Consider the following 70,542-nt stretch of genomic DNA (forward strand, 5'->3'; position numbering starts at 1 on the left):
CTTTGACAAGCCTCGGTGGCAGAAAAAGCCGTGAGGATAATCTCATTCAGACAATGAAGACAATGTGGACGGCCGTGCATGCAAATTATACTCTTGCCATCTAAATTACAAAGACATGCGGAGAACCTCCAGTCATCAGGCCTCATATCTCACTCATCTGGCCTCCTGGCTGTTTAAAGTTGCCAGAGGATGCTATAGAAGCAAGAGTAGAGAAATAATAAGAAAAGAAGAAAAAAAAACACATGAGCCAAAACAAGAGTCTTGAATAATTGATTGTGTTTGTCTTTGCTGTTTGTGTGTGTGTGTGTGTGTGTGTGTGTGTGTGTGTGTGTGTGTGTGTGTGTGTGTGTGTGTGTGTGTGTGTGTGTGTGTGTGTGTGTGTGTGTGTGTGTGTGTGTGTGTGTGTGTGTGTCAGAGAGAGAAAGAGAGAGAGTTAGGACTGAGGGTCTGGACAGAGCTTATGCCCCTGAGCAGTGCAGACACATCCACTGGCCAATGGTTTGTGTTAAAAAAAAAACAAAAAAAAAAACTGTCTGATGGACCAAACGTGGGGGGAAGGGTGTGTTTGTGTGCACCCGGTGCAAATCAGTGTGTATTGGTATTTACGTTCACGCCTCTGCGTGTAAATTCAAACGGCAACAGATGAAGACGGCAGCGGCGTTTGACTTCATCAAAGGATCAGCCCTTGTTAAAACAGGCGCTCCTTTTTTTTCTTCTTCTTCTCTTTCCTATCCACTTACACGAGGATTAAATCAAATAAAGATTTCCCGGGTAACAAAAGCCCGTTGTTAAACGGCCCAGGAATAGGTGTGTTGTAAGATGTTAAAAAGTCAATATACCTTCATTTTGTCTGCGCTTGTAATGAGCCATATTTTCTGGGGAAAATGGCTGCTTCTCCGGAGGCACCGTGTCTACTGAATGTGGCCCTGATCCTGGATAAAACAGAAGGCTCACCAATCAATCTCTCCAGGTTGCCCACAGCCAGAGAAAGCAGCTGCACCACATGTTTGCCTTGCGCGATAGCGACAAGTTAACATACGGGCAGCACAGTAACCATCCACAAGCAGCCTCTAGCTGTCTTATAATGAATTCCCACCGGGATGGGGAACTATCAGAGTCAGTGGTGTTACTGGAGGCTCGGAATAAAGTCAACACCTCTCCTTATACCTGATGAAGCTACGGCGGCGCACACACACACACACACACACACACACGCAGTCGAAGCCACAACACCCCAACTTGTAAAAAAAAAAAGAAAATATGATAAATGGAAGGTACACAACAATTAGGATTTGCGGTTTATTAAATTGCAAATTAGGCTTTCTTCAAACATTTTTACCTTCACGCAGCGATGGGGGATGGAAAGTATTTCTCCTGTTTTTATTAATACACTTGAAGTCAAGGGGGGGGGGTCTTAATTAATCACTGTAAAGGTAATTGATCAAAAGAGAAAAAAAACAAATGCAACAGCATGTAAAATGTAAAAAGACTTTCTTCAATAATAAACATATCCTATATTCTGGGTATGGTTGGAGCTCAGCTTTCGCTTTGGTATCAGGTCTTGCTTGTCTTGGTGGACCTCGACATGTTCCCACTTACTGAGTGGCTGAAGGCTTCAGAGGACAAGCAAAACCATCTAGTGCACACTAGTCGTGATAATGTCAGGAGCCTTCTTCTTAAGTGACAATTAATATAGTGATAACGTGGTCACCATGCTTGCATTTTTTTGAACGAGAGAAGGTATCGACGCGGTTGTTGTTCAGGACTTACTGAGTTTGAAGAGGACATTCAAATATGCATCCAACTTGTTAGATTAAGACTCATACACACACACACACCATATTATTTCTATCTATTCGTGGGTAAATCCAGTGTGTGTGTGTGTGTGTGTGTGTGTGTGTGTGTGTGTGTGTGTGTGTGTGTGTGTGTGTGTGTCTGTGTGTGTGTGTGTGTGTACACTGGAGCTAACCTCCAGCCCTCTGGGCTGCTTTTCCCCCCACGAGATCACGGTGTGAGTGATGAGAGGGATGTGCAGCTCGAGAGTTACCGGGCAGAAAGGTTTTGGTGAGATTTGGTCCAGGTCTTTCAGGGTACATCCCTATTTATTCTCTTGCCACCTCCAGGACAATCTGTGGGTGCAGAACCCCCCCAACCCCCCCGACACACACACACACACACACAAAAAAGTACAAAAACATCTCTGTGTGGCGCTCACAACTCATAACCACTTGTGCTTTGGACACTTACTGTATCATAAATACAGATTATTTGACAGAATCATAAGTTGGTACAGTAAATACAGTGAAACAGTTAGTTCCTTTAAAAAATAAAGCACTAATAAGGGTAAAATAATATATTATGATCACTAAAAGGTTGCCAAAAAATCTTCTATCCTCACACAACATGGGCCTTTCTGTATAAAGTATAACTCTTTACTATGCAATCAGCCCCTATGGGTAATAATTATTGTTCCCAATTCACAGCAGCTCCCACCTTGCAGAGAGTGCTTTTTGCAGGAAAAATAAACACAAAAACAAAAATAACTACTAACGCTAACATCCATTTTGCATAACATTATTATTATTTTTTGTTTTGTTTGTTTTTTTTGCATCACTATGCTAAAAGTATGCGCCCCCCCCCCAAAAAAAAATAAAAAATAAACATGCAGCATACTTCTTGGCCGATTCCTTAAGAAGGAAGTGCATCTAATAAGTCAAAGTTGAAAGTCAAAGTCAAACTTTTTTGTCGATCTGCTGTACATACAAAACACACAGTGAAATCCAAATTCCATCTTCCTTGTAGACAAACATCACCGTAAAAAATAAAATAAAAAAACCGAATAAAGAACAGAGAAAAGAATGCTACACAAAATGCTAAATGTCTAAAAATGAGAACAAATAGGAATCTAGTTGAAAAAATAGTGCGACAAGAATCTTAATATAGAAGTTTTACACTATATACTCATATATTCTTATTTTATGTGTTCAATTTGACCACTTTCTTTACACTTATACATACTTATATATACATAATGACGCACAAAAAGACAAGTGCCTGTAATTTCTGAGTTGAATAATAAGCGGTGATAATACTGTGTTGTGGAGAAGCTGTAGCCTTTATAGCAAATGTTAACTCCAAAACAAACTCCAATAGTCTTACTATATTACAAATAAATACACCTTTGTAGAGTCACAGATGAAGTGAACTTCCCTCATTTCACCACTAGATGTCACCGACTGACCACCCAATACAAGCCGGAGAACCTCAAAACTAACTTCCACACATTTTAGAGTTACACTTTACTCAAAAATATGATTTCACTGCAGACACGTGGCCCATGAACTCAAATAAACAAACACAAAACTCCTCTTCTATGGAAAGTTTTTTTTTTTTTTTTTGCAGTTTTAAAGTCGAAATGTGCGTAAATTGACTTTTGCTTTGCAAACGATGTCAATAAAGTATATTACCTGTGGACACGCGGCTGGAAACGTGTTAATGTTGTTACAGTTTCATTCAATTTAACTGAACTTTGTGGGCAGTACCTGCACAGTGATGTCTGCTCTCTGCTCTGCTCCTCGCGGGGCCCAGCTGCATTTGGCTTCACGGAGCCTCGGCGGGAGAACATTTGCGTGCATTTACCCTTAAATTAAACGGACTGTGTCTAAAACCGAGATAAACCGAGATGAGATGAAGTGATGAGGAGGAGGATGGATGCGGCCAGGATGTGGCATGTGTTGCATGACGTCACCTCTCCATGTACTGTGCGCCATTTTGGAAGAAAAAAAATCTGGGATAATTTCCGTGGTCTTGACAGATCCGGACCCGAGTCTGCACACTGATTGTGGATGCTATCGTTCTCCCCCGAGCAAGCCGCGTTGGTTGATTTGGTATTGGAGGCTGTGCACAGCAAGAGCTACTAAATGAAGCAATGGCGGGTAAGCCACTTTTTGGAGGGAGGAGAAGAAGGAGCCACCTCACTTGTGATGGCCTGAATCTGCACGTTTAGCTTAGCCACGGCTAACGATGCTAATTGTCATTCCTGTGTCACTCTACCGGTCTTTTCCCACAGTTACGCAAAAAAATGAGCCACACGCCAAGTGACGCTCTGCTTGTTTTTCAACAGGAGTTGCAGGAGGAAATGATTTCCAGTGGTGTTTCTCGCAAGTGAAAGGAGCGATAGATGAAGATGTTGCGGAAGGTATGTGGCTAACGTTAGCTACAGCGGCTGGTCTTGAATGTGCTTTCTGGTCGCGCCGCGTGGACGCACGGCTTTTCACTTTCTGGACAGGGGTCGCGGTTGTCGCGGGGGTGTTTGTGGATCGGCTGCACAGACGCCCTTTGCCTGCGAATGAGCGTGTGTCGAGGGCTAGCGGGATGCTAGCTCGCTAGCAGCTATTAAAGGGGAGCGACCGCGTCCGTGACGTCAATGTGCTGCGTCCATAAATTGTGGAGTGACATCATGCTTGTTTTCATTCATACGTTCATTTCATCAGCCTTTGCGCGTCTCGCACGTTTCGTTTCGCTGTCATAAATGTCAAGTCCCATCACTGCCACGGGGACCAGATAGCATTCCCCTCGCTGCTACACTCACTGTGTTGGTGGAGGCTAAGCTCTTCGACCAAAATACACACATCCTGCTATATATGGAGGGGTTTTTCCACGGCCTACGACACATAGTTTCCTATTTGTGTCTGTCAAAGTACACAGACATGTATCAAACTAAACTATTTTTGACAGAGTGTCCGTGATCTCTTTGATTTTTTTTTCATATTGACCCCAGAACATGTCCAGAAGCACGCTGGGGAGTCCCACATTGACTCTCTACATTCCCCAGTCAATCATCTTTGTCTTGCTTGTTCTGCATGCACAGCTCTGTAAACCTCCCCCCGTATACCTGTATTTATGATGTTTAACAAACTATAAAATACATACATTTGTCTGTGGACGCAATGGAAATGACTATATGTACAAACATTCAAAGATATTATTTTACATAAATGTCATGGTGTAAGTGTTTATTAACATTCATTCATAGTGCATAGGTCATGCCTCACTGCGCTCATCAAGACCTGCAATCTAAAAGAGTAAAACTCTTCAAAAGTTCTGCCGTTGGTCTTAGAATGGCTGCCTTGCTCTCCAACATCCTCCCACTGAAAGTGTGAAAGTGACTGTGAGGCCAGCCAAATGCATGGCAGGTTATAAATCAGTAGATTTATCATCAAACTGACACCGCATGCAAACAACAGAAGAGCTGATTAATTAATGCATATCACAGGGAGCTGCAGTCCAAGTCCTTTATCGGATGTTTGATGTTGTTGCCACTGAAATCCTCAACTGTGGATGTTTTTCGTGAAGCCCGATCGGTCTGTCTCACTCCTGGTTATTTGTGTCTTTTCAGCTGACATAATATCAACGGTTGAGTTCAATTACTCTGGAGAGTTACTTGCAACTGGAGACAAAGGAGGCCGAGTAGTGATATTCCAACATGAACAGGAGGTAAGATTCTGATGACATTTTGTTTACAAAGCAAATCAACGTCGCGTCAAAGCACACTCTGTACATGAGGGTCAGGACGTCACGCTTGTTAGATTTAGATTCATACACACACCACATTAGGAGAAATGCATGAGTTCAGGGGGGGGTGAGGGAGATGCTGATTTACAGGAAGACACCTCTGGGAAGTGGGCAGCCAATTTCTTTGAGCAGTTTTGTGTGGAGGGGAAACTCTGGACATGGTCGTTGGGTCAGTACAACAGAAGCCAGCAGCACTAGACCTCGTACCTACAGAAAGTACAGGGAGAGAAACGGTGTAGGGGGAACAAAGTCACAATGTTAAAGAAACGACATTTAAAATTATAGAGATTCACATGAGCCAGCTTAGTGAAAAAGTAGTGAAATACATCGCCACACTAGGAGCTGCTTCTATAGGACAAGGGACTCGTATCCCACAGCTCAGTTTTCCATTCAACTTGTAGGAACTGAGGGAAACATTTTTTACTTACCCTGTTACTTATTTTATTAATTTTCTTTTTTTTTTTTTTTCCTTAGTCCAAGAATCGTCCACACCTCCGCGGGGAGTACAACGTCTATAGCACTTTTCAGAGTCACGAGCCAGAATTCGACTATTTGAAAAGTTTAGAAATCGAGGAAAAAATAAATAAAATAAGATGGCTACCCCAACAAAATGCTGCTCACTTTCTACTTTCAACAAACGGTAAGGTGTAATTTGTTTGTTTTTAGTTTTTTTTTAACTGTGCTTTGAATACTAATACATTGACTGTGAAACTGTGCAACTCAACTTGAACCGCTCACATCTCCTCGTCAGATAAAACTATCAAATTGTGGAAAATAAGTGAAAGAGACAAACGAGCAGAAGGTTACAACCTGAAAGATGAAGACGGGCGACTCCGAGACCCCTTTAGAATCACCTCTTTACGGGTACGTTTGATTCCATATTACGCGCACCTGACTTTTGAAACGGGCTTGTGTTTTCAGCTCTTCTCTAACCGTGCATGTGGATTATTTCAGGTACCAGTCCTGATGCCAATGGGCCTCATGGTAGAAGCAAGCCCTCGGAGGATCTTTGCAAATGCGCACACCTATCACATTAATTCCATTTCTGTAAATAGTGATCATGAAACTTACCTCTCTGCAGATGACCTAAGAATAAATCTATGGCACTTGGAAATCACAGACAGAAGTTTTAGTATCCTTTTTCCAGTCGTTTGTGTGACACTTGGCTCACTGTGTCTGCATCGTCTTGTACCGAAGCAGCAGCTTGTTGGTTCCTTTAACGGCGTGCTCCCAGATATTGTAGACATAAAGCCCGCCAACATGGAGGAACTGACAGAAGTAATCACAGCTGCTGAGTGCCATCCACACCAATGCAATGTATTCGTGTACAGCAGTAGCAAAGGCACCATCCGCCTGTGTGACATGCGAGCAGCGGCGCTCTGCGATAGGCACTCAAAGTGTAAGTACTTCTAGTGTCGTCGTCCTTTCTTTTCTTTTTTTTTTTTCCAGTAATCAGTCTGTCAATTCAATCATTCGTATAGTTGCTGTTTCTTTTCTTTTTTTTAACATACTTATACAGATTGTTCCATTTGGATTTGTCACAGTCCAATGAAACCGAGCGCGATTGTAGGAAGCGTTTCTGAGGATTTCTCTCTTCTGTTTGCAGTCTTCGAGGAGCCGGAGGATCCCAGCAGCAGGTCCTTTTTCTCTGAGATCATCTCCTCCATCTCAGATGTGAAGTTCAGTCACAGCGGACGCTACATGATGACACGTGACTACCTCTCTGTCAAAGTTTGGGACCTCAACATGGAGAACAGGCCAGTGGAGACGTATCAGGTGCGTCCAAATGTTTTTGTTTTTTTCTATAAAAAAAAAAGATGTATAACTGGCATCAACCCTGTATTGATAGATCTGCAAGATTTACATTTATACAAGTACAGCTTTAAGGTTTTGAAGCAAAAGGTGTTTTTAAAGTTTCCTTTAACAATATAAAATCTACTCGTAACCCTCAAAATGAAGCTCCAAATGTGTATATATATTGTGCAAAAAAAAAAACTAGAAGTATAATGTAATATAATGTAGAAACTAAAAGCTAGATTATTATTTAAAAAAAACACTTATTTCCAATGTAACCTGTCCTGACGATTGTCTTAAGGGTGTAGGGGTTAGGGTTGGGTAAGAGGGGAAGGCGTTTTACTGTTTGATCAGATCTGAGATGCTGATGCCGTTTTATTTAATTTTTTTCCCCTCACTTTGTTTCTTGTCATTATTTTTCATTTCCTGTTTGGGCTTTCATGGTGGCTCATAGAAGGTTTCACGAGAAATATTGCAAAAATCAAAATCCAGTCCACTTTGTAGGGCTGCAGTGACTGACTGCGCACAGTGATGATTTGCTGTTGCCAGGCAACCTCCTCACCACTGGAGTTGGCGTGCGGCGACGTTTATGATTTGGAAAAACTGTTCATGAACCAAATTGTTCGTAAAGTGAACCGTCTGAAAACCGATTTCAACATCAAATAACGCATCTACATCTAAATCCACGCAATTTAAACTATACACGACTATTGAAAAAAAGTGAGGGGTGAAAAGCACGAGGTTTGTCGCGTATAGTTTGTTTATTTACCAAAACGGTAGGATCCTCGTCAAAGAAAAAAATTTAAATAACCTCATCCTTCTGTGATCATCATTACTTTTTCAGTTCAATCAGAAGTAATATTATGCTTTTATTTCCCTCAAAAATGACGAAACTGGTTGGTTAAGCATTTATTGAAAAGCGGATGTTGTTACTTCCTTAAAGAAATGGAGGCCTAAATGTCCCCAAGATTATGAAAAGGCCGTTTTTACCAGAAGCTGTGTTTGTTGTTGTTTTTTAGGTCCACGAATACCTTCGCAGTAAACTCTGCTCCTTGTATGAGAACGACTGCATCTTTGACAAGTTTGAGTGCTGCTGGAACGGCAGTGACAGGTAAGTGACGACGCGCCGCCCGCAATGTTCAATCCCGAGCGAAACTTCAGGTGGATTAATTTCCCTCTCTGCGTCAGTGCCATCATGACCGGCTCCTACAACAACTTCTTCCGAATGTTCGACCGCAACACCCGGCGGGACATCACACTGGAGGCGTCTCGGGAGAGCAGCAAACCACGGGCCACACTGAAGCCGCGCAAAGTGTCCACCGGCGGCAAGAGGAAGAAGGACGAGATCAGCGTGGACAGCCTGGACTTCAACAAGAAGATCCTCCACACTGCGTGGCACCCCAAAGATAACGTGATCGCTGTGGCAGCCACCAACAACTTGTACATTTTCCAGGACAAAATCAACTAGAAGATTTTGGGGCTCCAGAGGATAGGGCTTTTACCGTACCTGTGTAGTTAAGCCTACTACTTGTCTATCTGTATAAGAAGAAACAGCCTTGTTGTCCTCCTGGTGAAGAATTCGAAAGCACGTGTCTACTTTTTTTTTTTTTTTTTTTTGCCACAGGAGGTTGATCCATAGGCCTGTTATATTTTGAGTCTGACCTTAGGTTGTTTTTTTGCCTTTAGGCACCAGGGCAATCAACATGGCCCCCCCCCCTCCCATCCCCTGACCCAGAAAGTCCAATTCGGGTCTAATTGACGGAATGGCACTCCCTAGAGGTCAAACTCTTGAACGTTGGTGTTTGTGTTGACATTTTAAGCCTTCATTTCACAATTTAAACGACAGAACTCTTGGAAGTCCTTAAAATGACGTCTTGTCAAGGTTGTATCATCATTTCAAAGATTGCGGGCCCTTCTGAAGCGCGGATCAATGGCCGATAAACCTAACTGTAACATTCCCCCATTGGCCATCTACTCAGGCCAGACGACTGGTGGAAAAGGCCATGAATTTGGAAAGTGAACTTTCTTCTTCTTTTTTTTTTCTTCTTTTTTTTTTCCCCTCCCATCCCTTTTTCTTATCCCCCCCCCCCCCCAGTCAATACGGTGACATAATTTCACTGACTGTATCTACTCAATTACACCTTGTCATCCACATAATAAAAGAAACTAAAACTACAGATGTGTTTTTAAATTTAGAAGTATGTATTAAAACATGTTTTATTGCTTTTGCATGTTTTTTATGTTTGTAGAGGGGTGGAAACATGTTCAGTCACACCACTGTCTTTTTTTTTTTTTTTTTTTTTTTTTGAGCAGATCTCAAGCAAACTTGTTGAGGAAATACTACTTGAGGGCAGCCAGTTTGAGAACCACTGTTGGGAGACGACGACCCGATGATGATGTGTTTGTGTCAAGAGATTTTAAGTTTTAGTTTAAAAAAAAAAAAAAAATGTTTTTTGTCTTTTCAGGATGCAGGACTGGAAACTAAATGGCACAAGATTAGGGTCCAGGACAAAGGGAATCTGCAGCCTTAATACCTACTTCTATCAGTGACAGCTACAAGTTTTGTCCCCAGACGTTTTACAAACCTCATGTGCATTATTTGTAAATCCTATTTTATAGAGTTATGTCCTCATATACTGCTGCTATACGTGGCCGTCTATGACAACACACCCGAGGAGGAAGATTGCACATCATACAGTTTGTGATGAGTGCCTCCGAATCATGTAACAAGTAGGAAGTTCAGACAGGCCTCGTACATGTGCCCTCGCTCACAGGGATGTCACTCGAAATTCAAAATCGCATACTTTGCAAATGTGGATCTTATCTCTGTAGTTGTGAATGCAGAAATGAAAGTTGACTACACACACACACACGCACACAAAGAAACAACGTACTGATACCATTAAAACAAACACATAATATTGCATTGTCTTTGTCCATTGATTCCTAACATGGTGGCAATGTATTCACTTGTTTATTATTTTGACCAAAGTTCAATAAAAATTTTAATTGTGTTCATCTGCATGTTTTTTTTCCTTTGCTTTTATGTATAAATATATCCATGTTCCCTTTCTTTAGCAAGTCTGTGACTCCCATCACTTATGTTTGAAACTTTTATTTGTGTCTGGATGAACAAATGGACCATTTCTGTGCTTTTTTTTTTTTCTCCCTCACAAACAACTGAGCAATTACTTAAACATACAGCAAATGATGCCTTGGGAAGAAAAAATAAAAACAGTCAAATCAGATTTTTCTTGATTCACAGCTGATCTTAAAAATACAAACGTAATCATTGCAATCGAAAAAAAGGCAGTGATGTATAACATATATATATCAGGTCCCTAACGTGCAGATTTAAGGAGCAGGAAGCAGCAAAACATTCATCTCCACGACAAGCAGAGAGCAGCGGATCGGTCGCTGTTGTTTTCATGGGGGGGGGGGGGGGCATCAATGACAGGTCAACAACTCTCCCGGCTGGTAGCATGAGCCGTGTGGGGGCTCTCCCTTTAACTGAAGCAGGCCACGTGGCCACCTCTCCCTTCATCGTCCCAGGGTCACATTTTAAGGCATGCCAGGATGGTCGTATGACGGTGACATGGTGTCGCAATGTTCCACCATCCCGCTCAGTAGGTGTTATGGGAGGTTAGACGCTTCCCGATATATATCCTGCGGGGGAGAGAAACAGGGTTGTGAAATAGCACAGTGGTTGGAAAAACAACATATTTACAAAACGTGCAATGCCCTTATACCGTATTTTTTCCTTTACAGATTAAAGCTAAAAATCACTACACATCATTTCCATACAAATCTCTTTCTGCCTACTTTCATTCCATGCAAGACACTGATCTTTGTTTCGTTTATCCAAACATGTACTACTGCAAACAATTGGTTTCTAGTGTTGATAATCCCCTCCTCTATTCTGCAACCATACAAAATGTGTGGCGGGGAAAACTGAAAAAGTTTATTGTAAATTAATTGGACCAGTCTGTGAAAAACAAAACTGGAATCTGTCACTTTGAAACAAAAATAAATAAATAAGACAACCACTCAATTATTCATGTAAGTTAATAATTGAAGGTTTATTTGCATCAGCGCTGATGGCGCACAGCAGATCTGTGTTCTCCTGCATGGTAATTCTAAATAAAACATCTGTACATTAAAGGACTTTAAAATACTTTATTTACATGTGCAAGTAAAGCACATCAGCTCTGGTTTTTAAAAAAAAAAAAAAAAAAAAGCTCTTGAATGCAAGAGCTCCGAGAAAGTGTTTTCAAGTTTGAAGATTCCGCGTGGCGACTATAATTAAGCACTAAACGTTCTTGCTTACCCTAAGCCAACAGCGAGTATGTGAGAAATGATTAATGAGGGAAGGAAAAGCTTCAGAAAGTCGGCAGACAGCACGCCTCCCTTCTTCATGACACTGGTGTTCCTGATGCTGAGAGTGGTCGAACGCTTCGGGTATTTCAGCAGGAACTCCCTGCAGGGCAACACATGAATTTTTCATCGTTTTTGAATCCATTAAAATCGATGAGAGCCGGTTTAAGGTCACGCCGACACCTTCGCTCCCAAAGACATCCGTTCAAATGTGATGAAAATGATTTGCAAATCAGATTCGCGTAATATTGTTGACAAAATTGCATTCAAGTTATGACTAATGTCTTTATAATTATTATACCTGCTGGAGGATTTACTTAAAAAATTAAAGGCCTGCACCAATGAATAACCATGTCAGTGTCAGAAATGACCAAACGATTGAGTGGCGACATACTTTGGTGGGTTGTTCTCAGGTCGACTTGACCAGTCCCAGATCCAGTCAACATTTTTCTTCATTAAGTTCTCCACCTCCCGTCTTCTCTCCTGGAAGTCTTCATCGGACTAGAAAGCAACAACACGCGAGTCAAGAATCGTCAGTATCGGCTCACCTCCGATGGGTGATTTAAAACCAATACGCTGTAAAACTTCTTATCAGAGCGGATTGTTTGACTTGTCAGGGCAGGAAAGACAGGGGTGGGATGAAGCAGTTAATGATGATTCAGACATCTGTGTCCCAGTGAATGTTTGCATGGCCTGTTAGGACATGTCGAATTGCTGTTTACATAATGGCGACAACAACAGATTCTGATGTAGGTCAGCTTTACCTGCGAGCTGCTGCCTTCTGAGCTTCTCCACAGAAGAAGTGGGGTCTGTGCTCTCATCGGACTGTTGTGACAATAAATAAGACAGACTTTAAAAAAAAAAAGTACTTCTTCATTTTCTGTATAATCCAAGAAGCAGAGTGAAAACACACAAATACACACACACACACACACACGCACGCACATGGTCCTTCCTCTTTTCTCACAGACCTGTTGCACTGGGAGCTTCCTCTGGAACTGCTTCGGCCAGACTCGTGTTGCGCGTCCAGCAGCATTTTCTCCAGGTCGGCCTCCTGGATGGAGGTGGTGGGGATTTGCTCCTGGCTTCCATGGTGACTGCTGGTTTTGGAAGATCCACTGAAATGCAAATCAACCCAGGAACCTGAAAGCAGATCCACAGAACGCACGTGAAACCAGGAGGGAAATCACCCAGCCTCTGTTCCAGAGAAAAGAAGGAACAAGGAACAGATACAGACTCGTGTCCTTGGCTTGATGGCAACTTTGGTTTTGCAACAGTACAAGTAAACATCATTTCCTAACTAGAGCAAGGGTCTCCATTACAATTCTACCAAATCCCTTAGAAATCACCATGTTTAATCATCTCATGTGAGGTTATTTAACTAAACACACACACACACACACACATAACTCATCTTTACACAGGATTAGGATTGCTGACTGACCCTTACAGCTACCCTTTTGTTTTCCTCAGCTATCAACGCCTCTGCTCGCTTCCCCAGCAGAAACCAGCGTGCAGATGTTGTTTATCGTCGGTATTTACCCTGCAAACTCTCGTCGGGTGAACCGTCCTTCTGGAGCGACATCGTTCCGCGTGTAATCGAGTGGCTTCGCGGCGTTTTAGGGGCCTAAAGTCGAGCGAAATGGAGGCGAAATGTCTGCGAGCAGCTGGAGCTCCGACGACCACAATAACAATGACGCAAGGCTTTGTTTATCTAGGACGTGATTGGCTGAGAAAGCAGGGCACGCACGGCACGTACACTCAGCGCGACAGCGCGCGCACCCCAGGTCCAACCTCAATGAGTGAATTAGCAAAACGTGATAATTTTATTTATTTTTTTTTTTTATTTTTTTTTTTAAACGTAACAAGTTAAAGAAGTAAATAGGGGCCTGGCAAGTCCCTTTTTTTTCTTCTTCCAGTTTGGGGTTAATACTGTGTATGATGGCAATTCTATGCACCTGTCTGCAGATGGCAGTCATAACCTATCAGATTATCATGTCCCTACCCTTAAAGTGCCCCAAAAATAGAATATAATTTCCATATCGGACATGCTACTGCCTTTTCATCATTCAACTAACAATAATGGGTGGGATTTACCTCTGTGCTGCCATCCTCAGGCAGGGTGATTCCTCGGGCCCAAGTGCCCTCACATGCACTGGATCACCTGAACTGCACCGCTGACCTGCATCTACAGCACAGACTGCAACCACCACATGCTATATTCACTTGCAGTGGCTTATTACATTGTGTGCTTTTTTTAGTGCAATGACTGCTGCAGCGTGTGTCCTTAAATGTCTTCCCTCAGCTAAACTGTGGCCCTGGAGGAACTATTACTGTTTATTTAGTGAATGAAAGGCTTGACAAAGAGACGCAAAGTCCAGAGCCTGCACTGTTCGAGTTGTTTTAGTGACTGATTAGGTTGGGAATATTTAAATACTATATAAAAATATGATTTACAAAAGGTATGAGGAAGAAGGTGTGGCCAATCACTAGGCTATTTTTTTGGTTATTTCTATTCTTTTGGTTATTTCTATTGTTCGTTTCTTTCCTTGCACTGTGGGCTTGTGTGTGGGTATAGGTGTTTATGTCTGTCTGTAGGTATGTATGAATGGACGTGTATGTATATATATTCTATGTGCTGCACAGGACGTGTGTGTGTGTGTGTGTGTGTGTGTGTGTGTGTGTGTGTGTGTGTGTGTGTGTGTGTGTGTGTGTGTGTGTGTGTGTGTGTGTGTGTGTGTGTGTGTGTGTGTGTGTGTGTGTGTGTGTGTGTGTGTGTGAGAGATGGAAGGAAGTAATTATGTTATTTACTTGGGACAAGGGGTGAGAGTAAATACGTTTTACTTCTTCTCACTCCTTTTCGAATACTCATCTGATGATGTTTTTCTTGATTGCTTTTATATTATTATTACTGTTATTCATTTATTTATTTATTTGAGAGGAAAATTTTGTTGTTGATTTTCTTTTCTTTTTTTCTTATTTGTTTTCGTACCTTATTCGAAATAAACATTTCAATCAAATATTTGGTTTTTGGGGTTAGGACAAGTGACCAGATTTGTTATTGCTGTTTCTTTCTATTACTTCTAAATAAATAACTGTACATCATATTTGTTAAATTGTTCTGCAAAACACTGAGTGCTCCGCCTGGAATTCTTTGTCCCTTTACACTGGTAAGCCATGTTGTCCTTCCAGTCACTTCACCTGGTTGATGCATTATCTTGAAATGACAATTAATGTTGGAAAAACTGTGCTCGGGCCATCTTTGCACACATTGAACTTTGTGTGCTCTTTCTGTCCTTTTCTGTTTAGTCTTTTTCTTCAGGTCTTCCAAGTTACTCTAGAATGGCTTTATCGGTTTGAATGTGTGTGTAATTGCCAGTCGTAGCCATGTAAGGAGTGACGAGCCCTGCCCTTCATGCACAGTGTCACCTCCACAACTATACTCAACTCTACTCTGAATTAAGACTAATGTGGTGGATGGATGGAGGGATGAATAAATAAGGACAGTCATGGAAACAATCAACAGAGTGAAATAAATAACAGAAATTCTGATGAACTATAGAAGGTTAAAAAAATTGAAGTTTTCCTAATCAGCAAGCAAGAATACCTGTGATATCACAGATTAGAATAAATGTACTAATGGATTGTGAGATCCATGTATCAACAGTGGCCTATTGTTATTCACTGGAGTCATGAATTTTGAATTGAGGTGGAAATGTTTGACGCTCTATAGGAAACTCTTAGAAAATGAAAACATCATATTGGAACAAAAATTGATTTGAGAAACAACTTGGGGAAATTATATTCAGCTATGTACCACAACATCCACACATCTCTCTCTATTTCAGTTCAGCGTCCAAATTATGAGCATGAAAGTATCAGGTTCCTGCGACATCCTCTATCATAAAACGTCAATAATGTTGATTCACACATACGCTCAAAGTCCCCAGAATACAAGACTTTATCACAAGTCATTTCTCAGATAATATTACGGTCCGTGACTAGTGCTGTCACGATTTATGAAGAAACCAATATTGCCCATTATTTTGCTAAGTGTTATGAATGCTGTGTTTCACTCCACATCCCAGCTCTCATTTCAGCAATGCTTTCTCCCAATAAGCAAGAAGAAACATGGATCCAGTGTGTGCTGATGTGCTAAGCCCTCCTTTTCTGTATTATCCTCCACCATATGTTATATGGGTAACTAAACTCTATGTATAAAACATGAAATCTAATAAATAACGTGCATTACATAGATATATATTCGCATATATAACCAAGTAAAACAATCCGACTTATCACACGCATGAGCTCATTGGAGCAATGAGCAAATGCCTAAAGCAGAAAATAAGAACACATACAACATCCAAAACATAATGTCATAAACCAAAATCAGATGAAACATGTAAAATAAGGCTAAAAATGAAAGTGAAAAGATGGCGTGGATTTACAGAGAAAGGTAGTCTCTCCTTTTGGCCGTTCATTTGAAGCAGAAATGATCCTGTGGAAGTCTCCCATTGATTACCACATGATGTTGTAGTCTGGGAGGCAGAGGAGAGTAACATCCTGTCTTGCGTCAGCCAGACCAAGCAAGCGATAATAAAACAAAATCCCAAGAGATATGAGAAATCTATCATTGATGAGAGAACAGTGTTAGCCAGTGGCAAGTACATGGAACAGAGCCTTCTACTTTGGACTCATGCTACAAGCTGTTTTCACACACCAGTAATCGGTAATGCATTGGAAGAAGAGCATCGAGCAGGAGGATAGTAATCATGGTAAAAGATTTCACTGGAGCAAAGTAAAACACTCAAAAAGGTATGGGGCCATGTTCCTCGTGTATAGTTTCATTTACCCTCACTGGTCACTTTATTGGGTACAGCGTACATGGTTGTTTCTGTTTTCAGTGACACCGCCAGCAAGATAAAAATGCTGCTTTGTGGCTTTGAGATCGTATTGGGCGATTATTGACTACAGTGCATTATTTTTGCAGAGTTCTTTATATCAAGTATCTCAGAAATCCTCCTTTTTATGGTACTCTTCAGTTGAACGCACAAGCAAACTACATTTTCAGTGACAAAACTGGGCAGTATTATATTTGAGAAGGCGAATGAGGTGTCAAATTAGAGTGTACAGGCCCCAAATTTGGTCTTCACTCCTTTATTTGTCCTCGTCTATTATTACGGAATGTGACTATCTCCTTCCATAATAACGTGGAAGTAGTGCACCTGTGGCATGGTCTCCTTTTACGTGTTTTACATGTAATCATTTTCATTTAGTTTTCCCAGGGAGGCCATGTAAAATCCCAAGTTGGAAATTAAAAAAACATAATAAAAAGTAAAATGCTCAAGACTGTTATTTCTTATCAATAACAGAAAGTCTCCGGAGAGCTTTTTCTGACATGTTTCCATAGAGATTGAACAGTTTCATACTGGCCACTTTCCTTCGTTCAGCTGATTTCAAACGTTTGATTCCCAGCCACATGTCTTGTGGAGGGACCGGTCACAACACACACATCCGGATGCACAAGCCGCAAAGCTCAACTGTCATATTGTACACATGTCAAGGTAGAACATGCAAACTCTGCAAAGTTTTAATTCAGTGCCAGGTCCTTTAGCTGTAAGATGACAGTACCTCCCTTAGTCGCAACTACTGCTGTTTAATTCATTGCTGATCTCCTTCGCCAATATATCACGTGCTTCAAAAATACTGCAAATGCTGTGTGACGCATGTGAAATCAGTGCCACGGGAATTACAACGGCAAGCTCAAATGAACAGCAATATTTGATGAAATATTCAGGCTAGAGTACATTATTACATTGTGCTTTACTCCCGCTCAAAATGGCTCTTTAGTGATTACGTTTTATTAATAATGCATGCTATCGCCTCAAACTGCTTCTAACACGGTCGAGCAGCGTTTGCATTGTAATAACCTCAGATCCTAATTTCACTCTTGTTTACAGGGTGTAATAATGTCATGTTTTTGCTTCAATCATCCAGTTGTTGTGAGTCATGATTCCATAGTGACAATCAGTCTTGCTTTCTTGTTTGTCGCATGAAAGCTGCTCTTCGTGACTGCAAACAGGTGCCTTTGCATACATTATTAGAGCTTACCGAGATGTCGCTGTAAACTTTGCTGTATCTGTGTGGAGGTGTGCAATGGATGTTGGCAATCTGACAAATAGCTGATAAAGTACAACAACAATATACTTTTCAGGTTGGTGCTTGTGCAGACAGTCGTTAGTGTAGATGGAACAAGATGGATTAAGAAGAAAGATAGATCTGGAGCAGGTTTGTCAGAGCACGGAAATGAGGATTAGCCAGTGAGTGAAAAGATTGCTCGAGATGTTGATAAATATTGTGGTTGTTTTTTTTTTTTATCTGGACTGTTTTCATTTGTGTTTTTAAGGACATGGATTTACAAATGAAGGGGTTCTCGGGAGCTTTTCATGATGGATTACTCGCAAACATTTTGCACTTATTCTCTCTTCTCTCTCTTCTATCTCACACACGAGCAAGACGGTCAAACATAGTTTGTTTGTTGTTGTTTTTTTAAATCAATGGATAATTTTACTATGTTGATGATATACAAATATACAAAAATCGGTGAAAATAAACTGTTCTCATTGTTTCCCCGTATAATTACTGGAAAAAAATCCGCAAAATACAGTCAAACAAACCAGAAAACAAAATCTACAAAGCAAGAATACTTAACATTGTACCACAGGAGCACCCTTCAAAGGTAAACTGAGTCATATGATCGTACAATTGAACTCACAAGGCAGACAGGTAGCCCAAACTTTCCAATAAAATCAAAAAAAAAAAAAAACAAGTAAAAAGAGTGTCATTACAAAAGAAAACACATTGTATGATTTTGTTTACATGGGACACATTGTGTGAAACACCCTCCGTTTAACTCTTATGACAATTTTTTTGTTTCTATTAGTGGTTGTTGGTCTCTTTGTGTTTGCTCTGGGTGTTCGGAGTGTACTTTGCCTTCGTTCATTGTGAGCTGGGTTAGGTTTTGACCCCCCCCCCCAACCACTACACCGTCCAAGTGGTGCCCTATACAACCAGGACGGACCACCTGGATGTTTGGTCTCATTCCACATGTTATTGGCTCGTTTCGAATGTCATTTGATGGGGAGTGATAAAGTTGTGATACAAAGCAGCACATTAGGTTTTGGGATATTTCTCTTCAATTTGATACTTTCAGTCCCCAAAAAGCTAATTTCTATTAATTAAAAAATTGACTCCATCCCATTACGGTCCGTGCGCTGTGGCTGTTGAAATCTTACCAAATGCCACATGCCTTTACCACAACACTTCACCACTCTACATGAAATACATTAGAATAACACAGCTGCTGTAGTGAGTCATGAGAGTCAAAAATGTAGCCGAGATTAGGAGCGGAATTAAAACGGATCCTCCTTCTGCTCACATCCATCAGACTCAAATTTGATTATCCTGCATCCGTTTCCATTCAAGAGGGAGGAAGTATTGTATGCTCCAGCGTGCATGATTCATCGTGCTCAGTCCATAATGAATGGCCCGGCATTCAATTAAAAACACTCTATTCATCACTAGCTATGATTTAAACTTGTTAGACTAGTCTCATTGCATCTGTCTGACTCTGTTTGTCTGGGATGCTGTCTGTTCCTGTCGGTCTTTAAGCAGCCACTCTCAGATACACGGCTAGCAGCTTTAACAGCTCTTATTGAGTTGTAGGAGTTTGGGATGAGAGTAAAATAAAATAAAAACACTGACTGGAGCATTGCGGGAGAGTTGTGGGAACTTCTGCCAGACGCAGCTGATAAAGAAGCGTTTTATAAGCTGTGGTATCACACCCATAAATCATGATGCTTTGTGGCCTTCAGAGAGGGAATAAATCATTGTCTTAGTTGACAATGAAAGAGGACTTGTGTGTACTTATGCGTAGATCCCAGTGGCAGTGAAACCGAGCGTTTACAGGTTTGTGGCCAACCATTATGCACACTGACGTCGGCTGAGACATTTCAGGTGTTAAAACAGCCAGAAAGACTTGGTTAATCAATTAATTCAATATGTCAGTATTTTGGGTTGAAACATTTAGAGAATCAATTGGAAGATGTTGCCAAGTTCAACCTTTCTTTTCTTTAGGATATCCACCGTTTCATAAATCTTTTTGAGCAAGTATTATAATAGGCATTTTGGCATTTAATTTCTCTTTTCATGGTCAGTGTGTAATTTATGCATCCAGCTGCTGTTTGCATGGCAAACGACTCCAGGAACATTGTCATTATAATTAAAGGATGCAGTCAAACGGCAATCGCTGCAGTTTATTCTCCCGACACACTCTTGTGCAGTGACTCAGGACCAGGTAGAAGCATTTTTTAAGGCATTTCATGATACTAAATATTAGCTGATAAATGCTCAGTATTTACACAAGCAGAAATTCTGACAGAGTTTTGGTCCGGCCTTTGCAAGTGCTGTTATAGTAGGAACGATCCGAAAACCTGACAGAGCCCCTTCGTGATCACACAGCCTTGCAAAAATAGATTTTGTGACCACAAAGCCTCAAGTAAGATTTTTCTCCTTTTCTCTTGTCAGATTGTCCGTGGGAACCTTATCAGCAATAGTCAGGTCTATGGTTTGCCATTTGTGGTAAGTAATAGACGTCGTATTTTAAGACTCTGAGACATGGTTGAACCCAAACATGTGTACCGCAGGAATCTCAAAACATCAGCGTCCCAGAGAGCCTGGGAATCACTCTCCTTTCTACTGTACATATGAGAGGTGGCTCTTGAAAACGTTTGCTCAGTTAAAACAATTACGGATGGGGAAATTTGCTTTATTCCCGGTTTACGCACCGGTCATGGCCTGAAATTATATTTGCGAAGAAATGCTGTAAAGTGAGTTTAAAAAAAGGAGAAGAAACAAGGAATCCTGATAACGGACCGTGTGTGGGAATACAAGAAATTGATAAGCGTGTGTGGATATCAGGCCCCTCGGTGTAATCTGCAGCAGCCACCCCGTCCTTCTGTCGCTGCTCGACTTCTGTTTGACTTCAGGGGAGGATTTAATAATATCCTGATAGGAGCCATAATTCATGATAAACCACGTTAGATATTAGCGTGCCACAGCCTAATTGTCTTTTTGTATGAATGTCTCATTCTCATGCTTGTTATAAAAGAATCAGATTGATGGTGGATTAAAGACCATTTATTTTTGTGCCGTTGGCTAGAGTAGATGTTTTATTATTTTTTTTCTACTGCTCGAAGAAAAAGTTTCTCAAAAGCTGTAAAGATTTCACAACTGTCTGTTTTTCAGATTCTGTCCAATTTGAATGAGAATCACAAACAGAAAAAGGGTTGGATTTCCTTGTCCCAGTTCCTTTTTTGCGAAATAATCACTGCTGTTAGCGCATTGCTACAATTCCAGTCATAATGTAATTACAGCCCCGGATTATTCACTAACTATTGATATTTCAGTGGATTTATAGTATCGTAGTACGCTGCATAACTAAGATGAGTTTTACAGGAGTCATTTGAGCCTGATGTCTGTGTTATATTACCATCAATTCAATTAGAATGTTCCCAAGTTCTGCAAGTTATATTGGAGTAGTTCTCTGCCAGATAGAGTCATTTATAATGATGAAGACTTTAAAGCACGGGAAAGACGCAGACGATATATCTTGTAACTAACTGACTGCTTTAAATACGGTCACGAAACCAACACAGATGGATAGAAAATGTGTCTCCCAGGGTGTACGTGCAAAGTATTAATACCAATCACATTTATTCACAGTTACATCACATAGTTTCTTCTTGCACATGTTCAATAAATACTTCTTTTCAGCTACATAATGACCCTTTTATTACAATATTTACAATCACAGTAACCTCACCAAAAATGTAACACTCCTCTGTCCCTTTTACAAAGGATCTTTTTAAAGGACTTCCTGAAGTCGTTATTGAATATAGTGTATATGACCGGGTTCAGTGAGCTGTTGCAGTAACCGAACCAGAAGAACATTTTGAAGAGTGTCTCTGGGACGCAGCAGACGTCACACACAGCCGTGAGAGTGTAGGTGAAGAAAAAGGGGAACCAGCAGAGAACAAACACGCCCATGACAACGGCCAGAACAAAAGTGAAGCGCCTCTCTCTGTACTGGCGTCCTCTCCACCTGCTCACTCTCACGGCGGACTGGCCCTCCGCCTTCGGAGAGGTTTCGCCGGGTTTCACCTGGGCCACTTTGACCGTTCTCATGTCTTTCTTCCTCTTCACTGAGCACAGGATGCTGTCGTTCTCGTCTGAGGAGGAGGGATCATCCTCCACGTGGAGCCCGTTGTCCTCTCCGTTGTCCTCCTCTTTCTCCTCGTTGTCTTTGGTCCCTTGAGCGTCCATATCAAACTTAATATCTTCAGAGCCGCCGCTTTCTCTTTGCCTTCCTCCTGGAGGAGTTCTTGTTCGTTTCTTGGCGATCTGGTAGATCCTGACGTACACCATGATCATAATGACACATGGGGCGAAAAAGGAGGCGGTGCTGGAGAATATGATGTACCACTTCTCCTCGTTAATCTCACACTTGGGGTGGTCCTCTTTGCCCTCGTCCTTTTTCATCGTGATAAGTGGCAGGAACGAGATGATGGCGGCCAGCACCCACACCAAGCAGAGTGTGCCTTTTATCCTCCGCGGGGTCCTTCGCAGGTTGTACTTGATCGCCTGAGTGACAGACCAGTATCTGTCCAAGCTGATAGCGCACAGGTGAACGATGGACGAGGTGCAGAAGAGCACGTCCAGAGCCAGGTAGATCTCGCACCACACTTTGCCGAAGTACCAAAAGCCCATAAGTTCGTTCGCTAAGGAGAACGGCATTACTAAGGTGGCGACCAAGATGTCTGCACATGCCAGGGAGACGAGGAACAAATTCTGAGGCGCTCTCAGGGCTCGGCATGTGATTACGGCAATTACGACCATGACATTGCCAAAAACAGTCAGCAAGATGAGGATACCCACCAGGACGGTCAGAGGCACAGAGGTCTGCGCAGTGTAAGGGTGCCTGCCGGGTAAAGTCTCGTTTCCGCTGGTGAGGTTGAGACAACCCATCAGGACGAGCTGCGCTGTCGGTCTTACAGTCTGAACAGTGCTCTGTCAGAAGGTTTGCACGCTGTGTTTACCAGCAGTCTTAAATCCATCTGTTCAGAAATGCAACATCGGAGGATAATAGTCTCTCGTTCGGTTCTTCTTTGTCTGTGAGGAAACAGGGGCCAGCAAAGAAAATGTCTCCTTATATTAAAAAGACAAAAAGTAAGACCTAAACTTAAAAGGAACTTTGATTTATCCCCAATTTCATACATCAGAGAGAATCAAAAAGAGATAACTTCTTTCAGGAAAACAATTGTTCATCCACCAACCTTTGAGGGTAAAATCTTGCAGATAAAATCCCCTTGGAAGACATTTCATAAAACGGGCTTATATTGCAGACGAGGCTGGCTCAGGCAGGTCTTTTCATCTGTTGCTACTGAAGGAGTGCGTCTTTTATATGGGCTTGATGTGACGCTGAGAAATTGTGATGCTGGCTCCACTCTAGTGAGAACAGGAATGGGCGGGTTCGTCTACCGCTGGAGATTTAAAATACATCTGCTGCCGCGCCCCTCACTGAAACCATTGGCTGATTATGACATTGATATTATTGTTGAGTTATAGAAGCAATATCTGCTGTTTGCTCAATTACAGCAAAATAGCTGAAAACTCTATGTGGCTTCATAGTTTTTATATCATGAACTATTGGTATTTTTTTCAGATACTTATTGTTCAGATAAATCTTAAAAGCATAACATATTATAAGATTGAAGAAAAAAAAACCCGTCTAAATTGACAGAGAAAATGAAATTACAGCACAAGAGGAAAAAAGCAGTTCACTGGTTGCAATTGAGGAATATGTTGTTGTTGTTTTTTCCAACGACAAGCTAAAATAAGTCAAAGTGAAAAAACTGTGGGAAGCAGGTTTCATTTTATTGTGAAACCTTGAATTGAAAACAAGTGCAAGGTTCAGTTTATTTATAAGCCCTGTGCGTGTTACATTGTTGGATACTCTAATGTGACGCCTGTGACAGGATACCTAAGAGGCTCAACACTGGAAACATATTTTCCTCTGAAGCAGTCTAGTGTTTCCCATTGCTATATATTGTTTTTGAACCCTATTTTTACTTTATGCCTTATTTATAGTCACCAGCATGCCAGCCACCTTCCATCATGAGTTATTCAAGAATAGTTTTTTTTTTTTTAAATACTGTTTCCAAGAATCCCTTCCTCTCAAAATCTAAACAAAAGAGCATTTCTTTTACACACAGAGCAAATTAAACAAACAGATTTTTGGAACTCTTAAATCCTGTGATTGGCATGTGATTTAGTTATCAGCTTAGGAACAATAAAGATGTGTGTATTTCTATATTAACCAAACAATACCTTATATCTGCCTGAAACATCTTTCTGTTGGATTTATATTTGTAAATATACGTAAGAAATGTGGGTAGATTTTAGGAAGTTGCTATTCTGACTCCTGTAACCTTAAATAACCAGGCAGCAGCGGAGGAACCAAAAATATAAATATCTCGGCATCACCATCCACAACAAACTGTCCTTTGAGCACCATGTCAATGCATTCTGTAACAATGCCGACCACGAACCACCACGTGCTCTTTTCTAGGAAACTGAGGAATCTAACTTTGATTGAACCTTTAATGTGCCACAATTTTGCCCTCTGGGATAATAAGGTTTACCTTGACCTCTCGCCATGTCTGTATATATGAATCGATGTTTCTGCTGTCATACTGGGTCAGTAAAAGGCTTTTATACTGGACTGGTATGGACAATATTCAGGGTGCACCCTGCCTTCACCCATAGTCAGTTGAGATCAGCTCCAGGGCCAAATTAACCTGAAACAGATGAATAGTAAGAGATGATTGATGGATGCTGCTTGTTATCCACCCTATGTCTATTTCAATTTTCAGAAGCACCCTATCATCTCCACTCCTACATGGCGTGAGTCTTGTCATTTAGGATTGAAAGTTAGGTTTCAATATCACTCTGCATTGAGCAGTACCTATACCTCTGACTGTCATTGTCTTCAATTTCACTGTCAGGTGACAACATACAAAAGCTGTTTGGCGTCGGGAGAGAAGATCTGTCAAAATTTTCATGCACAAGAACTGCGTTTGTTTGTTGTTTATTCAGCCTCAGCTTATCTGGAATTTGAGTTGTACATTGGCAGCATGATAATAACATTGAACTAGAATATTCCAGACGAAATTTTGTGTCACTGCCTCTCACTGCCGACTAGACCAAGTCATTACAATGCACTTGTTGCACAAGACCAAGTATAGGAGTGCATTAGACTTGATTCAGTCGTGTTTGGAGGACCGTAAATCACAGTTCAATTGAATCCTCTGATCTCCTGCATGAGGTGTCTCTCCCATCCGCTTTGTATGGGACATTTTCCACAGTGTTTTTGTGATTTATTCGGAAACGGTTAGCTGAATCCACGTCAAAAGTCTTTGCGATTTATTTCCGAACGTTCAGCAGGTTTAGAGTGCTTTTGGTGTCCATGGTCCGAAAGGTGCTAGACTAGTTGCACACCAAAAAATTATATTAAATCGAAAGAGGCAGGCACAAGAATGAAATAAAACGGCTGCACAAGAAGTAACTGGGTTCCTGCATGTAATAGGGGCACTTCCACCGGTTTGCATGTTACCTAAATGATCTGAGTCCTTAATGCAGTTAATGATCACAGCTTGGTATCACACCGCAGGCTGTAGGTGATGCAGTTGGCCGCGAGGGGCGCCGCCGAGCCGTCATTTGACCGCTCTCACTTGTTATCGCGAGATTTCCTCCATCGAGCTTCCGTCTGGAACAACAGAAACAAGAGCGCAACGGAGCTTCATTTTGGGAATAAAAATAACCCATTGAGACTTGAATGCCTACAGTATTGATCGAGGAACAATATTTATACTGAGGTGAGCTTGTACACTAGCCTACAGTTTTGGACAACTTCACCTTGGCGAGCGTTCGCCGCCGTTTGTTGAATCTCCGTCGACGATACGGCCGAGCGATGCTAATGTTAGCTTCCTGCTAGCGTGAACATTGTGTCCGTTGTTTCCAACATGTGTCACATTTAGTTCAATCTACATTTAAATAGTTGGTTATTTGACGCAGGCTGTTTTTTCTATCATCTGTGCGGGTGATTGTGAAAGATAGACGGCTTCTTCTCCAATGTTTCACCGTATGCTAACGTGGTTAGCCGTGTTGACTTGTGATGGTCCTGTTGATTTCAGATGTCGGAGGATTTGATGAAACAGTTAAACAGCTACAAAGCTCAACTGCAGCAGGTGGAAGTCGCTTTATCTACCGACCAAGACAATGAAGACCTTCTTAAGCTACAGAAAGACTTGCAGGTTGGTGTCCGCTTGGAGCATCGTCATAACGCTGACATTATGTCATTTTTCGGTGGAAGTCAAATTATAGATTGTGCCTTTTATTCCTGAACCCTAATTTATACTACTCTACAAATATTTAATGCGTGTAAATGGAATATAAACAACACTTGTTGATTTGTTTTGTTGGACATGTCAAATCTAGACTACTTTTGTATAAGTTTTTTGGTTAACCTTGTATTCTGCCTGAATAAGTTATAAATCGGCAAAGACATTAAGATTTATAATAATGTAGACTGGTTTGTTGAATCTTTATCTTCATTTTTCAACATTCTTTTTTAGATTCAAAACATCCTAACATGTCATTTTAAAATAGCCCACCAAGGTCTCAGGGTTAAGGTTACTATCACCTAATGTCACCATAAATAATAGGTTTTTTGATTGTGTTTCTTTTGCAGGAAGTCATCGATTTGACAAAAGATCTTCTGAGCTCTCAGCCCGCTGAGAGTGCCTCCACCACCACCACCAGTGGCGTAGAGCCGGTACCCCAGAAAGTTGGCTGGAGCGTAGGAGACAGGTGTCTTGCTCTGTGGAGTCAGGATGGACAGTGAGTGTCACCACCCTCTCTTACGTGTGACTGCATGCAGGCCTCATTAATAAATAGTGCCGCACTTCACTAGCAAGTTTGTGGTAGTTAAATAACTTTTCCTTGCATGTTGGACACGGGAATGTAGGGCGAATCAAATGGAAATGATCCCCTACAGATTTGTTGCTTTTCCCACATGCCTATATTTACAACTTGTTTTTAATTTCATGCTTCCGTGAAAGTCGGAGTAAATTCATTAATATTTTAGATCGTGTAACTAATTTTACTAATAGATTGTTAACAGCATTGTGTAGCTTTATAAAACTGGCTGAAAATTTTAAATGGAGCTTGGGTCTCTGGCTCATACTCACCTGCTTACAGACGTGATTTCTTGACAGGGTGTATGAGGCTGAAATTGAGGAGATAGACCGAGAAAACGGCACAGCAGCCGTCACCTTCAGCGGATATGGGAATGCTGAAGTGATCCCTCTTCAGAAGCTCAAGGAGATCGAGGAGGGGCATCTTCTCGATGATGGAAGCGCCAAACGGAAATCAAAGTACGTACACCGGCTTTCTGCAACTCTCGATGTCTACCTGTACTTTACATGTACTTTCAAAAAGGGAAGATAAAAAAGATTTACTGTGAAATCCCATATTAGCCGTCCCACTTGCATTCTCAAGTTTGGCTAAAACAGAACTAACTTGTAAGGTGCATCAGTACCATTGGTCTTTATTGAAGCAGATACCAATAATTTGATCTTAAGGCATTTTCTACATCATATTTTTTGTTATAAAAAAAAAAAAACTGTTCCAGAGGTGAACAAATAGATTACTCAGTCAACACTTAACGTTCATCTTTTTTAGTCAAGTTACAGCTCACAAAACGATCAGCAGTGGTCTCTCACTCTTTTTAAAATATATATATATAAATAGCAAACATTATCTGAATGGACTCCTGTAGGGGTGTTTATTTAAATAAAACATGACAGATGTCCAAGTTTGTGATGGCAACATTCAGGATTTTGAGCTACAGTCTCTTTATGACCTGAAATGTGTTGAAATTCCATCACACGTGGAACTTGAATCAGATATATTTTTTAAAAAGAAAGAAAGTTTCTGGCTTCATCAGTTAGTATTTTAAATATTTTCCCAAAATAGGTGAGGTTTAAAAGTGAGTCATGTAGTATTTATAACTATTTATTGTTGTGTTTGTTTTAGTCTTAATTTTTCTGGTGTATGTTTTGGCCCATTTGGATGATGAGTTTGTGTTTGTGGAGTTCAAATCAAATGTTCACGAGGACAAAAAAGAATCTATCACAGTGTGAAAATGCACTTGGCAGGGAGGAAAAACATTCATATACTCTGGAGCACCAATAATACAGTAGTTCACTCGTTAAGACCCGCATTGGCTGTAACTATAATTGACACCCCAACCGGTCCTCTCTTTTAAAATCACATCCCACAATACTGACAGCCCGGGTGAATTAGGTTACATTGTTTCATGTATATGACTGTGATATATGTTGAGTTTCGTTTTTTGGATGTTTGTGCTCAATGGATCAGGATTGAAGGTTTCCCTGTTTGATTCCTCAGGAAAGAGCAAATAGCTGAGCAGCGAGAGTATAAGAAGAAGAAGGCCCAGAAGAAAGTAGCGAGGATGAAGGAGTTGGAGCAAGAGAGGGAAGAGCAGAAGTCAAAATGGCAACAGTTTAACAACAAAGCTTACTCAAAGAACAAAAAAGGACAGGTAAGCTTTCCTGTTTTTCAGAAAGAATCAAACGCGCCATCGTGATCCTGTGAAATGTACATGTCGAATTAATCGTGACGGTTTTGCTCTTTTTAGGTGAAGAGGAGCATATTTGCATCCCCAGAGAGCGTAAACGGGAAGGTGGGAGTGGGAACATGCGGCATTGCTGACAAACCTATGACACAGTACAACGACACGTCCAAATACAACGTCAGACATCTAATGCCACAATGACTTCCCACACTCTGTACATAGTAACTCACTGTATACTAGTCGTATCGGTGCTCTTTGTTGTGTTTATACAGAATTTAATTTTTCTCAAGTAAAGAACGCTTTGAAAGTAATTGCTTGCACAGCAGTGCTTGAAATCTTGTTGTAGTTTTGTTATATATGCAGCAGGTACAACAACATAAAAAAAAAAAAAAAAGATCCACATATAAGGATTTTTTATTTTTTTTTTCCCTGCACTGGAACACAATCACCTGTTATATAAGAACGAATCATGGTGATTTCATAAAGTGGTAGAATTTGCTGTTTGTTCCCAGATTAAACTGAGGCCAAATATCATTTGAAATCTGTATAAACCTGCCCCCCCCCCCCTCCCACCCCTAGTAGATTTGGCGTGTCCATACGAAGATGTATTTTAAAGAATGACACACTTCAAGGAAGTGTGGACACTGATGTCTGTGTTCATTCATATGGCAGAATTTAACTCTTATTTCTGTAAATATTCATAGCCAAGAAATAAACATTGTTTTCAGTTTTTAAAGATTGGCTTCCACCTCACTTTGTCATTCTGACCTATTTACATTGTTGCTCTCAGGCCCTGTAGGGGGCAGTAATGTATTTTTATTTGTGAATGCCTCATGAGCAACCAAATACATGTGCTCAAGCTTTTATTTTTCTCGTCACCGTTCTATATGTATTCGTTTGCAGATGTTCAGGACACTAGATGTACATCGTTTCCCTGTCGGTAATATTTATGTTCTGTCGGATGAAGTGGTAGTCGAGACTTGATTGTACCGAAAGAAGACAACAGAATTCAGTGTTTAGAGTTTTATTAACATTTCAGGAATAGTTATCAGGAATTGTAACAAAGTATTAGCAGGGGACCAGCAGCACATGTTTTGCAGTAAAGTCACCTTGGATGGCTGATTTGAGCACAAGAAGAAACATTCTGGGGTGTGCTTCAACATACTTTCTTAACAAAAGTCTTTTTTTCATAGTGCATTTTATAGCTTTTCCCCCAAACACTTTTGGGCAGGAGAGGGATAAAAGACCTGTAACAAGGAACGTTGTGCAAGACTCATATACCCATTTAAGACACAATTTGGTGGTGATCTACTTAGGACTGGGACCGGAAGGATGCAAATAAATTATCTTATTGAAAATGTCTTATTTGGTTTCTTGGATTCAAACAGGTCAGCAGTGCAATTCTGAGCTGGAAACACACGGAAACACCAGTGAATGAAAGGTCTCCAAATTTCAAGGGTTTCGACTTGTACACTTTCTGCTACGATACAAAAAAAAAAAAAAAAATACAGTATTAAACACCTGATATACAAACCAAAATTAGTCTTCTGTAGTGTTTCTGTTCATGCTACAGACTTTTTTTTTTTTAAAGGACTTGTCAATCCAAAGCACATTACAACATGATTAGAAAGGCTACATTCAATACACATGCACCATAGCATTTGAAATCAATTACAATCATGTTTTACTGCTGATTATTAGTCGCTGGTTCAACTACCGGAGCAGAGTGGAGAACTAATCTGTAACTTTTGAGTCGGACGGACAGAATAATGTGCTTGAAACCCGGCCGACGTTAAAAAAAGCGTAGAGGAAAAAAAAAAAGAAACTAGATGTGTTTATTGCTTGAGCTTTGTGCTTGGACAAGTGCGAGATAGCTTATTCCAGCCTAAATGAATTGAAGTTGCAACACAGTGTGAGAGCGTTGTCTTCAACGACGCACCGCTGAGAAATGCATTAAAAACCCCAAAGCGACGCCTTGGTGGAGAGTTTCCACTGAGTAAACTTGATAAATGTAAATAAACAAAAAAAAAATTAAAATTAACAGGAGGATCGTTACCATTCAAGCATGACCTAGCTACAGTACAATTAAATATACCAAAAATAAATACTATAATATGCAAAATAAATAATAAGAGTGGATTACACCACCGGTTTGTATTTAACGAGAGAGAGAGAGAGAGAGAGAGAGAGAGAGAGAGAGAGAGAGACGCCACATGGTTTGATGATAGTCGTGGGTCTTAAAGCAGGTTTTCTAAGAGTGTGATCAACGGTTTGGAATGCAGACATTGTAGCCCTTGCCAGAAGTGCTGTCTGGACATATCTATCCAAAGAAAAAGGGACAATGTTTTACAAGGCAGATGGAGCAAACGTTTCCAAAGGTGAGCCTCTATAGCTGGTGTGTTTTTTTTGTTGTTTTTTTTTGTCTGGGTTTTTTTTTTTTTTTTTTTTGTGTTTTGCTGGTTTCAGAGGATCAACTTGATTAAAGGAAAGCGTTTCGCTTTCAGTGTTTTCGACACTAGTGTCGCCATGGATGCTCTAGAGAGGATCAGTATTGTGTGCAGGTGTGATTGATTCAAGTTGGTAAGTAGTAAAGGGACTTTCAAGCTATTGATTTAGACGAGGGAAGTGTTTTGTGTTGAGAGGAGCCCATTCAGAGACGATTCTAAACCTTCAGAGCGAGTTCAACATAAGGCTGGTTCTTGGGTTTGTCTTTGTCAGGGAAAGGTGGGACTGATGCTTGTTTTTTTTTTCTTTCTGAAGACATTTAGTCTAAACTGTACGGGAGATTTGACCTGTAGGCTGGTACTTTGAAAGGGTGAAAGCCTTGAAAGACTGCAGCTGAAGTATAAATATAGGCTGGTGCTTTAAGCAGAGAAGGCCAGTTTTAGACTGCAGGTGGAGTAGCCCTCGTCACTGGCGGTGCTCTGCCGGCTGCTGTGGTCGTCCAGGTCGCTTGCACCACTGGTGCTTACACTGTCCATTTCTCCATGGGAGAACTCGGTGCTTTCCACATCCACTTCAATTTCCTCTGCGGGGGAACAGGACAAGACAACCGGTGAATCTCCGGGATCAGGTTTACAGGGCTAATATACGACTAAAGGCTGCGGCGCGGACACCGACCTCTGTCCGACTCCGAGCGATCCGAGTCCATGCGAGAGCCCAGGCTGTCGGTGCGAACCCTCTCCCACTCGCCGTGAGACTGCAGCTGAGCCAGCTGCCTCTGTAGGTGCCGCTGTTCCCTCTCGAGGTTCTCCAGCTGGTGCTGACTCCTCCGGTCCGTCTCTTCAAGTTTCTGAGAAAAGAGACACGCATGACTGTTTAAAAAAAAAACAAAAAAAAAAACCTTCTGAACAAGACAATGTGTGGATGTGGTTTATGACGGTAACATGAAGCCTTTTGCATTAAATCACCAGTGTTCCACGTTGTTAGTTTACTCTATGCATGACAGGAGGGGAAGGGGGGGGGGGGCTTCTCATGTATGCAGTGATGTGATTGAATATGTAGTTGTAGCTGCTGTCAAATGTGATCTGCCCTCTCATGAATGATTCAACCAACAAGGACGAAAGCTTACTGGTCAAGTTCTTGCGGAATAACTCGAGGTGGGATATTCAGATTTGTAGCATAAGTGGAATTATTACATCTTATCTTATTTCCGTTGAACATTGACCTTTAGTATTCATTTTCATCCCATTATTGCTTCTATCACATAAAAAAAAAAAAAAAAGACGCATGAAACTGCTCGCCGAACGCCATCTGAGCGAAGCAAACCAAAGTCCCGACTACTTCAGAGCCGGCTGTCACACCCGAGTGTCACATAAATTTAGAAAAGTGTTTACATGCATCTGAATCTACACAGTAATAAATCCCGCTGACACGCACACAAACAGTTGTCGGGCAAGATTTACTGCTGAGGGAAAAACAACGCGGGCGGCTGCGGTGGCGCGTTCACGTCTGCATATATCAACGCCAACAGACGGAGGTGACGTTTGCGCTGTGAATACGGATTTTGGATATCTCGACTTAACGAGTGTTTCATAATACAGTTGGCTTTGTATTAGTTCAATTAGGAATACTGAAGTCAAGGTGGGCCCATTTCACTCAAGAGTGAAAACCTGGGAAGTGACTTCGCTTCAAGACTGCCATGATAAGAAGTTACTCTAGCATTCAACTCCTGTTTGCTGCTGGAGTAGGAGTATCTCCAAATCAGTTCTTCTCAACATGATAAGATCTCACAGGTTGACATTAGGTGACATCTGCAGTATTTGATGGATTTAAAAACGGCGAGCTTTACATTAAGACAAACCGAAATGAGTTAGAATCAAAAGTAAGTCAAGAGCCTCCCCCACCCCACAATTTACTAGATACTTATACCATTTTTTTCTTTTTTTTTTTTACCTCCCTACAGCCAAGAACCTCATGCTCGCTCCAATCTTTTACTCTACTATAGATACAACAGAGCAGCATTAATAAGACACATTTCATAGACTTCTGACAAAAAAAATACAAAGTCAACAGCTGACATCAGAAGTACTTTACCCATCATCCCCCTAAGTGATAAACTCCCACAGGCTGTTGCCAGGGCTGCTTTCATACTGCAGCCTTCATTTGTCCCTGTGCATACTGCCCACTGCGAGACCCTGAACAGAAGGGCTACAACAAATCAAATATGTTAAAAAAAAAGAAAAGAAAATTGATCCGCAGGTTTCTAGCAACTTGGCTGGTTTTATATGTCCTTTGTGCCTTTCAGGCGCATGTAGTTCATGTGCACTGAGCAATCCATGCAGCCCAGCAGAGTTAATAAACAGGGCTGATCTGGTGCTTTTAAAAAGCAGTGGTCGGTGTACTGTTCTCACTCTATCCAACAGAGTTAAAGACGTTAATCAAAGACACACTCGGGCTCAAAGTCCTGCAAAGGAAAGCCATGCTGGAAGCTTCATGGAGATTCGATCAATGGGAAAGAAAACAGTTAGCGGCAACCATGGTTTTTAAAGATCTGGGTCAAAGTGCTGGAGGACTTTTATACTTGAGTCCGTCCAATGGCCTGTAAGGCCTGCATGGTGTTGGCCCGTACTCCCAAATCTTTCCCTCCAGATTTCCAGTGAGAAGGGCTGTGGATCCCTCTCTGATCTTTGATTTGCCGAAACATCACGGTGAAGCCAAATGCTGGTGGACACATGGAGTCTCACCAACATACAAAAGCAGAAGCCTTAAAAAATAAAACCAATGAGCTGTTTCCCATTTTAACGTTCAGAAAGTGTCTTCTGTTTCTGTTTAGACGTGTCCAAATCTAGTCTTTGCTCTGGATTCACACTGGGGCAGAGCAATATTCATCTTGCTCCTAAGTTGACTGTCTTGTCACGTTTATTTTGGATCATTATAACAATCAATGAGTTATTCAACGTGTATCCATTAGAAAGTCACATTCCGAAGTAAAATAATTCATAAATGGATCCCTCCTGACCCCGGAGCTTAATGTAACAATGCTCCAACAAGAGTATGGGCTGCAGGTCAAATCATTGAGAAGAAATGTGCTGAAGTGCAAGGAGATAGTGTTCTGCCTCGGCCACATTGCCAGCTGTTAACTGCAAGCTGCTGAAGAAGGTGCATTGAGCATGTTGTGCAGCCAGAGTCGTAGACCTGTGATTCATTGTGCGGCCCGGTGAAAACAATAAGACATTTTTCAGAACAGCTTATTTTCCAGCTAAAATAAGTTTGAAGTTGTTGCAAACTGGGACACTAGAGCATGATGTTACATTCCCCGCGATCGTTATATTCCGACAAGTCGAGACGTGTGCCATAAACAACAGTCTCATTGTAAAATGGCATAATGATTAAATTGTTACTGTCGCTTCCCAAAATCTCCGGTGTTCAAACCACAGGCGCATGCGCAGCCAGCACAACGCACACGGATGTGAAAGTACTCGAGATGGGCTGACATCAGCTCTCTTCCCCTCGAGAGTACAATACTACTGAGCTCGGCTACCACACCTTGATATGTGCTTTGGCCTTGTTGAGCAGTCCCAGTGTGGTGTGCCGACTGCAGTCTGGTCCCAGAGGGATGAGAGACTTCAACCTCTCCAAACAGAGGCGGAGATGTGCTCGCCTGTGGGAGGAGACAGAATCACAGAGCTCGAATTATCTTTGAAAACAGCGTGCGTGGACTAGTGTGCGTTATACCACAATTTAAAAATAAATAAATAAATGAGCCTGTTTCCACTACACTGATCCTCGCAGAGAATGATATGACCTCCTAATCTAATTGGATTTGGTTTGCAAAAGTGAATTAATGACTTCATTGAGCCTGTTCAGGACACCATTCGTCAGTTTGTGTGTAATGAACCACGTGACTGTCGAGGTATCCGTTTTGCTCATTACCTCTGCCATGCAACTCCTTTACTACATATGGATCTGTGTGGCCCATTTTTAAAAGCCGCTGAGGTCAGCCAGATATTCTGTTTCTGAATCAGCGAAGCCTCCAGGCCTGCAGTCTGTATGAATGCAGAAACTGGCAGAGGACACTCACTATCTCTTCAAATAGCGGCGTAAAATGTAGGTCAAGTCATGATGTCATCTTTTCTGTCTGTAATGGCTACCATTTTGTTAGAAGAAGACGGTCCAGAATGAGTCTTGCTCTTACAGATTGCCCCTTCTCTCATCCGTCAACACCGAAAGAAAGATTCCTGCACACATGGCTGAATGTTTAATTTTGGGATGAATGTGTTCTGACATTTATTTCCTGCTTAAAGCAGAGGCGGCCTCATCCTGGAGCAACATACGCAAGCTGCAGTTAGATTTGAGACTGAGAATCTCTCAGGAAGGAGCCCTGTTGTCTGGAAACAGACGGTTCCCGTTTGCTGACTGGGGAAATTGTCTGCGTGTCCTCCAGGATCTGAGCTGCTACTGAGGCTGCATTACACCTCTCTTTTATTTGCCTTGCAAATGCACACTGCTTCCCTGTAAATGCAAGCGTCTCTAAATTCCAGTTTTCCCTTTTTTGTTTTATTTATTTATTTGTCTAATACAAATTGCCCTTGTTAAGCAGTCACACGATTGAAAGCTGATTTTAAGGTCTGTACGTCTCATTTCAGTGGGATTTCCAAAATCTCTGGCATACAACCATCATGCAAACAGCAGGGTTTTTTTTTTCTGTCTGCTTGAACCGGTTTTGTTTCACCAGGTACTTCAGTTCAACTCATTTCACATCCTATTTGCTACAGCACTTAAGAGATTAGAGATCCTGTTTTATTTGCTCATCTGCATGCTTCTTGCATGTCCTCGCTGTCAAGCCCTTGAGAATTTGTCACTGAAGTTAAGCTTGAGGTGGAAATCTAATATGATGGCCCGAACCACAACATTTCACTGTCTTCACCTCTTCTTCCTGGGTGTTGTCGCTGCCTTTCAGTGCTGTCTGTTTTAAACATGCACACAGACGACCTCTTCAGAGGCCTTTCACTCACCTATTCTTTTCCAGTTCATTGTGCGCCGATCTGTTGAAATGATAAATATGTAAACAAATCTGTTGCACGTCTCAGCAATGCAAATGCAATCTATTATACAATCCGTACAAACCAAATCTAGTTGACATTTGTTGACATTTAATGCTGCAGTATTTTAATGATTAACGATTGCATTGTAGAAGATTTAACATTTTGTTAGAAGTCACCGACCTACCTATTGTGAATATTGTCCAGTTTCCTGTTCTTGAATTTGCGCTGTTTCTGTTGATGTGCAATCTGAGTTGCAGGGTATGATGAGGCATAGCCATGTTCACATTCTGATGATGAAAAGGAGATAAAGATTAGATACATAGTGCGGTTTTTAGTGTAGTGCAAGCAAAATAAATAAATCACTGATAGGATTTGTCTGATGCATGTGACCTAGTTTGGCCTGAATTGCGTCTTTATTTGTGGCTGATGGATTTACACAACAATTAAGTTTAATATGCACACAGCCCTTAGGGAATACATGATAATGAATGTTCGCATTTACATCTGTGATTGACATTTTTTGGGTGCAATCACGTATTTCAGGTGCCTACAAAAAAACTAGTCTTAGTAATCATAGGTCAGATTTAATGGAATCAAGCCCGTGAGTGTTTTCCGAGTAACTATTTTATCCAAACTAACGTTCCCATTTCTGCACTGCTTCATCTTTTAGGGACGAAGCCTACATTTCCCATGAACACTTCCTCCCAGTAACATAAGACGTCAGACTCAAGCCCGCAGCTGATTGGCTGACGGCCGTGACACGAGCGTTGGGAACATGTGTGCCGACCAATGAGAACTCGGCGATTTGTTCCATGTGGAAACCATGTGAACAACACATATAAGGAAGCTACAGCTGCCCGGAAAACCACAATCTAACGATGGTTTAAAATCTTGATTCAGTCTGGATTAGAAAAGGGCTTTCGAAGATAGTGTATCTTTTAAAAGTGTGCGATCTTTTTTTTTTTTATAGGATAACTACTTAGTAGTATTAAACACAAACTGGGAGTCTAAATAAGTCACAAACGTGTACATGTATGAAGCTGAAAATGTGCACACGTTAAACCGTATTCAAACAGTGATTATTTCGTGTATATCTCTAGCCTGAGCTGTCGCAATGTCTGCCAAAGGAACAGTTTTATTGGGAGCAAATAGCTGCAGGCATTAAAATCCGTCTCTGGCCATGCATCTGCTTCCTGGCCTAAGGATTAAAGCTATTTTCGACTTCTTCCTAAATGTGAATATTTTTGCAAGTGTTCTGCAGAGTACAGTTTAGTTTGTGATACATCTATGTATACATTTTTTGGGGGGGGTTCTTCCAGGAGCAGGTGAAGCCTGGCTGGCTTGTGTCGGGCCGGTTCATCTGTCCGCTGCGCGTCTTTTGTCGCCTCTATTGTTGTCTGCTCGGCGCATTACGCGTCCGCATCCCCTCCTGCCCCAGCGTTACTTACTTCCGTGGTTCTTCTCGATATTCTCAATGTAATTGGCCGCGTCGAGCAGCACTTGCACGTTCTTCATGAAAGTGCCGATTTGGTCCATTGCGGAACATTTGGAGTATAAAACGTCGCTGAGAGAGTAGTCGGACATCTCTCCGAAATCCTGCTGGTCCATGGATGCATCAGACTCCGACAGGACCTCTTCGGGTTTCAGCTCGCTGTGCTGCCGCATGTACTTGACCATTTTTTTTTTTCTTTTTTTTTTTAACTTTAAGCGTTTGTTTGCTCTCTGTCTCTCTTTTCCCCCTCCTGTATTTAGTTGCTTTAGATTGGGGCTTTGGCAAATACGCAGCGCTGAAATTTCTCCCCTTGTCCCGTCTGTGCACTGAGCGGATGACTGAAATGAACTGGGCTGGATGGAATTGCAGTCCTTAGCCTCAGCCACTTGCCCTACTTGGTGGATAATCCCTCCCACTAACGCATGCACATTGGATTCATTGTCAATCCTGACATAATAAAACCTCATTATCAATACTGCTGAAGCATTAACAAATAACACACTTTTGTATGGTGACATTCATAAACGACATATCTATATCTATATCTATATCTATATCTATATCTATATCTATATCTATATCTACATACAACAAATAACAAAAACACACTTTTGTCTGGTGACATTTATAAATGATATATAGATATAGATATATATAGATATCTCAGAGCTCGTTTATTTAATTTGACATCCACATAATTGTGATAAATTTCATTTGTTTCCATGTGTTATCTCTAAATATGCGTATACAGACATTAAAAGTGACACACACGCACAAAAAGCATAAATATCACATGGCTGCAGACTGAAAGCGGTCTAATCAATAGTTCAACCTGGATAGCAGGGACAGCTGCCAGGGTTGGCCTGAGTTATAAATATGTAATCACCTGAGCTTTTGTGTTGCTAAGGGCTCCTCCATGGTAATACTTTAATGTTTGAAGGCCACATTATTCCCACGCTTTCATTTATGGACTGTAATTAACATCTCTTTACATTGGGACACCTTTTCATCATCCTTCCGATATTCTCATCAGACCATTGTCACAAAAACAGCCAATATAGTATCAGGGTGAGATGTGATGTGAAAAAAGAAATGCTGTCCATCATAATTTATCCGTCACATGATGATTTTTGGTGATTTGTTGACACTTTCCTGGCCCAATTTCAGGGGTGTTTATGGGGATCCCATGGGTGCAAATCCGATTGAGCCATATGCTTTCATGTGCTGTTTATTGTTATTTGCATGTGATAATGCCATTGTTTTCCCCAAATTCCATCTTATTATTGTAATCCCAAACCCTCTGGGTGTGTTGTTCCTGCTCTAAAATCATATAAAGTCACATTAGTGAACTTGTGAAATTGTGCTGGATTTTGGAGTGGGCACACACCATTCCTATGGGGGTGTTTTGGTTAAGTGAACTTCATGATTTCCACAATCGTAAAAAATAAATAAATATTGAAATCCTTTTAATAACCTCCAGTTTTATAAAAAACAAAACTTGAAATGTAATCTTCCTCTTGCTTGATGGTCCATTTCTACTGTCTCTTTTGAGAGACACACACACACACACACACACACACACACACACACACACACACACACACACACACACACACACACACACACACACACACACACACACACACTCTTGTGAGGGACGGGGGGGAGAACAGAGGGGAAAGGGACTGTCTTTACGAGGCCAGCCATGCATGCAGGGCTGCGTTGTGCCTCTGAGACAATGGGTGCAGATGGCTGGCCCGCTGCAGATGTGGCCAGGCCTGTAACGGACGCCTGTGAGAGAGTACACCCTCCCATGGAGTCTATTTCAGCCGCCTGGTGAGGCCTGACACACAGGCAGCCGTCATGCAAGAGGCAGAGACTTGTATATTAAAGTTTACTCTAATGTACGAGTGTTCTGTGTTTTAGCTTTCCCCATTGTGGAAAACCGTGTGCTGTGAGGATTCAGTGGGGTGCAAACTAACAGCACATCAGTCAAATTAGACTCAACTGTGCCGTGAGGCTCGGTCATGTGCAGACTGACTGACTGACTGACTGACTGACTTCACTGTGCTTGCTGCACACTGATAGCGACTGTGTGGAAAGCTGACCCGCTGTCGGTTGGTGTAGAATGTGACCCCAACTGGAGTAATCTGAAAAGCCTGAGGATTACACCAGTGGCTCGGCTGTCACAGAGGAGGCAAAGTCACACGGCGCTGCGAGTGTGTATGAATGTGCATTTACAAGACAATGTGGCCTGCCTATCTATCTATCTATCTATCTATCTATCTATCTATCTATCTATCTATCTATCTATCTATCTATCTATCTATCTATCTATCTATCTATCTATCTATCCATCTATCACCTTTGCACGTGCTGGTCTCAGGCGGAGCATTGTGCAGCAGTGGTCTCCTGTTGTTATGAAACAATGAACTGAACTTTGCCCCCGAGGTCGCAGCAGGACACTCCGGCCCGCCAGACGTGTGTCACCTGCTCCTTCCTCTCTTTAGTACCAGTCAGGATGTGCTGAGCTTTGTCTTCCCACATGTTGTGAGAGATCCTCCACGTACAGAGTGCGGATGGGCTCGACGCCGCCTGCACTGTTTAGATAGCTGCGAAAGCAATCAGGAACAGGTTGAGTTAAGGTGTGATTGCTCCTTTTATCCTCCCAATGACTATTTTTTGTGCAAACTAAAGACTTGCGTGTTACTTCAGGGTAGTAACTGTCACCTTTTTGAACTAATTTGACTATTTTAACGTCCATTTTAATGCAAGGAGTTCTTCCTTTGTCTTCCTCTCCATATGGCTGCCCACAGAAAAGGTGTGCGCGTTGGGGGTGGTGTAGGTACAGATTCTATCACTCCCCCAACATCAACACCTGTTGGAGACACGAAATCCCCTCTTTGTCTCCACAGCCCCCTCTTTAGTGGATTACCATGACAACAGCCATTCATATCATGGCTGAAGACTGATTATACAGCTTCACACGGTCAGTTATCACTGAACGGGGCGCTTTGTTTTTTTTTTGGGGGGGGTAGGACGCCGCATTTCTAGAAACCAGAGGCCACATGAGTAGTTTTCGTTAAGGCTTTATTCCATACATGAAGTGTTACTCTGTCTGGTAGAAATGGATGTCATTAGTTTCAGTTTCATAACACACCAGAGGGGAAATGTAGCCTGTGAATTAAAGCAATAGTATCCAACAACCAAAACTTGCTCATGGCAAAAAAACAAAAAAAAAAAAAAAAAAAGATACATCAAACATCTTCCTTCTAATGACCAAAAGCAGCAAAACAGGTTCTGGAAATACATCCTAGTTTTTATTACATCAGGAGAAAAACTGCTTCAAAGTACTGATTCTCAGGCAAGGTGACTGCAATGTAAAGGACCATGGGGGAGAATAAAAAAAAAAACCCAACCTAACACATAGCAATGTAAACAATAGTAAAAATACAAGCACTACGTACACAAGTTACACAAGTAATACAATTTGTAAACAATTAGCACAGTTCATGTTTGGTAAATAGGGATATTAATTAAAGTTTGTAGAAAAAGAAAAGAAAAGTTTTCAGATTGTACTGTCACATCTCTATGTTTAACATTTGGTTTAAGGTAACAAAAGAACCACACGCAAACAAAACTATCTACAAAGGCAAAAGTTTCACTCCCTTTGGGTTCAAACAACGTATTCACATTATTGCCTGGGATGTACATATATGTTACTCTTATGCTTTTTCTATCAGGGATTTTCAAACAGTGGGACAATGGAGCCCCCCCCCCCGGATTCACACTGCACTCGATCAATCTACCAAAAATAAAAAATAAAACTTGTCTTTCACATTTTATTATAATTCAGTAAATGGTTGCTGGGATTCATAGGCAAGAAAAAGCTAAAACTGTTCTTGTGATAATTAGATGTTTAATTTGAGATATCTCTAAATTCTTATATATAGTCTCTAACCGTCACTACTGTTATACTGCGCTTGCACTAAAATAAAATCTGTTCATCTCCATTACTCTTACAATAAATTTTGTTTCACTGCGTCTTTTAATAAAAAATATTTTGAAAGTGATTTCTTCTCTGGAATTAAAAAGGCAAAAACCATGCTGGGACAAGGCGACCACCTGCTCGCACTTTAAAAACCACTGGTTTATATAAAACTCAGCGAGCGAGAGGAAAAGCGGCCTCCGGTATATTGCCTTTATACTTCATCAAAACATCCATCTCAGTCACCTTTCTTCCTCAGTCTGACTCTTTCATTGTCAACATGCAAATGAGGGATTTCCTCCCAATTCTACAGAAGTCTGTCGTACACATTGTGCAGGGTACTTTGCCGTGAGCGCTCGCCGTCAGCCAGTCAACTCCTTGTCACCATTACAGTAAAGCAACAACCACGAGAAAATCGCCAAAATAAATGTGAAATGACTTATTACTGTTTTCCAAATCACAGTATGTTTAGTTTAAGAGTTAGTGTGTAAATATGTCGAGATTAATAACCCATATAAGTAACCGTCGAACACTATAGTATAATACTTGTAATATAAAGTAACATATATTATTACAAGTTGTATAACTATAATTATGAATACATACAAATCGTACTTCTTATAAGGATAAATATTGTATAGTCTTGACATTCTTCATCCACTATCACACCACTGGTATGTGTGTTTTAAAGGTTTTAAACAGTTTGTGTAGCTGTCAGTGTACATTCAACAATGAACTTGTGCAACAAAAAAAAAAAAAAAGAGAGAGAGAGAGACGAGAAATCAACTATCATGTAATCGGTCCAAACGTGTGTGTATTCGCAAACATCAAGAAGTTTGTGTCCTGTGAAGCCCCGTGATCAAACCCCATTAAAAATATGGGTAAATAGCCTCGAAATGCAAGCGGTGCATTCAATCTTTAACCGATTTCATTTTTACAGCCAGCGTTCTGTCTGCTGGCACGTCTCAGGAGAACGTTCACATTGAATAATAGTTGTGGGCGAGGGGCCACCTGCAGGAAAACAACACTTCTCTGAGAGACCTCCAGACCAAAAGATTCTTTAGTCATTTCTCTTATTTCACTTCCCTTCAACAAACTGGAAAATCAGAAGGCAATTCACATATATTCCTTGCAGAAGTGCTCTTCGCATTGAGCGAAACCACGCTCAGGCTTCAGTCTTCTCTTTGTCCTCCTTCTTTTTCTTGCTCTTTTTCAAGAACGAAGGTGTGCGGAACTTCTTCTTCTTTTTCTTGGGGGACGTGCTTTGGCTCTCTGGGGTCTGAGCCTCCCCTGACTTCTCCTTCGTCGTTATGGAGATTTCCACCGTTTCCGACGTGCTCACGCTCAGCTTGGATACCTCCACGCTGAGATCCTCCTCCTCCGTCTCTGCCAAGTGGTCCTTCCCGTTGGGTATTGTGTCTGTCAGCAGATAAAAGCATGTCAGTGATGGCGGGGGGTGTGGGGGGGGGCGCTGCCACACAGACAAAGCTGCAATGAGTTAAACTATGCATCTAATCTGAGGCCTTTCTTCTCCTTTTTAGGAAACTGAAATACCTTTTTACAACGCGGAATTACCTTGCTTATCTGGCGTCATCATGGGAGACAGGGAGAGGGAGATAGTGGAGCCGTCAAATGTCGTCATCTCATCTGCATCAGTGGCATCTTCTTCGTCTTTAACAAGATTAAAGTCGGAGAGGTCGGTCATTCATCAGAGTTGGTTTGAATGGGCTTTATTAGAAGAACAAACTGTGACGGTGTTCGGTCTCTGTTAACACGGCTGAGGTTAATTCGGAGTGGGAAGTTAATATCCAAATTAAATTCAATTGGGATCCATCCAACAAAGCTTTTTCACTGCAGACACTTTGACCTTTCTCTCTTTTCAGAAGCGCAACAGGATCGATTCCAAAAACCCAGAAATAAGTTCAGGTTTTTGTCTTTTAGTCTTTAAGGTTGTTCAACGTGGATTTTTTGTTGGATTTCTGCAAAAAGGTGTGTCGTTAGATAGTTTCTGGCAACATAATAATTATAAGAGTTTAAGAGTTTCAATTTCATGTAAAGAGGGCAATGCATTTTATTTTTATATGTTAAAAAAACCTCAATATTATCAGAAAAACACCATGTACTGTATATATTTTATATCATAAATAAAAATATCAATATGTGGCACTATATTCATGGGACCACTGCCATTTCATATGAAGAACTGTTTGCAGAAATTTGAGAAATTATTATTTATTTTTAAGCTTGTAAAGCAGGAATGTAAAAACAACAAGCATGTTACACTGAATGCAGCCGTGTTAAAATTTACAAACTTGCTTGAGAAGAATTTTTTTTTTTTTTAGCAACTCAAAAAACAATTTGCATATTTGACTTTGAGTTTGAGAACAACTTGGAACACACTTCTCAGGTGGTGGCCGATTCAGAAAACAGTTGATTCTATATTTGTTTTAAACTTGGTAAGTTCCAGGATCCAAACATAACATTTCTGAGCTCCTGATAAGAACACAGCATTGACTTCAAAATTCAAAATGACATTTAATTATGACAGCCAAGAGCCAAGTTGGGGGGAAAAGTGCACTAAACATAGATCTGTAACTCTCCTATTAATTAAAAAATGTTTGTCCCTCAGCGCCACACCACAATCAACACATTTAGGCATCTGGTGGAGCTAACTTTAGCCGCATCAGAACCAAAACAAAACATGCATCTTAACTGTTTTCTAAACTGAATAATTAATTCACTTAATTGTCAATCGACACCCTGACGTACCGGCCTACTATACTTTGGAATAGTTTTACAGAATTACATCAATATTTGTGAAATTTTCGAACACGCCTGTGTGTTTAATTCAGGCTCAGCATATATTTTTATTTTAGTCCACAACATAAATCAACATAAAGTTTTGAAGTCTTTGCATGTTTTACAAGAGGTGGTTGTTAATATTGCCTCACTTGCAAACACATTTACCTTAACATTCTCATGTTTTCTCACTTCTGAAAACTATTTCATGGTATACTTTTCAACCATCTTCTCTGGTTTTTATCCTTAAATTACCTTTTTTTTTTTTTTCTTTCTAATTTTACTTTGAGCGAATGTATCTCGGTGTGAAAACAAGACAACTACAATTGTGTACAAACACGATCTTGCAGAATGAAAACTGCAAGTTTTCCCCAAACTTTTGATCATCAGTGAGGTTATTTTTCCGCAAACAACGGAAAGATCCCTTTGGCTTTTTCGTCAGAAAAGAACAAGGTGATGTTAACTTCTGGGCTGAGGCACAAAAATACATCACTCCCTGCGGCATTCGAGGGAACTGAGCCATCAAGTTGTTTTTTTTTCCAACTGAAAAGAGTCAAAATGTCGCCCATGAAGGAGCTCTCTACTGCGGCTGAGATATTTCACAGGCGACCTTCCTGTGACACTGGAGAAAAGGTCAGGAGATCACTGCAGTCGCTCTGCGTGAATCCCAAATGTCTGTACTTTGTTGCACTTTGTCAAATAGTTATGACATTTTTTTTTTTTTTTTTTTTTTGCCGGAAACTTCTTGTTTCTGTTCGTTCCACTCCAGGCAGGAAAACCAGGACCTCCGGCTAGACTCATTAACTACGAAGACTTCAAGCTAATGACGCAGCCTTCGTCTCTCTTCAAGAAGTCCTCGACATAGTTTTGACTAATGTATGAAGGACAGAGATGAATACCTTCTTGACCTTGCTGCTTCTTTTCCACCATGTTCTTGTATTCCTCCAGATCCTTCTCCGAGAGTTCATTAAAAGGGTTCGGAGGAAGGGAGCGGGTCTGCTCCTCATCCTCAATGATGAAAGCCTGACAGAAGGAAGAGCATAAAACATTACGACGGTAACACGGTGTTACTTGCTCTAAGAAAGTAAAAAAAAAAAAAAAGAAAGAAAGAAGAGATGACTGGTTGCATATTGATGGGTTGTATCTTTTAGACAACCGTACAGCAAAAATCACATTTCTTCCAAACTGTTGGTGCTTTCCACAACTACTGTTTGTTTTCCCATAACAGTAATTACAAAGAACAAAACAACGGCAGCATTTCCTTCAGCACACACTTGACTAATGAGTAGATGTCTGTAGTGAAAGTTACTGGGAACTCCGCGTGTCTTTATAGTTCTGTTTTTGTTGGGGTAACGTCTGGGATTTATTAGTATTGCACATTGTTGAAGGCCTGGGCACAATGTTTGTGCAGTTTCTCCCCTCGGTAAAGTTTGACATTGAAAAATAAATACAAGAAACAGCCCCGCTGATTTGAGTTTGCCTTTTGTCTTTGCTGGAGGATACTTCTCCGGTTAACTTGTTTCCAAGCCGGGATAAAAAAGACACCGAAATGGGGATGTCGCTTATTTCCCAGTTTGGTTTGCAGTTTTCCTGGACGGGGCCAGAGTTGAAAAGAGAGACGAGTTCACGCTCGGGTTGCGATCAGACCCGATTTAATGGACTAAAAACGAAATGCATCTTGGACAGCTGCTGTCACACTTATTCGGTGGAAACATCCAAAACAACTAAACTGAATGCAACACAACTCTCTGCTTACAGCTCTTTGGGCCATGCTTCGTTCAGACTTTGACCGAACGTTAATCAGACGGAGTGAAAAGTGCGTTTATAAGTTGAGAAATACTTTTTAAGTGGACTCTCTCTGCTTGTTCTTTTTGCCGTGGCCGGTGGATGAACTTTGTAATACGCAGCAAACAATGGTAGCAGAGTGCAGACACACATGAGGTAAATATTACAAGTTATATGTCATTATTGCATTATGGTCTTGGCCTGAATGATGCGTTACTAGTCAGATTAATGCAAAGTTAGCCAAAGAACAAACAATTGAGAAGAAGGCTTTTTTTTTTTCCCCCTCTTGCCGCTTGTATACTTACAGGTCCCGGTTTGGTGTCCACAACAATGCCTGCTAGTAGCTGAGACTTTGGTCCTGCAGTCATCAGGTCACCTCTGTGTTGTTCTTTTATCTGGAAGAAATGGATTCAACAAAATCAAAAAAGGCAAGAACTTGCCTCAAATATCACAGACGATTGAATAATAATAAACGAGAAGTAAATAAATATTAAGTTAATCAATGTGCTTTCACACTCAAATTAACCGAGACTGTCGCACACCAGAATTTATAACCTTCATCCAAATACTTTTTTTTACATGAGCAGTGAGTAAAATACTTTGGTCTGGGATCATTTGAATTCAGACTTCATGTGTGGTTTTAGGATGAAAACGGTTCTTCATAAATCAAGTGTTAATATGAGCTGTGTCACACAAAGTGACGGACACCAACAGCAAATGATAGTCCACTTTGAGTTGTGACTGAACTACACTTTCCATCATGCCCATTTTCTTGCTGGCCAAGTGATTCATCATGTATCCTCTGAACAAAAACTATCAACCGTTAGGCCGGCTTTTTATTTAAGAACATTAGTGTTATTTTCCAACTGACCCGATTCCTCTTGTCCAGCACCTCAGTGGGATTAGTGTTGAGCGGTACAAACTGGTTTGGATCCTCAATCTTTATTGGGGTGCCGGCATTGTTGCCCGGTTCTGAGGACTTCATCCACTGAAAGAAAATAATCACAAATTGAACATTTAAAAAAAAAAAACGAAACACAAAAGTGTATTTATCAGCCTTGCCACAAGAGGGCAAACTTAGATCAGTTTGCTTGAGAAGAAAAAAAGCAGAGCGGATCAGCTCCTTCACTGTCCTCTCACAGTTTACACACCATGGTTTTGGTCCGGGGGCTGACGTCCCCACTGGGCGACTGCTCGGGAACGTTGACCCTCAAGTAGCTGTTGGGTGAGTTGAGCCACCGGGTCCTTTCCCTCTGTTGCTTCTGCGCCATGAACTTAAACGGGCTGCGCAGACCCAGCTCGCAGTCGTCTAGTGGCACCGCGGACACCGTGGCTGGGATTTCCACGTCGTTCTTTGAGCGGGGTTTTTCACGGACAATGGGGTACCTGTAAGAGTAACCCGTCCTGTATCCCTGCCAGATCAAACACAGAGGAAACATTATTCCAGCTGGACAAACTCAACTGTGTTTTGCAGCCCCTATCCCCCCCTTTTTTTTCAGTCTTCACACAATGAATTAAATAACAACAAAAATAAATAAATACAACTAAACAACTGTAAAAGAAATTCAAACGATTCACAGGCCACCCAGATTCCACTCACACAATGCTTTAAATATTTAAACCTCGCAGTATATCCAAAGAGCATTCTTGTAGATGTGCCCAGTTACAGAGGGAAAAGATAAAAACTAGAGTTTGAAGGAGTGTGCAGTGTTGTTAACAATACATCAAAGACCCAGAGAGACGACCAGAAAACTACTGCTTGCAATATGTGCAAAGGGTAGTCTGAAGCTAAAATAAAGTAAGAAAAGAAAAAAAATCAAAAGTGATGTTTTCACATAGCAATATGACAAGTTAGCCACAGAGGAAAATCCTTGCGTTGGGCTTTGATCGCCACAGTGGGAACAAGCTGACACTCTTTTTCACTTTTCACTGGAATTTAAAGCAGTTTTCAGATGTGGCGAAAAACAAATATATATGAATCGAGAACGTATATACGTTCACACACGACCAGGGGACATGAACTACCTTATGTTCACTTACATGATGGCTGGTTGCATTTCTGGACGCAGACAACGAGGTGTTATAATCTTACTGTCTCCATTCACATACATGATCTGTTTCTAGAGCAGTCTATTTCACTTGCCCAATGCACATGGTTATTCTTACATATTGGACTGGTGGAGGCAAAAATACTCACTTTATAAGTACTGAAGTAGAAGTTCAGATAGAGAGACTTTGCTAAAATTACTGATTTAACGTCTTTACTAAAACTAACAAAGTACTGGTTCTGAGATGTATTGAAAAAAGTGTCTTTTTATTTTTACTTTATTATTACACACGACCTGCCCTTCTTTATGGTGTTTCCAGCATTGTTTGAGGAGATGGAAGTGTCATATGCAAATAGCTATTGTTTTTGACTGGATGTTGGTCGGTGTGTAACATTAACCAGGTTAATCATAAATTAACATGACTGCACTTCCTTCCTTCCATCCTTCCATCCTTCCATCCTTCCATCCTTCCATCCATCCATCCATCATGAAGAGTGAAGGCAGGTAACACATGGCACAGGTTTCCACTCCATCACACCCCTGGGCAATTTGTATTGATCAATTAACTTCAAATGCATTCTTTTGGACTGTAGGAGGGAAATCTTTTGTATCCAAACAGAACCCAAGCATGCACAGGGAGAACATGCAAACCTCACCCTGAATCAAACCAGGCAATACACCCTTATATCACAGCTTTCAGAACTAAAATAAAAATACAAACGAGGTAGTAACTTGACTGTACTTCATAAAAAACACTATATACTTAATTTAATACCATCATTTAAAAGGTCTAGAATTTTTTTTTTAAATAGGAACAGGAAGTTGTGGCATTCAACAGTCAATTGATCAATTCACCTTCTGCAGCTTCAGTATCAGTGACTGTCACCATCAACCGCACTGATCGTTTCACCGTGACCCAGAATCCTTGTCATGGAGGTTAAAATGAGGAACTAGCCAGCTTTGAGAATGTGAGGAGTGGAAAGTACAGATATCTGTGTTTAAATGCAGACAATTAAAGTAAAAAGTTGTTGCAATACTCAAAAATATAGACACCTGAAAAACATGCTTTTATACAACAACAAAGGCACTTGCCGAGTGAGTTCCAGATACATTTTGTACTAACGAGTAAACTATGATCGTCTCAATACATTTTGAAAAATTTTATTTTCATTTGTGGAAGGGTAACGATGTGTTGGATGAATCTGACCTGCTAACGTCTTTTGCTGTTTCTCGCAGCCAAACGTAACGGGAGGGTGAAACAGTAACTTTACCTTTTTGTACCTTGTGTTGCTTTTAAATGTATACAGGCTCTTCTTCTAAACCGTCTCTCCTGTATTATTAGTGATGACCTTTAGTGCAGCCAGAACCTCTTGTTGTCTCCATTTTGGGATCGTTTCCGACATCACCGCAACTTAGTGCAATTCCACCTTCGGTCGGGGAAGGTCAGATGTCCAGTTGCAGCGACCGTCCTGACATTTGCACCCCGTGGCACGCTCAACAGTCTTGGAGCAAATGCCAAGTCGTATTTCCCCCAAATTGAGCGCAGTGGCGTGCCCGCACTAAGTGACTCTGCGGTCGGTGTGGATGTAGCTGCCCACAGCGTGTCGCGCCATCTGGAAGCCATGATTGAGAGGGTGGGAGCGCTGTGATCGCAGAGAGCTGACGCAGCTGCAGCCACACTTGTTAGCGATGAGCACACCGAAACAGACAGCCTGACATCTCCCGTATCCACAGCACATGTCACGGCCCGGTCGTTATCGATGTGGTTAGAAGAGCAGGGTGCTCAGGGACCGTACAGACACCCACGAGGGAGCAACCAGAGCGGCGGCGGCCAGCCGGTTAGAAACTTCCAACTTTGACAGCGACCATAAAACATCATGTTTGAATCACACAAATCATTCTCCGATTAGATGGACTAAAAAAGCACATCTCGTCTCATTGTGTTCTCTAATCAGACACTTCCCGGGGAAGTGCCAAGGACAGGAAGCCCAGAGGATGATGGGTAAAAGACAAAGGTCGGGGGGTTCACTCACCAGGTTGTCCAGCATCCTCATCAGGGACTCGAACTCGGCTTCGCCCACTTTCCACTTGACCTCGCTGTCTATCACCACCCCGGCAGAGGCCACTCCCTGGGTCAGGGGTTTCAGCTTCCCCCTGTCCAGGAGCACGAGGCTGTCGGTGCCGCCGGAGCACCTCATGGCGTTCACCTAAACAAAAATAAATCCGAGGAAAATTTATCATTCTGTGCAAAGCTGCAGCTTCCCTCCTGAATTCAGTGAAATTCAAAAGCCTGACTTGTGCCAAGAGCACTGTGAATACAATCTCTTCAAAGACAGAGCAGGATTTGAATCACATAGTTTATTATTATAATGACACACAGATCGGCCATAACATTATGACTCAGCCCTATTATTGAGGTGCCTCCTCTGCTACTAAAATAGCCCTGATCCATTGAAGCGGCACTGTGGGACGACTTATTACTGAAAAAGATGAGGAATGCGAACATGATCCAACATTTTACTTACCTTGGTGCTACTCTGCTAACTAGTGTCTGCTGCATTTTAATTGGTTGTTGGTAGCCATGTTAAGAGGATGATCGACATAATGTAATTCTATCATTATCCTACATATTATCCTATTTTCCTCCATAGTACAAAGCGACAGGAGTATTCTAAACACACTGCACCTGACTGAACAGTGAGTTCAAACACCTATTAGTTCGTACATTGATGTATGCACAATACCAGATGTACATACGTCTCAGGCTCTGGTTAAGGATTTTGATTCATTGGTAAATGGACGAGGAAAAAAAAAATAAAAACCCTTGGAAACGGACATCATCGTGCCAAGGCCACACTCAATCGAGCAAATGGCTTCAACCTGAGTGTTATAATTACACTTTATTACAACACACAGGGAGGGAAAAAAGCAAGAAATACAAGCAGCTGTACCTGGATTTCACAGGCTTGCTGTGCATGGTAGACATAGTGAAATGCTTCTTCTACAGTTTCCCCCAAAGCCAGCAGCCCATGATTCCTCAGGATCATCACCTGAAAAACACAGAAAGCACTTGAGCTGCCAGATGGCTCCCTATAACCACCACTACACACTAAACACAGCCCATTTAGGTAATGCTAATTAACATATCCAGGCACGCTAATGTGCATTAATTACATCCATGCACAGATTAATTAGCAATGTTCTCCCATCACTGTTCCATGTCTGAACATGTGGAACATCTTGAAGCGAAAACACAACATAAAACAAATTGTGGTGCATCAGTTAATGTGCCGTTCTGGTAACTGCAGGCTGTGAAACCAGAACCAATGAACACACATGTCATGTGACAAACTGAAGTCAAATGAGAAGACTGGTAAAGATTTGGTAAAGCCCTATAGTTTCATTATTATAATGTCCTATGATTTATTGGAAAACAGAGAGTATCAGATATCAACACGATAGAAGGGCTGTAAGAAACGAAGGATAAACATTTTCCAAGCATTATTATGTTGCTGTTTGAATCACGCGAGGAAATCGTGCATTATGATTATATAATATTTCATCAGTTTGTGGCTTAAAGTCTAGAAAACGGCAGCAGCTTCTGAATTTTCTAACACTGTCAGAAGATTTTATCAGAGTTTATGCTTTAGATATGAGAGTTATTCATTTTTAGCACATATACACAGTATATGTGCCATCACTTTCCATTGCTCTCTTTCCTGCATGCATACTTAATTGTTTGAGTCGAAGCGTTAAAAGCTAACTGTTAGTAAATTAAAATAAGGAGCGTGCTGTGTCCCGTGTGGACGCCGCTAATGGAGAGCCTGGGTTTGACAGTACCTTGGCAGTCGGGCCCAGAGCTTTCTGAAACTCCACCTTCTCCTCTTTATTATCCAGGCTGCCATGGAAACCAAAGCTGCTCACGTCTCCGAGAAGCAAAGCCTCCTGGGAAATGGGCAGGACTCCATACTTCATGGAGGACACCTGTTAGCGCCGGATAAAAGCAAACGCACACTTGTCTCACACCGACGTCTAAATGGAGGCACATTTTCTGCTATTGGGCACAAATAAAACTTAACACTGTGATGTTCATCATGTGCTGTGCATTTTACAGCTGGACTTCAAAGACTACGGCAGACGTGCATTACGACGTGTCTGCATTTAAAACAACAGGGCGTGCAGGAGGACTGCTTTTAATCGTGCCTCTTCCTCCGGTGCAAAATAAGCGTTTTACATGCCGCAACTTTCGAGCTCTTATTAAAATAGGGCTCATTTGATATTCTGCTGGCATTTGCTTACCGAAGCTGTAGCTGGGGTGTGTATGTGGATGATGCATCTCACGTCAGGGCGCATTGAGTAGATGGCCGAATGAACGGCGAATCCGAACTGGTCAATACCAAGATCAGTAGAGCCGGAATCCACCACTTCACCGATGATGTTCACTTTTACCTGCATGACAAGCAAACACAGGCGGCGAAGCTGTTGAGATCGACTCTGAACTCCTCAGGGTGAGTACGACCGATCTTTTAAAACTCCATTTAAGGTTGCATGCGTAGAGGCGCAAAAGAGGATTTGTTGTCACTTCAGGAAAAAGAAAATGAAAGACGATTACAAGCGACGTGACTAAACCAATAAACTATACCCCGTGGAGTTGGCCTTTAGACTAAATTATGTTTACGTTGTATTTACTGCACCTACACGGTGTGTTTTGGAAGCCTAACAAACATGTCATAAAGCCTGCTGTGATAACGGTTTCGGATCACGCCACGTTCACATTCGCAGATGAGCCAACAGGCTCGTTCACTAACTTCTACAGGTGTGTGTCGCAACAGCCATCAGTTTAATGCAGAATCATTTCAGCCTGCCATGCACCTGAGTCCGTCTCTGAAGTAGGGCTAGTATTACCTTTTTAGTTAGGGTTAGGCTTCAGTGTCGCAAATGCAGTAGTTATAAGCCTTTAATGCATATTCATGGTATTTTTAAAGTCTATAGACTGCAAAAAAAAAACCTTGACGATATTTACATTTATAAGAATATAGAATTTATTCTTTATATATTTATAAGAAAAATGTCATTTTGTTCTCTAAAAAAACTTTTTTTCACCATTAATACGATATAAACACTACACATTAGCATTGTGTGTGCTGGCGACTACGGCAGGCATATGCACTTATATGCAGCTGGATTTGCAGTTACGTCACTGTTGTAACTGTCAGTGCCAACAAATTATGTCATATTCCATTTCTCTGCATTATCTTTCGGTGTCTTCATTAGTAGTGGCATGCTCTATTTGGCAAAATTTTACTCGTGTGTTACGCTTAAGATGAAGTGAGATCACGCCACAATCTCAACCGTCAACCTGTCAATCAATCTGCTCTCCGCCAATCACCGAAATGTTACATATTGTAAGTTATGATTGAATGTTGAAGGAAGAAAATACATATACTGTACGTCTATAGACAAAAAAAAGCTAACCCAAGCCAATGAGGACATCAACAGTTTTCACTTCTTGGTTAAATTTTCATTTGCAACTCACTCCAGAGACAAAACAACAACAACAGAGGTTACACTAATAGATTGAGCAGTAGTTACACACACAGAGCACTCTGAAACCGCACAGACAGTATTTCCATCAGGTGTCACTGACAACCTTACGTGGCGATTACGTCACAAATAGCAGGACTTATAAAATGTCTTGCTGAATCCGCAGAGCGTTTCACGCTCGTGTTCCTTACGAAGATGTATAAGTGCAGCAATAGAATTTACGAGATCATTTCAAATACATGAGGTCGGTTTGCTTACCAGATTCCCTGCCGTCACCTCAGCGAATGAGAGACCCCGTGGACAGATCAGAACGTGGTCCTGCTCTTTACTGACGCGCACCTTGAGACGAAAAGGAACACAATAGTCATGCTTAATGGAGCAAGGCAACAGTGAAATGCACAGTTCTGCAAAGTTACTCTTGATGGGGTCAGAAAGTCAAGAGAATTCAGGGAATGGAGACTCATTTCTCCAAATCAAGGGGAAATCCTAGAGGAAGGCATCTTTTTCACTGTCAAAAAAAATAAATAAATATCAACAAATGGTGTGCATGTTGATGTAAGTCTTTTGAGGCTTCGCCTTTGGGGAGAATCCGATCCCCAGATCCTGACATCACAGGTGTTCCTAAGATATTTTGTTGTGGATTCTCGCCGATGGGAATCTGTTCATAGTCGCAAAACCTTACATTTCTCAAACATAAATAATGTAAACTTCATAAAAACATGGAGGTATAGCCAGAGAGCGTGCAGCCCGTGAGTAGGAACAAAAACCTGCCACTGCATACATAATCAGGTGTGCACTGGGGCGTGAGTGTGAAGTTGTACTCACGGTAATGTAGGAGCTTGTAAAGCGAGCCCAGCTGAAGAGGTCAACCAGCCTGTAGAGGCTGGCCAGCCTGCAGCGACTCTGCTTCTCCCCTTTGGCGAAAGAGGGAGACTCGATGCCGAACAAGTCGTTGACTGGAGACACCATCCCGAAGCCTGCCGCAGGACATAACATCATCACTAGGCCGCCGGGCACCCTTCAACTTTTACCAGGCTGTCTACATGGGTTGTTTGCTCAGTCTGTCCGCAGAGTCAAATATCTTGGATTGTCCACAGCTGAAGATAGAAAAAGGCCTTTCTCAGAATTCCCATCGTGAAACTAAAGAGTACCCTGGGACTTTAATACCATATATGGGGATTTAATGACACATGACCGGATCTTTAATGGCCACTTAAGCTTTTTTTTTTAAAGAGCAGGACTGAATTACCGTAGACTTTAGGACCTGTTTTTACTGTACCGTCTTCCAAACACTTTTGATTGTTATTATTTCAGTGAAAGACGTCCAGGGTGTGCCGTGACCCTCTTAAAACACGAGACAGTCGAGCCAGGCTAATGTGATTAGCGCTGCACACTGCTATGATTCATTACTAAGAGCAGTCATGAGGGCTTGTTGACAGAAAAGAATGACAACAGGGGAAAAAAACTTGCTGTCAACAACTTCCTGCTGTTTTCTGCTGTTTCAGGGTTTTTGAGTGTCACAAGAGTCTGAGAATTCAACCTCTGACAATGAAGATATTCAGCCTGCATAACGCACACGGACAGGGGTGGCACACTGAATGACAATCAGGCCCGGAGGAAGATGGATGGGTACATTCACAGTACACACACACACTTACTGATGGGCGAAGTCAGGGGGCCGGCCCCTCCCAATGTGCTGGCCATGACCAGGTCAGCAATCTGCCTCAGTGCCAGGAGGCCTGTGGGGGTGTTGCCCTTAGTCATCTGGTCCTGAATGAGTCCTTCCAACTCGTCTTTAAACACCTGCAAATAAACACAAAGCTTTCTTTAAGAGAGAGAGAGAGGAGGAGAGGAGAAAAACACGACCATAGAGCTTCTTTAACTTAGCAACGCGTACGCACACTGAGTCGAACACCTCCTGAGGATGTTCTGGGCAGCACAGTTTGCTTTCTTTATTAGAACTACACACAAATCATGAAAGAGTGCTTAAGAAGCCCTTTGTGTGTCCGTGAAAAGGCGCTTCATTAGAAGCAGGGGGCGATGGCATTAAACCCGACCATCAATTTCTGAGAGTCAACTGTGAATCAGGACTATTTCCCTGTGAGCTGCAGCTGAGCGCTGGCATTCTGCTCCATCCGACCACAGTTCCCATGGTGATGAGCCGAGTTTCACTTGTTGGGTCTGTTATGCAATCGCAGATCAGTGTGGGCTCGTCTTATTTCTATGCACTTTGCCGGCATGTGTTTGTTGCACCTCCTGGTGCCTTTTCTAACCAGATTGCACTGGGCTTTTTATAATCCATTCGATTTATATTACACTGATTTAATGTCCGTTATTACATCTATTGTTTCTGTTATCTCATCTATTGCTCTGATGTCAAAGCAAACATCATCATCTGAGACTAATATTTTCAGCAAACCCTTAGACAGTTTTTGTGTTTAGCTGCATTAGTTTTAATAATGTGTATATATGCAGACTAAGGCAGGCTGTAGATCTGAAGCTTTACTGGCAGTTCTACGACCGCGTTTGGTCCAGCTATCTGCACAAAAATACCTGCTATGTCGGCAAATGTTGTGCAAGAAGAGAGAAAACCAGTAAATATTCACATCTGAGAAGCCTGAAGTATAAAATTCGTCTTTCCTGTTTTCAAACACTTTCTGTATAAACTGTCAAGTTGAACCTCACACTGATTTATGACTATGTTTTTTATCTGTAAAGTAAGAAAAACCAACATCGAAAATTACACACATACAGAAGGGTTTTGGAGGTTTATCTCCGACCGTAACATTTCACTGTATGTGCAGCTGCGGTTTATCTCCTCAGTAATGTTGATAAGTAAAAACGGTGGCAATAGTTTTCAGAGCCGAACACATATCTAAGTAAAGCACAGCATATGAAGCGGCCTTCGTACGAGCAAGAAAAAACCCCCCAAAAAACATTTGTGTTTGAGTCAGTGTTGGGTGTATGCAGTTCGTCTCTGTGGTCTTCAAAGCAACGTTTATTACTCATACGTCGTGAAAGCTTGTGTGTAGGAGGCACTTATACGGAGCCGCAGGCTACATACTGGACTCTGTAGGATCTGGGTCACCCTCTTCTTCTGCTCCATCATGTTGAAGTCCTGTCTCAGGTCGGGCGACATGTTCCTGCTCCGGAGGTACTCGGGGTCGCTCTCGTCCACGCGGTCGAAGTAGCGCTCTTTGGAGTCGTTGCTGGACAGGGACAGGGTCAGGGACCCCGCCGTTTGCCTCACGTCCACCAAGCTCATGTCCTCGCCGCCAGGCCACCCACTCGTCCTCTGGGGGAGAGAGCGAGAGCGAGAGCGAGAGAGAGAGAGAGAGAGAGAGAGAGAGAGAGAGAGAGAGAGAGAGAGAGAGAGAGAGAGAGAGAGAGAGAGAGAGAGAGAGAAGACAACAAGACATTGCAGTTTCACATTCGAGCTGTCAAGGCAACCGATATTGTTTTAGCTGAAGAGATACTGCATGGGTGCAGTGGTGACTCATGTAATTACAGTGATGGGAGACAAAAGAGGGGTGAGCATTGTCATGTGATTGATGCAGATTTGCCAGTATAGAGCTGTCGATATGCAAAAAATGAGTTAGTCACAGCTACACAAGATTTTATTTTTCTGACAATAGAATCGAACCCTTTAAGTGACGATATTCCCTACTTTTGCATCTCTATAAGTTTGTTCTAAACTAACAAAGGTAAATCACATGGTATATTAGAATATAGGAATAATAATAATAGGTTATTAGATTACATCAGATATCATTAATCCCACATGGGGAAATTTGGTCATCACAGCAGCTCCATATTGCGCAAATAAAGATAGTTAAGATAGTGGCACACAAGATAATAGACTATGTATATATAAGTAGGTAAATATATGTATATATACATATGGAAGACCCAGATGGTAGCAAGATAAACAATTAATTATTGATATAGGTAGTCTTTTTTTTTTGTTGTAGCTTTACAAAACATATATTCCTAGTTTAGTACACTTGATTGATGAATTTAAAATGAAAATAATGTTTTTTTAGACATGCATTGCACACCTAAAGCTGCTGCCAGTGATGCATCTTTAAACATACACCCAATAAGTCAACTAAGTCATATTTAGAGTGTCTTCTGTAAATAACACATTGTATTTTAGAACAGTGGCATAATATGAAGGGAATATAGAACGGGGACCCAGGCCCTTTTAGAGAAACTAGAAATGGTGAAGTGTGTGTTTTTAATACATTTTATACCACTTTGCATGAGACTTGATTGAATAGATGACGTGTGATCATGTATCTTGATGCTTAAAGTATATAAATATTCTTCTTTCGAGTTACGATTTAAAATTGACACTTATAATAATAATAATAATAAGTGTTATATGAAAGTTGAACAAAGCAGCGATACATCTTGAACTCCCACAAACTTCAGACAAAACGTTTGATGCTGAATTAAGTGCGTTCAGACTCCAAAGTTCACTGTAATTTCCTTTTGCCTTCACAGATGGAGGGCAACTGATGGGGTGTGAGCTGAAAGCAAGCAACACTTCCCTGCCTCCTGTTGTGCAGCATGAAAGTTGCAAAGCAGGGTCGACAGTAAACAAAGGTGGGCCTCCTGTAAATAATGTGAAATTTCAGTTTTCCACCATTGGAGCTGCGGGGTTTACCTGGATGTGTGTGAAAGGGGGGGGGCGCAGAGATGCGTTACAAGGCCTGTAAATGAAACGCTCCACCAAACTGAAAAACACACTCCTCGCTGCCTGTTATCCGACAACTCGAAACACCGATTGCAGCTTTAAAGTATGTGCACTAATCAAAACAACCTGATCCTGGATGGGGATGTGTTTTACGAGGTCGGCGCGTAAAAACGAGGGAATGGACGCGCGCACACGAGCACACGAGTGTTACTGTAAGTTGGAAATTACCTGAAAGAAAGTACTCCTAACTTGCTCCGGGCGGCGGGATCTCGATTGACTTCCACGGAGATGGAACAAACACGCAGATGCTATTTCCGATTCGGATGCATTGTGTCGCGGAGAAAGAAAAGAAATGAATACAAACGCGCAACTTGGTGCGGCTACAGTATCCAGACGGAGCGGAGCGGACTGCCCGCTGCGGGTAGTAGGGAGTTGAAGAGAGAGAAGAGAGGCTGCATGCATGGAGGAGGAGGAGGGTGTGGGTGTGTTTGTGTGGGAAAAAGGAAAAGTAACCATGTGACTTCACTTATCCACCCACTGGGCCTTCTGCGCTCAGCGGGACAAAAGAATCCCACCGAAGACCACCAGAGCTGGAGTTTCCCTTCAGTTTCTGCTGCTCCATTACTCATATATCTTTGAAGGAACTCGGTATATATCTCCATCCTAGAGTTATATTGGGTTATTTGAGATAAAAAAAAATAATAATAAAAAAAGTTTGTGGTTTTCTTTCCCTCTCTCCGTGTCTGAATGCGTGATTCATTAACTCCTGCCAACTCATTTCATAAATAACCCAGACTCCTGTGTTCCCACTGTAGCTCTGCAGAGGTTTCCATCAAAGCTATAAGGCCCAGTCACACTAGAACAGACAGCTTCAAAAGCTAGAACAAGTGATTCCCTTAAAAAAAAAAAAAAAGTTTTCCGTAATCATGTTTGCGCACAGGAAGCGATGGATCATAGATGTTTGCCTCAAAGAGGAAAGAACTACTATTTCTGCTTATTTGATTTACCTCACAATTATTCCCACATTAATAGGCAAAGTTTTCCATGTGCCAAACACACACACACACACACACACACATCTAATTCAGATTTGCAATGAATTATTTATCCCCTGCTTTCTCACTTTTTTTTTTCTTTTTTTTTTATCATCACAGATTCAACTTCTATAACTGATTCATCCAGCCATGGCACAAACTGGGCAGGTCGCCAAACCGTCACAGGGCAAACAAGACAGGCCCGCGCACACGCGCATGAGGAGTCAGTGATCTCGCCTCAGATTCATGTTTTTGGACTGTGGGAGGAAAACACTACCTGGAGGAAACCCACACACGTAGGGGCTACCAGTGGACATCCCACTTTTCAACGTTGACTGGAAATAAAATCCATATACTTTAATAGTTTTCCAAGCATCTGCAATTTGTCTGATGTTTCATTGTTTTGTTAACTTTTCACACCCAGCATTTCAACGTCAATGAATGAACTTTCTATCATTAAGTTTATTATGACATTACATACTTAAGGGGCTGCAGCTTTCAGCCTCATCTTTCGGTGTGTTATGTTCACACCAGACATAAACGTGAAAAGACGACTCTCGCTTCACAGTTGAGTTTGCATACTTTGTCACTGTCTTGTGAATCCTGGATTCATTGGTGAGCGTGAGAAGCGTGCTGTGGGTTTAAACACGGAAATGTTAAATGAGCCTTTATACACGTCTTTCTATACATCCCTCCATCGTTAGATCTGTTTCACTTGTAGTTTTATACGAGAGCTTATTAAATGATTGTAATCTGTCTTTAGCTCAAGATTTAGTTCTAAAATGTTTGACTTAATGGAAAAATACGAGTTTTGAAACCCACATATTCCTCTCAAACAAAAGAAGAAGAAGAAGGAATGCTTCATAGATTTTTAAAACCCTTGTTGTGGATGAGAGATAGATGGACTGATGGGTAAAGAGACTGAAAGTGAACATCAGTAGAGTGGAGTCAGAGACACATTCAATGCTATTGATGTAATTTTGAGAATTTTTGAGTTTATCCTTTTAAAAATTTAATTCAAGTGGAAAAAAAAACAGACCAAAATGTCTAGTCTTTCATCAGTACTTCTGTTTACCGTTTCTGACCTTTCAAAGGTGAATTGACCATCATTGAACGTCTCCTGAAGACTGAGCTGCCTTCGTATTAACCTAATAACGGTGTTTTCATAATATCACCGGCTAATGCCTCCTCATGCTCGGCTCTCAGAATAACAACTTGCACACTGAGTTTGTTCAAGTAAATTAAATTGTCTCACTTCTCTTAAACAGGAAGGCTCAAGACTAAAGGGAACGTCAAGTTGTGTGGATTTATTATGAAAAAAAGAAAAAGAAAAATCCCTCCTCTTCCTCCCACCCCTCCACTATTTTCTGCCTTACCGGTCAGCCTCTCCAGAGAGCTTTGGAGCAATATTCAAATGCACTCCATATGAAATGAGTGCAGCAAGAGAGAATCTCTCCGCACATTGCTATTGCCCCCCCCCCCCCCCCCCCAAAAAAAAGAGAGAATATAGATTTGGGGAGAAAGAGTGAAAAAGGACAGGATCACTAACTGACATAACAATTCCAGGAAACAGAGCGGAGTCTGGGAGGTGGAGCAGATATGTAGACATATGGGCTGATGTAATGAAAAGCAGAACTTTCTCACTCCTGAGCACCCACCCCACCCCCAACACACACACACACACACACACACACACACACACACACACACACACACACACACACACACACACACACACACACACACACACACACACACACACACACACACACACACAGCCCGAAACCCCTGCCTCCCTGTTTCTGGCAGAGTTCCCATCGAAACCACATGCAAGCTTTGGCTAAACGTCTGGGCCCAGCCTCCTCCCACCCTGCAGCCCCCGCATTCCTGCTGACTATTTGAACTTTTCAGCGAGGGCAGTCTATCTTCTAGCACTGACCAAATGGACAGATCACTGCTGAAGGAAATTGACGGTTAGAATATAGAAATGCACCGTCATCTTATCAAAAATAAAAGCTCAGAATGCAGACGAACAAATGCTCTCAGGATATATTTACTGATTTCCAAAAGAGCAATGCATGGCAAGAAAGAGAAAACTATGGTCAATTCTCAGTCATGGATAAACCCACAAAAATCTTAAAAAAAAGAAAAATCTATATATTGGATGCTACACCTAAAGACAATGATGAGAATAATCCTGTGGTTTTACGTTCAGATCTACGCTCACCTGTTTTATAATAATTACATTTCTCTGCAATAAAGATTTCCGGATATAATGCCTCAACAACTTAACAGTATTTTTCTCAATTATTATTAACAGTTATTGTCAGTGGATAATCAACAGCTGTGAGGCCAAGACTGAAAAAACAAACAAACAAACAAACAGCAGTTTGGAAAGCAAAATAGACACGGCAAACAGAAATTCACTTTGAACTGTAAAGTGGAGGAAAGCTGCAACCTGCGAGAAGGAGAAGTCATAGTTGATCCCCCCCCCCCCATTGCAAAGGTTCAGAGAAGAGTAGAAAACTATTGGGGTGTTGTGCCAGTTGAGGAATGAGTTGGTGAACCAGAACCAAAATCCTTATCAGTGAAAAGAGCAACACTCAAGAGTTGTGGTTGAACTTTGGCTGAGCTTAAGAAAAAAGTCTGGCTCCATGGTAGGCAGGGGATGTTACATTGGAAAAAAAGTAGGATGCATGAAGTTACCTTTTGACCTGTGGCGATCGTTTCTGTTCTGCCGAGGAGGTTTTGCAATCAAACTGAGGCTTGTGCTTTATCTGGATTCTTTCTCCATGTGCAGCTAAACAATGCAACCTTCATACGTGGAGAAAAGATACCGCTGAGACGTCCTGCACACGTTTGGCTCAACAAGCATTGGGACCCTGCAAGCAGCAGAAAAGATAAGAACCTCTGCAGTTTCTTTCTTTCTTTTTTTTTTTTTTTTTTCTTTACGAAAAAGCTAATACAGCTTCCATTGTGACCGTTAGATTGTTGACATGGCTGGAACAGTCTGAAATGTGAATATTTAGCAGTTCACGTTCACAGGAGAGGAACTTTATCCTTCCTTGGTTAAGTTCGCCCTTTGAAAGGTAAAAAAATAAATAGAAAAAACAAAACTCAGCAGAGATGGCTTCTTTATGTTACTTCATAAACTGGAATTGACAAATGCTGAAATTTTTCATACGTGATAGAATACATCGCCTAATGAAGTTTTGTTAGTGGTGTTAAATATTCATTTTACACACTATTGATTAGTTACAGAGTTTAAAGACTTTTAAGAGACAGAGAAACAGAAAACGAATATATCTAAAGTTCAAGAGATGTTGACTTTCAGTCCCGTGTGAGTCAAACTCCAAAAATATGAGATAATATATATATAGTCCAAATTGCAGCCATGATGTGAATGTATGTTAAAACATAGCCAGATTATTTTTTTGGGGGGGGGGGCACTCACACAGCCTTTGAGGATATATTTAATTCTAAACAATAAATTTGATAGTTATAGATTGATTTGTTCTCAGATCATCAAATGAACTGCTTGTATCACAGTCTATCACCTCCGGGTGACATCAAATCAGACTGCAGATGCTATATTGTTTGGGCCTATGGGACGTGATGGAACTTGCTTACAACAATACATGGTTCTCCTTTTAGAGTGATGACATGTTACAGAATGAAAAAGAACAAGAAAAAGGTTTCTGGTGAATATGTCCTCTGCTGTTAGAGCTGTCAGGGAGAAGACTGTACTCTCAATTGTGTGAACTGTTGTTATTCAAATTGCTGCAAATGGAGACGCTTATCGCAGACGGCTCGTTAAAATCATCATTCAGGTTCGCTCTTACTGAACTGAGACTGTGAACATTCGGTTATGATTAATTTGGCGAAGGGTGGGGAGAAAAGAAAAAAAAATGACAATAGTGTAAGGTTTGTGCAAGCGGGGTTGCCATGGTAACCGATGCTTTTACAGTTTGAGGCGGAATTAGTCAGAGAGGAGTGAATGGGTGCTAGATAACATGCACTTTTACAGTCAAGAGGGTGTTATCTGCACATGACATGAAACGCCAGGACTCGTCCGGTTTATGGGAACGTTCTGAAGAGAACTTTCTCACATCGTAAAAAAAGAAACACTGATTATCTGTCCCTGCGTGACTGATTGTCCGTCCTCTTAATTAAATCACATCCTAGAGGGCTTGTAGTGTTTCCTAACCAATTTCCAAGTGGAGACATGTTTGAAATATTGGTCCTAACCAACCAACCAGCCCTTGCAGGTATCCATTTCTTTGAGGCACTTTTTTTGGGTCGGGGGAGGAAAATAACTAAATCAGCCCTAAATCAAGGTGCAAACCGATACTGTTTATGTTTATTTATTTCTACAGCGAGACACATCCACGAGCCATTTCATTAGATGCACTTTTAAAATGAAACGTTTAGTTTTGCTCTGCCTTAGACAAGACATTTTAGAAGTGGTTTAGAGGTGTTCCTAATATTCATATCAATAACTTGGTCAAAATACTGGAGGTTACCTGACGAAATGCCTGGTGGGTCTATTTAACTTCTCACTTGTCTATGAGCGAATAACAGCCGCAGTCTGAGTTCCAAATTCATAAAACTTTCTTAGTCTCCAGGGGGCAAGTACAGGCACAGAGAGTAAGTGGTGCAACAACTACAAACATTAAATGGCAGCAGCAGACTACAGGCACTTCTGCGGTACTGAAGTGAAATGAGGTGAAACCCTAAAGTGAAGTAGTTAAGGGAGCGCAGTGCAAATGAGAATAAAAATTACATTAAAGTGTGCAAATGGGCGATGAGGTATGTTGACAAAGATGTGCTATAAGTGTAGTGAGGCAGGTCAGGTAATAGACACAGACTGTATTATGTACAGTGGCATTATACTAATTCGGTGAAAAATGGTGATGTTCAGTGGTGTGTTTTAACATCTCCCCAACACTCTGATTTTTAAGAAAGTAAAGGCATTGATCCAGTCTCTCATGCTAATATTATAATTGGAATGACCTCGACATTTTCTGATTGCTTGTTTAAACAGTGCCGAGGAAGGTATTGAAAAGATTCAAGCAACATTATAATTCTTGAAAAGAAAGTGAAGTTACTTTACTAGTTACAGCAAAGTAATGAGAGAGTTTTGCAATTATCACTTTGGAAAACAACTCTTGCATTACTGTCATTGTTGTTATTTTTCACATAGCTCTTATTTTGATGTTGCTGTGAGTTATTATCTGAGCTATTATCGGCGCCTGAAGACTGATCAGATTACACCAATCAGTTGGAAGAAGAAGAAGATGCTCTGTAATCTGGTGACGAGCAGCTCTGGAACGAAATCTAGTTGATGGTTGACGACAACGAGAAGAAACAGCAATGAAGGAACAGAGACGGGAAGGTAAAGTTTGCGTGGAGGCAGGGGCATGTGAGAGCCGCTTTTCTGTTCTCCAGCAAACAGGAGTTCAGTGAAATAGTAACGGAGGTTAAAGACATGCCAACATTCGGCCTCGTGAGGAGCACAGAAAGACTCAACCGCTCTGCTGAACTCACAGGAGCAACATAACGAGGTTAAACTTCACTCAAACTTCGGTGATTAAAATGTCCTGACATTATAATAAAAGTGAATAATAACTTTATAATGCTGTTTTCACAAGGCTGACATCAATCTACAGCATGGGAATTTATTTCAAGACTTAAATAGATGCTCGGGATCTCACCAAACGTGCTCACACTGTGTGACTTGACATTTCCAATACTGGAAAGTTCAATCCAGATAGTTTTGTTCACGTAAAGATCATTTAGATTAGTAGAGAACAGTGAGAGTTTGAAAATGATATCTGATATTTGTATTACATTTAATCAGAACAGTAATTGAGCTTTCATACTTTTTTTCACATTACATTTCTTGCATTTCCCTCAGAGGAAACAATAACTTCCCCACTGTAGATTTCCAGTTGATCTGCACAATAAACTATTCTTGAGCTTTCAACCAAACCTGAACACCAAGATCCTCCAGAGAGAGGAGAACCCGTACCAGTCTCTTTAGAATTTTTGCCGTGAAACAATACCATTGTTTTGATAACGCAACACACAAATATATCACTCCACTACTTGCTAAAAATGGACGTGCTACACCTCCCCCCCCCCCAGCAGGGTGGGAGTCAGAACCACAGCAAACCACAGCAAACTTTGAACCCGAAACAATTTACATTGTTAGGCTTGGATCGGTGCCTGAACAGCACTGGCGTGTCGACCTGCATCAGCACACACATGAACGTAATGGCGCGCACATCCATCGCAGTTGGGTGGAAAGAGGAACCGACTTTGTTTAGTTAGGTGGAGGAGCTTGGCTGTAGATCCCACCGTGGTTGTGTTTGGATGGCCTCCACGCTGGAGATCCAGCGGTTAGCATGCGGCTCGCATTAATTCTTCACCGGGGTGGTGGTATGGCTCAAATAGCCCTTTTACGTTGTCACGTTCACATCAAAAACGATGAAGCATGAAGCAGTCGTTTTGGATTTTTTTTGAAGTCATAAGGTTCCCAGATTTGTACTTTAAAACCCGACGTCCGCCGCAAACTGAAAAACACCCAAACACAGTCGGAGAACACAATTTATTATGATGTGAATTTAGCAAGGAGTTGATGACAACATAAAACTTAATCTCACGTAGAAGTCATAAAAGGAAGCTTGTGTGAGAGTGTAAACTGTAATCGATTGCACGGGTGAAAGGGTTTGGGTCACGACTCGCCTTTTCCGTTTTATGGCCGTCTATAACTCACATCGCCGGGCGCACGTATTCTGAAATCCCGTGCAGCTCCCAGCCCCACATCTAAAGTCAACAAACGCTTGTTTCAGAGTAATGTTCCTGGAGGGTGACGTTAATTGAAGGCAGCTGTTTGAAGCCTCTGCAGCTGGAAGTTGACAGTGCAGCTGCAGACAGGCCAGTGAGGCAATAAAGACGTACAACAATGATAAATCTGGGAAAACCTGGTAGGAATAGACACAAACAAGTCTTAATACAAAACAGGTGACAGTCAGAGACTAAACACATCATGCCGTGGTCCTTTGTTTACAGGAAAGCGATGCCTCTAAAAACATACAACAGTTTGTTTTTTTCAATCTCTTATCATTTCACAGAAAAATGCCTCTTAAACGCTGAAAAAACCTTTCAAACCACAGCTATGACAACATTTCCTCAACAGCAAATTCCATCTCAAATGGGATTTTCAGGAAGAAAAAAAAAAAAGGTAAAATAAACACAACTTACAGAGGAGGATGGTTTTTACACGTTTGGCGCTGCAGATTTCTTCACGTTTTATTTCAAACTCCCACAGTTCCTGTCGCCGCTACATAGCTGTTTACATTATCACTTTGAAGAGGGTCATCTGGTTTCTCAGAGGAGAGGGAGAGGGAGAGGGAGAGCTGGGGCTCTTTGCCTCTGATCTCCTGAACTCCCCCGGCTCCTCTGTGACAGCGGCTGCCGATTCTCATAGGAGAGGAGGAAAACTTCACAGAGGAGGTTTGGGAGACTGAACATTTAGGTGGGATGGGACTAGCCTTTGAAAAAAAAAAAAAAGATGAGGAGGAACTAACATCCACCCACAGCTTATGTTTTATGCTGGCTAATTCCCCCCCCCCAAAAATCACTTGTGATTTACATCATTAAGTTTTTTTTTTTTTAATTACTTGCTACATGTGAATCTGGCCATAAAAGGAGGGGAAAAACTGCAGCAATCTCCCGCTGAGCATATTTCTCCTCTGCATATTGAGTGTGTCTCATGTTCTAAATTCTGCTTTCGAGGAGGGCACGGCGCACATTGAACGCTCGCCCGCTTTCACCTCCTCCCACGTACTCTCTTACGGTGAACGAGTAGGATGTGCTGCTCTCCCTCTTTGCTGCACCACCTGAATACATCAGGCATCAGAAGAGAGCGTGGAGATGGGAGAAACACAAGGTAATTATACGCCACAGAGTTCTGTGTTCGCGGCGTCACAATGACGGAGGATCAAACACTGGAAACAGGAGACAGAAAATCATACATGTTGGGCCTGGGTGCAGATTGTCTTATCAAGGCATCAAGAAACACTGCGATCTCATTTCAAATGCAGCTCATACGAGCCAACACAGCTTCTCTGGGGTGTGCATCGACAACATTTACGGCGTTAATGAAGGGTTAGTGATCACTCCACTTGAAAATCTCAGCTCTTATGGAATTGAAAACCGGCAGGAAACTGTTCGCCGCTGATTTTTATTTACCTTGGCATCAGTCGACGGGTTAAATTTAGACGTTCTGTATTTTCCCACCCACCACTCTGCTGCTGCTGTTGTTGTCTTTGCACAGGCTGATAAAACATTCATTTCCTGAGGTTTCTGCAATCGCCCAGCCACACCCACAGGACAAGAGCACGCCCGGGGAGGTCAAAGGTCACAGTCGGATTTAGGCACATTATTAAAACAAACATGAATATGACGAGGCTCTGAAATTTCCTCTTTGTAACTGTAACTGTATAGATTGTTTGCATTTATTTTTTATTTTTTTCGAGTAGCTTCCCTTCCCTCGCCTCACACAAAACCACACACACAAACACAAACACACACAAAAAAAAAATAGATAAAGAGAAATAGGTCTGAGAAAGTTTATAAGTTGAAGCAGTGTGTGGTATTGCTTGTCCAACATTATTCCTACACTACACTGCCATCTAGTGAGGCCTCGGCAGACAGGATGACAGGAGACGACATCACCTCACCCCGCAGTGTCTCCTCCTGTCACAAACCCTCTTGTGATATTTCTCTGTCTTGTTCTTTTTTTTTTTGTGCCGGCTCAACCAGCTGTCTGGAAAATCAAGAAAATAAGAAGCTGGAAGCAGTGGAGGCAGAGAGCGTCACTCTCTCAAGTCACTCTCTGCCTGCTTCTGGCTGTGAGGTTAGTTCTTCAGATATGGACAAAAACATCGGCCTGGGTTTGAGTGAGCAGCGTCAGTTTGGTGACAAGCCCGGGAAAGAGAAGACAATCACTTTAGGCATGTTCGTTTCTAATTTGAACTTTTATGCGAGTAAATGGGAAAACTTGATTTGATTCATGGAAACATCAATCCGTCATCCACCTATATGCTGCTTATTGAGCTCAGGGTAGTGGAGTCGATCTCAGCTGACAATGTTAAAAATATACTTAAAAAAAACAAACAACCTGTTTTATTGCATGTATCAAACATCGTGGGTTCAATTACAGGCCTTTCTGTGTGGAGTTTGCATGTTCCTACTGTGCATGCATGTTTTTCTTCTGGTACTCAAAGTTTCCTCCTCCAGAAACCTGCATGTGAGGTTAGTTGGTGATCCTAAATGGCCCATAGGTGTGAATGTGAGTGTGTGTGATGTCACTCTTTGTTTGCCCTGTGATGGACTGGCGACCTGTCCACCGCTCACCCTGCCCTCGTTCATAGTTAGCTGAGATTGCTCATGCACACCGTCACCCTGAACAGGATAAAGTGGTATCAAAGGAGAGTGGAATGGGTTAATCCAACAGTCTTTTAGGGGGTAAAAAAAGAAAAAGAAAAACACAATCCAGGAGCTGCACAGTTTGTACTTTTTGCATCACAGTGAGGTTATTGCTGGTTCAATTGTGGGCTGGGGGACATTTCTATGTGGAATCAACAAAAAAAAACGTGCGTTTGAGGTTAATTGACGACTCCGAATTGCCTGTAGTGAGTGCGTGTTTGTGCGCCAGCCCCCGCGACCCGGCGCTTGATAACGCGAGAGAAGAGTGATGCATAATTGAGCCAGCAAGTAGCTGTTAACCCTGAATATCGGATTCATGAGAATTCCAGGATGAACTTCGATATATGAAAGATCTTTTTTCAGGTCACGGGGAAAAGTGGAGACACGATCACAAGAATGGGCTGCACCAGGACTTCGTTCAGTAAATGAGGAAACATGTCAAGTATGTTGACATGACGGGAAAGACAGACCCCCGAAAAAAAAAAATACCTATCATTCATCTGACAAATTCATATCAAAGCTTCCTCAGTGACCTTAAAATGCTTGACTGAAATTAATGAGCGGCGAAGAGCAAACATTTCCAAGGGGTTTTGTGGAGAGGATGAGATTCTTTCCTTGCTGAGTTGTAGGTCTGAATAGTTTCCTTTGAAAAGAATCTGCAATATTAGTGTTTCAGCCAGGGTTTTAATTTTTCTTTTTTTCCCCCCCAACTGCTAAAATGTAATGCAATGTGCTGTAACTATAAAACGCAACAAAAGCAGAACGAGAACGTATTTCAGAAAAAATACTGAACCCGAGGAAAGCTTTTGTAGTGTCGACTGCGACTCGTCAGAAACCCCGGCATCAAACCTCAGCGTCACTTCAAGACATGTTATCAATCACATGCACTTTTTGAAGAGCTGGTATGTGCAGAGCGTCACCTCTCGCAATGAAAGGATGATCTTCTGATGGCAGTAGATACTCTGGGATAAAAGCGCGTGCCAGTGGAAGAGACATGAGAGCTCTGTTTTGTCTTTTTCTCTTTTATTTTGGCATCAACACGAGCATGCACCACCAGCATTTGACTCTGCTGCTGTTACTTATCACAAAGCTCAACAGTTTGTAAATAAATCAAAGCCACTCTCTTGGGGATGCAGGGCTGCGCTCTTTTGTATGCAAGAGCCTTTGCACTGTGCCATTCCTGTGTAGTGCTCGTGTCACTCAAGACGTTTGCTTTGGTCATTAACGTCAGCGGGCTCCCTGCATGGAAACACTCGGATCGGGTGAAAATGTAAAGCAGACTCCCCTCGCTGGCTGACCGGACCGCTCTCAGCTCGCCGCTTATGGAGGCAGAGAGGAACGGCTCCGATCTGAAAGGCAAAGCCCCAACTGGGATTTTGACTTTATGTTGGGAGAAGGACAGGGTGCTGTCAAACCAAATTCCCAAGTACTTGAAGAAGCTGTCTCAGGCACAAAGCAATTAAATGTTGTTGTGGTTGCGGTGGCGCCAACTGGGAGGCTTTCTCAATTATAGATGGATTTCTTTTTTTTTTTATTGATATTATCCCAACTGATGGAACAATTCTCATTCTTTATTTTCTCTTATATCTGCTGCTCATTTCATGATAAGCCTCACAAATTTTTCTCTTTCATTCACTTCTGTAATGAGA

At 41.6% G+C, this 70,542-nt stretch overlaps 6 protein-coding genes across 6 annotated transcripts; 2 read left to right on the forward strand and 4 right to left on the reverse strand.

Moving 5' to 3' along the window:
* The first annotated feature begins 3,765 nt into the window (after window positions 1–3,765).
* Window positions 3,766–9,723, forward strand: LOC308120983 (serine/threonine-protein phosphatase 2A 55 kDa regulatory subunit B delta isoform). Its single transcript, XM_080481968.1, has 10 exons — window positions 3,766–3,935; window positions 4,124–4,198; window positions 5,399–5,496; window positions 6,049–6,214; window positions 6,326–6,438; window positions 6,529–6,706; window positions 6,809–6,973; window positions 7,181–7,350; window positions 8,388–8,479; window positions 8,557–9,723. The coding sequence occupies exons 1-10, from the start codon at window positions 3,929–3,931 to the stop codon at window positions 8,834–8,836; spliced, it is 1,344 nt and encodes a 447-aa protein (XP_080338094.1). The 5' UTR covers window positions 3,766–3,928; the 3' UTR covers window positions 8,837–9,723.
* On the reverse strand, window positions 9,676–13,437 carry LOC308120984 (BCL2/adenovirus E1B 19 kDa protein-interacting protein 3-like). The gene is made up of 6 exons (XM_080481969.1): window positions 13,285–13,437; window positions 12,714–12,885; window positions 12,507–12,567; window positions 12,137–12,243; window positions 11,696–11,845; window positions 9,676–11,034 (listed from the first exon to the last, which is right to left on the reverse strand). Exons 1-6 carry the CDS (start codon window positions 13,325–13,327, stop codon window positions 10,992–10,994), a joined length of 576 nt encoding a protein of 191 aa, XP_080338095.1. The 5' UTR covers window positions 13,328–13,437; the 3' UTR covers window positions 9,676–10,991.
* Window positions 13,438–21,510: 8,073 nt separating this feature from the next.
* On the reverse strand, window positions 21,511–22,830 carry LOC308120547 (alpha-2A adrenergic receptor-like; the record flags this gene model as incomplete). Its single annotated transcript, XM_080481199.1, has 1 exon — window positions 21,511–22,830. The coding sequence occupies one exon, from the start codon at window positions 22,828–22,830 to the stop codon at window positions 21,625–21,627; it is 1,206 nt and encodes a 401-aa protein (XP_080337325.1). The 3' UTR covers window positions 21,511–21,624.
* A 2,770-nt stretch (window positions 22,831–25,600) lies between these two features.
* On the forward strand, window positions 25,601–30,057 carry smndc1 (survival motor neuron domain containing 1). The gene is made up of 6 exons (XM_080481299.1): window positions 25,601–25,739; window positions 26,058–26,177; window positions 26,615–26,763; window positions 27,141–27,299; window positions 28,336–28,489; window positions 28,586–30,057. Exons 2-6 carry the CDS (start codon window positions 26,058–26,060, stop codon window positions 28,721–28,723), a joined length of 720 nt encoding a protein of 239 aa, XP_080337425.1. The 5' UTR covers window positions 25,601–25,739; the 3' UTR covers window positions 28,724–30,057.
* A 920-nt stretch (window positions 30,058–30,977) lies between these two features.
* On the reverse strand, window positions 30,978–37,869 carry LOC308120602 (max-interacting protein 1-like). The gene is made up of 6 exons (XM_080481298.1): window positions 37,458–37,869; window positions 36,194–36,296; window positions 35,980–36,009; window positions 34,511–34,625; window positions 31,643–31,814; window positions 30,978–31,550 (listed from the first exon to the last, which is right to left on the reverse strand). The coding sequence occupies exons 1-6, from the start codon at window positions 37,684–37,686 to the stop codon at window positions 31,387–31,389; spliced, it is 813 nt and encodes a 270-aa protein (XP_080337424.1). The 5' UTR covers window positions 37,687–37,869; the 3' UTR covers window positions 30,978–31,386.
* Window positions 37,870–42,520: 4,651 nt separating this feature from the next.
* LOC308120438 (gamma-adducin-like) lies at window positions 42,521–58,806 on the reverse strand. The gene is made up of 15 exons (XM_080481050.1): window positions 58,593–58,806; window positions 56,730–56,960; window positions 55,324–55,468; window positions 54,491–54,642; window positions 53,924–54,004; window positions 52,421–52,570; window positions 51,962–52,105; window positions 51,073–51,171; window positions 50,155–50,328; window positions 47,225–47,485; window positions 46,945–47,061; window positions 46,379–46,468; window positions 45,188–45,311; window positions 43,065–43,160; window positions 42,521–42,908 (listed from the first exon to the last, which is right to left on the reverse strand). The coding sequence occupies exons 2-15, from the start codon at window positions 56,928–56,930 to the stop codon at window positions 42,655–42,657; spliced, it is 2,088 nt and encodes a 695-aa protein (XP_080337176.1). The 5' UTR covers window positions 56,931–56,960; window positions 58,593–58,806; the 3' UTR covers window positions 42,521–42,654.
* Between the last annotated feature and the right edge of the window lie 11,736 nt (window positions 58,807–70,542).

The sequence above is a fragment of the Lipophrys pholis genome, assembly GCF_963383615.2.
Source record: "Lipophrys pholis genome assembly, chromosome: 15".
Taxonomy (NCBI): Eukaryota; Metazoa; Chordata; class Actinopteri; order Blenniiformes; family Blenniidae; genus Lipophrys; species Lipophrys pholis.

Bases quoted from the DNA above. Each gene is read 5' to 3' on its own strand.
- LOC308120983 (XM_080481968.1), top strand. The intron at 6,215-6,325 runs GTAAGGTGTAAT...TCTCCTCGTCAG, and splicing joins CTTTCTACTTTCAACAAACG to ATAAAACTATCAAATTGTGG. The intron at 6,707-6,808 runs GTATCCTTTTTC...GCGTGCTCCCAG, and splicing joins AATCACAGACAGAAGTTTTA to ATATTGTAGACATAAAGCCC.
- LOC308120984 (XM_080481969.1), bottom strand. From the start codon at position 13,327: ATGTCGCTCCAGAAGGACGGTTCACCCGACGAGAGTTTGCAGG. The intron at 12,886-13,284 runs GTAAATACCGAC...ATCTGCTTTCAG, and splicing joins ACCCGACGAGAGTTTGCAGG to GTTCCTGGGTTGATTTGCAT. The intron at 11,846-12,136 runs GTATGTCGCCAC...GTTGCCCTGCAG, and splicing joins CCTGAGAACAACCCACCAAA to GGAGTTCCTGCTGAAATACC.
- smndc1 (XM_080481299.1), top strand. From the start codon at position 26,058: ATGTCGGAGGATTTGATGAAACAGTTAAACAGCTACAAAGCTCAACTG. The intron at 27,300-28,335 runs GTACGTACACCG...TTGATTCCTCAG, and splicing joins AGCGCCAAACGGAAATCAAA to GAAAGAGCAAATAGCTGAGC. The intron at 28,490-28,585 runs GTAAGCTTTCCT...TGCTCTTTTTAG, and splicing joins CAAAGAACAAAAAAGGACAG to GTGAAGAGGAGCATATTTGC.
- LOC308120602 (XM_080481298.1), bottom strand. From the start codon at position 37,686: ATGGTCAAGTACATGCGGCAGCACAGCGAGCTGAAACCCGAAGAGGTC. The intron at 31,815-34,510 runs GTGTGGTAGCCG...CTCTTTTCTCAG, and splicing joins AGGCCAAAGCACATATCAAG to AAACTTGAAGAGACGGACCG. The intron at 31,551-31,642 runs GTCGGTGTCCGC...GTTCCCCCGCAG, and splicing joins TCGCTCGGAGTCGGACAGAG to AGGAAATTGAAGTGGATGTG.
- LOC308120438 (XM_080481050.1), bottom strand. From the start codon at position 56,930: ATGAGCTTGGTGGACGTGAGGCAAACGGCGGGGTCCCTGACCCTGTCC. The intron at 50,329-51,072 runs GTACAGCTGCTT...ATTTTTGTTTAG, and splicing joins AGCAAGCCTGTGAAATCCAG to GTGAACGCCATGAGGTGCTC. The intron at 42,909-43,064 runs GTAATTCCGCGT...ATCTGCTGACAG, and splicing joins GATGACGCCAGATAAGCAAG to ACACAATACCCAACGGGAAG.